The sequence below is a fragment of the Papaver somniferum genome, chromosome 5 (genome assembly GCF_003573695.1).
Source record: "Papaver somniferum cultivar HN1 chromosome 5, ASM357369v1, whole genome shotgun sequence".
NCBI classification, from domain to species: Eukaryota; Viridiplantae; Streptophyta; class Magnoliopsida; order Ranunculales; family Papaveraceae; genus Papaver; species Papaver somniferum.
The window spans coordinates 164,843,466-164,915,554 of record NC_039362.1 but is presented as its reverse complement, the minus strand read 5'-3'; the positions used below and the strand labels follow the sequence as shown (position 1 = coordinate 164,915,554).

At 36.2% G+C, this 72,089-nt stretch overlaps 6 protein-coding genes and 1 long non-coding RNA gene across 8 annotated transcripts; 5 read left to right on the top strand and 2 right to left on the bottom strand.

Moving 5' to 3' along the window:
- The first annotated feature begins 16,763 nt into the window (after positions 1-16,763).
- On the top strand, positions 16,764-17,690 carry LOC113278070 (phytosulfokines-like). Its single transcript, XM_026527005.1, has 2 exons — positions 16,764-17,200; positions 17,336-17,690. Exons 1-2 carry the CDS (start codon positions 17,075-17,077, stop codon positions 17,462-17,464), a joined length of 255 nt encoding a protein of 84 aa, XP_026382790.1. The 5' UTR covers positions 16,764-17,074; the 3' UTR covers positions 17,465-17,690.
- A 3,976-nt stretch (positions 17,691-21,666) lies between these two features.
- Positions 21,667-23,634, bottom strand: LOC113283527 (protein PHLOEM PROTEIN 2-LIKE A10-like). The gene has a single exon (XM_026532818.1). It carries the CDS (start codon positions 23,227-23,229, stop codon positions 21,952-21,954), a length of 1,278 nt encoding a protein of 425 aa, XP_026388603.1. The 5' UTR covers positions 23,230-23,634; the 3' UTR covers positions 21,667-21,951.
- LOC113279981 (protein FAR1-RELATED SEQUENCE 5-like) lies at positions 23,558-25,646 on the top strand. The gene is made up of 3 exons (XM_026528612.1): positions 23,558-23,681; positions 23,768-24,811; positions 24,874-25,646. Exons 1-3 carry the CDS (start codon positions 23,558-23,560, stop codon positions 25,644-25,646), a joined length of 1,941 nt encoding a protein of 646 aa, XP_026384397.1.
- Positions 25,647-25,883: 237 nt separating this feature from the next.
- Positions 25,884-26,282, top strand: LOC113278647. The gene is made up of 3 exons (XR_003325602.1): positions 25,884-25,944; positions 26,061-26,120; positions 26,208-26,282. It is a non-coding gene; the product is annotated as an uncharacterized LOC113278647 (long non-coding RNA).
- Positions 26,283-40,058: 13,776 nt separating this feature from the next.
- Positions 40,059-43,296, top strand: LOC113278069 (ribosomal RNA small subunit methyltransferase E-like). The gene is made up of 8 exons (XM_026527004.1): positions 40,059-40,288; positions 40,368-40,441; positions 41,066-41,208; positions 41,312-41,358; positions 41,567-41,675; positions 41,806-41,867; positions 42,483-42,597; positions 42,992-43,296. The coding sequence occupies exons 1-8, from the start codon at positions 40,133-40,135 to the stop codon at positions 43,141-43,143; spliced, it is 858 nt and encodes a 285-aa protein (XP_026382789.1). The 5' UTR covers positions 40,059-40,132; the 3' UTR covers positions 43,144-43,296.
- A 1,531-nt stretch (positions 43,297-44,827) lies between these two features.
- On the top strand, positions 44,828-45,615 carry LOC113278068. The gene has a single exon (XM_026527003.1). It carries the CDS (start codon positions 45,258-45,260, stop codon positions 45,453-45,455), a length of 198 nt encoding a protein of 65 aa, XP_026382788.1. The 5' UTR covers positions 44,828-45,257; the 3' UTR covers positions 45,456-45,615.
- A 7,990-nt stretch (positions 45,616-53,605) lies between these two features.
- Positions 53,606-57,255, bottom strand: LOC113283525. Of its 2 annotated transcripts, none has more exons than XM_026532814.1 (3): positions 56,408-57,255; positions 54,603-54,802; positions 53,606-54,385 (listed from the first exon to the last, which is right to left on the bottom strand). In XM_026532814.1, the coding sequence occupies exons 1-3, from the start codon at positions 57,072-57,074 to the stop codon at positions 53,843-53,845; spliced, it is 1,410 nt and encodes a 469-aa protein (XP_026388599.1). In that variant the 5' UTR covers positions 57,075-57,255; the 3' UTR covers positions 53,606-53,842. The 2 variants fall into 2 exon arrangements, with proteins under 2 accessions (XP_026388599.1, XP_026388600.1); XM_026532815.1 differs by having other exon boundaries at positions 54,603-54,790; positions 56,408-57,249.
- Between the last annotated feature and the right edge of the window lie 14,834 nt (positions 57,256-72,089).

Sequence of the window (72,089 nt, the reverse complement as noted above, 5' to 3'; positions counted from 1 at the left end):
TAGACTAGAAATCAATACTTATAGTTTTGATCACTAACATTGACAAACATGCTTGTGATAGAAATGCATTCGAGTTCCACCGATCAATGCTCTAACAACATACTCACCGGCGTCCTGGCTATAGTCCTGGCTGATCGAATTGCTCTCATCCCACAACTAATACCTAAATCCATTAGCCCAAAACAGGTTGGCCATATGGCCATAACAGCTTCAGTACGGCCAGCAGCAACACATTATTGCCGCAAAGCGATCACGGCCTTCCAACTTGGCTAGCCAAATCGACTGGCCCAGATCCAATCTTAGGCGGCAAATGAGTTATCAGTATGCTAGACGGAAACCCAGTATTATCCTTAGGCGATCGAATTGCTCCTAACCCGCATCTAACACCTAAAACTGTTAGCTCAAAATAGGTTGGCTGCACGGCCATAACAACCTCATTACGACCAGTGTCGGTGCGTTATTGTCGCAAAACGAACTCGGTCGTCCAACTTCGATAGCCGAATCGACCGGCCTAGATCTAATTTTAGATGTAAGATGTCGTCGTGATCACCGACCATCCCTCTTCCATGAAGAACGATCGGCCAAGCCGCAGCATGCGTATACGACTCCCAAACGGTTGCCCAAAGGTGGCTAGTCGCGCTACCTACATGGATTTTAAATAGATTCAACGACATCCATTAACTGCAGTAAATTATCTCAGCCACTCAACTTGGCAAGTCGATTTTACCGGCCTAGATCTAACTTGGGCTGACCGATAGGATGTTAGAATGGCTACCATCCACCACTCTCTTATAGGGACCGACCGGCCTACCTTTGGCATGTATAAATAGCTCCTAGCATCTTCCTGAAAATGGCCGGTCATGCTCTTTTTAAGACATTAGGTTACGTGACCAACCAAGACAGGATCTATATAATGATACTTCACATGCATCGATTATTTTGAGCTGCTTGCTTAATAGCGATGCTTTACATGCATCGAATCATGGTTTTTAAAAGCGTACGCTTCACGCTTCGGAGCATACGCTTCGCTTCAAATTTGAGAATTTCGCTCCGAAGCGGTCATGTGAAGCTCATCTTTCATGAAGCGTACGCTTCACGTTTCAGAGTGTATGCTTCGCTTCAAATTTTAGCATTTCTCTCCGAAGCGGTCATGTGAAGCGCATCTTTCATGAAACTTTAAAAATTTCGCCTAATTTTTAAAGCTTTTAAAAGAAAAATATGAATGTTTTAAGGGGGAATTGAACACCCCACCTCCCACTCGTCTGGAGTAGGTTGAACTGGTGTACACGCTTATTTTTGATAAAAAATTGTCTTATATAAAATTTATATAGATATTATCTTCGTAATAAATTTATAATTACTAGTTATGGATTATTTATTTATAAGAAAATATCCTCTTCAAACATCAACCATGAAGTGACGCTTCACGCTTCGACATTCGCATCGCTTCCTAAAAATGAATAACGCTTCACGCTTTCAATACCTTGCATCGAATACATACAATATTTTATGAATACCGGTTTTACAAATAACTTAGTTATTTAACCTAATAGTGTTACATGACATTCTTTACGGCAAGTCTCATGACTTGACTCATCACACATGGCTGCCCGCCGCCTAGCTTGCGTGTGACTGGTCAAAATAATTAGGTCTTGCAAGCAAGACACACTCAACAACTTGCTACATATTTTCTACAACATACTCGAGACATCAAAACATGTCACAAAATGGGGATATTCATCAGGGTATTGGTATGGCGGTTTACAGCGTGCGGTGTGCAACATGCCCATTATGAGAAAGTGACAGGAAAGGCGGACAGTTAGTGGCAGCAGAGAACTAGTGGGTGTAAACCGACCAGTCTTCCCCTTATAGTAGGGACGTTGTTTTCAAAATTTGACACGACACACACTTCTCAATCACTCAACTACTTCCACTTCCTATGAGATCAGGGTGCATTCAACTATGACTTGTATAAATAGGTTTTCAACCTATTTCAACATCAACGGTTATCAATACAAGTATTCACAAAAACACCAAGAACTTATAACTTACATCCCGCAAGCAAGTTCCACATTCTGATTCAAGTTATAAAACAACCACACCTTCTTCGCTTCCCTCCCTAAGATCAACCCTTCTCCTTCATTTTGTGACCGAAGCAAAGCTGGAACGGCTATTTCTTGGTTTAGGCCAGAATTGTACAGATTGATCTCTCGAAAAATACTCCTGTGCAGTGCATTTATTTAGGGTTTAGATTCGTTTCTCGGCGGCACACCCAAATTTACCATTTTTAGCAGAATCAGTTTTTACCCCAAAACAACGGTGTTCATCGATTGAAGACGAAGAACTACTAAGGGGAGCTTGTGTAATTTCATCAACAAAAGGTATGTGGATACTTAAACTCATCTATCACTCAAAAGTCTATCTACTCTATCTCCTATGGAGACAGAAGTCGTATAGCTATATAAACTTAGGTTATATACTTTTGATATTTCGAGCTGAGTTTAACTCGCTTACATATTTCTCGAAATATGTTTTGGTAAGCTTTCACTTTAACCAAGTTCATCTTATATTCTTGACGAAAGTCAAAATATGATCATGTGAAAATCGCATGGTAACATCTTACATGATTTGTGTGAGACAATCATTTGATGTAGACTCAAAATGTTTCGTATTGATCATTCGATCACTTGAAAATTGCTTTGAAGCTAATAGTTTGTATGCGATAGCTATTGTCGTCTTATAAGAATGTTTCAATGATTGAAATGGGAGTTTAGAACAATTAACCATGATTGGATATAGCACAGTAAGAGTACCTGTATGCTAAACTGTCGCATGTTATTCCAAGTCCGTGAACCATAGTATGCATACATGTATGCGTACTGGTTGGTTAATGACAGTCCGGGAACTTAGTATGCATACCCGTATGCGTACTGGCGTAAGTTCAATTATATGAAATTCAACTGAGTTTGGAGGTATAGTACCAGTTTGCACACTGGCGAACCCAAACTTAGTCCGGCCACTTAGGTATGCGTACCCATTTGCATAATTGAGTAGGTTATGTTATAAAATCGGTTTGTTCATGAACTAATATATTTATATATTAAGGAATGCAATCTTTTCAAACTGTGGCTATAATGTTCATGAATTGATTCAAGTGAATCTAAATCGATTTTGCTTCAATTGTGTCTTATATACTTCTATGAGAATATAAATAATTGAACAACTCTTAAACTAGTTTCATTTGAGTCATTTGAACTAGTTATGGTTAAGATGAATAAGGTTGATATGAAGTGTTAATATGGCTAACCTCGGTTAACTATTGTTGATCCAACAAGGTGCACACGTTTAGGTACGGGTACTCATATCTAAATGAAGTCACTTTTTATTTGTGTGTAACAAGCTAAGTTCGATCTAACGGTTGAAAGATATTAGCTTGAGTCTAATCAAGTTTTCATCTAACGGTGAATATTGAATGCTTTGTTACGAAGGTAACATTGATTGAAAACCCTGATTTGAAGACTATATAATGGAGAACTCTAGCAACTGGGAAACCTAATCCCCGCACCTCCTGTGTGATACTAGTTGCGACTAGAGTCGATTATCTTTTAACCTTAGGTTTTTCCAAAACCTTGTAGGTGAACGACTTGAAGCCAGACCTAACTATTTTCTCTGTAGTTGTGTGTCCTGATCTTTCTGTTTTTTATCGTATTTAGTACTATCTCCTCTAATATTTACTCAAGATTTAATATCGGATAGGAAAGATAAAATGTAGTCACAAACATCTTCGTCTCATCGTTTGTGATTCCACAATATCTTGTTTCGCTACCATACGATTAATATTATTGTGAGGTGATTGATATTACTAGGTTGTTCTTCGGGAATATAAGACCGGTGCATCAATTGGTTCCTGTTCACCTTGATTTATCAAAAGACGGAACAAAACTTATAGGTATTTATGTGGGAGACAGGTTTATCTATTCAATAGACTTTTCTGTGTGAGACAGAATGGTTTATCAAGTCTTCGACTTTGGGTCGTAGCAACTCTTAGTTGTGGGTGAGATCAGCTAAGGGAATCAAGTGCGCAGAGTCCTGTTGGGATTCAAAGGCGTAAATAAAGAGATTGTACCTTGATTAGTGTGAGATTGGTTATGGCTCAACTACATTCCAGTCCGAAGTTAACTTGGAGTAGGCTAGTGTCTGTAGCGGCTTAATACAGTATGATGTTCAAATCTGGACTAGGTCCCGGGGTTTTTCTGCATTTGCGGTTTCCTCGTTAACAAATTTATGGTGTCTGTGTTATTTCTTTTCCGCATTATATTTGTTTATATAATTGAAATTTCACAGGTTATGCGTAAGTTCAATCAATTATAAATCCAACCTTTGGTTGTTGATTGAATTGATTGACACTTGGATATTGGTTTTTGATACCGTCCAAGTTGTTTCTTATAATAATCGAGCTCATGGATTTTTATATGTTTGATTTGCGGATTACATTAAGAAACATAGATATAATTATTGGATATATTTCTTGATTGAGCTCGCTTTATTAGTTGGTTCTCTCAGAGTTATATTGGAGTTTGTCCATACAGATTGCCTATACGAAATATTGGGTGAGGTTGTTAGACCCCCGCTTTTTTAGTAAGTTCACGAGTCAGGGTGTAAAAGTCATGAACCGGTTTCGCCAACCCTACTCATCTCGTGAACTCAGATGGACACGGTTCGTAAATCGGGTTCACCAACTGCTTAGCCTTTTACACCAATATTAAAAATTCAGATTACTACTGTTCGTGAATTATCCCCTTCTAAACTTAAGGTTCATGAAACCCTTCATGTATTTTAGAAACTCAAATATCTATGGTTTGCGAACTGGTTCGCAAACCTACCCTGAGTCAAAATATCAGAAGTTTTGAATTTTTCTCTTTTGATGTTTGAAACATTCCTAAATGATAAAATCATTGCTTGAGATATTTTCATTGACCCACAAATTAATTCTTGAATAATAAACTATTTCAAAATAATATTGTTAATGACCTTTGAACACCCAATGCTCGAGTCATATTTCAAGATGATTAATAAGACAAGCTTGCCTCGAAATTTTTTATTTGCAATAAATCTACTAAAAGTCATACGACATAGTCTCAAAAGATAAAATGGTAAAATAGTGAGTAAAATAAAATGGTTCGGTCTTCATATATCTTGTTCATGAAGTTCTCCAAATGTCTTCGTCGATCTTCATCCTTCGTGGGTGATGCCTGATACTCAACTGCCAAATTCTAACCTAGTCTGAGACTTGACTTAGTAGACTAGAAATCAAGATATAGTTTTGTTCAACTAACATTGACAACAATCTTGAGATAACAAAACTTTTGGGTCCAACCGAGTATTTCTATAACGATGTGGAAATTAATGCTAAAACATAATACCACTGACATGTGAGGAAAACAAAATCCTCTATTAAAATTTCTGACACACCATAATCTTCAAAGCTTAAAACAGTCCGTAGATATTTCTTACAAAATTCTCTTTAGTAACCCCTAATCAGTAAGGAACTATATATATGACTTACCATTTTCATATATATAATATCCTTCATATTTATGTATAATACCAAAATTATCCTACGGGTCGGGTGTACAACGGATGGGTGATGTACCACTCGCGTCCAACCAAGTGAAAATAACCGTTTTTGAAACCACCCACGTCCAATCCACTATAATACTCTTGTGGAAGTGTTAAAATAAGTATCTTGTCTTAAAGGTATAAAAGGTTATCCTAGATTAGACAAAGTATCTAAGTCTCAGACAGAACCTGACAACTCTAAAAATCATGCAAAAGAGTTGATAATTTCTTATAGAAAAATACTGCTCCACGCGCATGTCGAAACATCCATGGTTCACATAAAGATTTATCACCTTTGGAAAATGTCCAGAAGAAAAAAAAAAAAGAGAAGATTCTGCCACTAAGAATATCACTCAGAAATGGGTTCCAACAAATATTGTCATGACTTGTGGTAAAAGATCTAAAGAGGTCTATCAAAAGAAAATCTTTAGAATGATAAATCCTCGTTGTAAGCTTAGCCAATCTTACTCCAATGTAGCCAACTTGTATTGTGAAACTTCATCCTCATATAATTAGTGCTTGGATGAAATAATACGAGGAAGCACATAAAATGAGAGCACGTATTTTTTCTATCTATAAATATCATAATATGTTGACATTCGAAGTTTATCTTGATCAAGTAACTTATTTTTTGCTTTGAGTCGGGTATTTCCTTAAATGAACTTAATGGGTAGTCGCGAACCCATATGTTAAAAGTTTCATGTTAACACCTACTTTGGTGTTGAGGGTTTCAAAAATAAACTTCTATTTTCAAAGATTATTTCTTAATGGAAATATCTTCATCCATTTTGGAAATTTTTGGACAAAGAGTTTTTCTTTGAATTTTGGCAAGAAAATCTATTTTGAATATTTTTCTCAGGGGAAACTCTTTACTGTTTTCGGTCCGAAAATATTTTCGTAAACTTTTAAGAAAATTTTCTTCTTACTACGAGAACTGAGAAACCCTTGTATGATTCTTATTTAAAGCTTTGAGCATGACTCATTTGACTCGTAGTATCACTAAGGGAAAGTAAAGAAAAGGCTTAGAAGGTTAAGAATTGTCAAGGGATCGATACTGAGAGGAAGAAGAAGATAGTCCCTAACACCATGTCTGACTATGATTCCGATATCACCAATGACTCTCAAAAAGGATCATGTGTTCTTGCTTTTGATTTCAAGATCCAAAAGTAACAAAGTGGAATCCTACTGATTGGATAATCGATTATATCGTCTGTTTTGAGTAGCCTAGAACTAATCTCATCATATCAGCTCCCATTCAAGATTGGTTGAAAGAAGAAAATTTACTTCGGTAATTGTTGGTAATTGTTCCTTGGTGAGATGCTAAATATTGATTAATTCGGTAGTTTCTGATTTAGTGTTGCTTATCAAAAGTGGTATGTCTGACCTCCAATTCACTTAGGCTCTTATTGGTTGTATCAACTTTTTATGAACATGAGGGTCTTTTCAAAATACTTGTTGTATTTTTCTTACCTTTGTCATTTTAGTGAAAAAAGGGTGATAAATATATGGAGTACATGGTGATTTAAGTATCATTGAGAAAGGATATATGTGCTGAAAAATATATATCTAAACATAAAAGTATAAAGCATTGATCAAGGGGGATAAATATATCTAATGTCTAGTATTTCATACTACGAAGTTGAATAACATATATATTTCGATTGATATACGCCTAGCTTACCTTTATTGGGAATAAATTTATTGTTATTCAAATACAACAACAACGAACATTTATTTTTGAATATTTGCAGGAATTTGTGTTGTTGAAACTTGGAATCAAGCATATGAAGATGAAGTTAAGATATTGTATTGTAACGCAATGTAATATCTTTATCTTTTAATTCTTATATTCTCCGTATGTAAATAGTTTTGTCACAAAAATTGACAAAGGGGCGGCTTATTAGAGCATTGCTTGGTTAAATCCACCGAGCGTTGGTATATCAAGCTTGGTTGCCATATTTTAGTTCTAAAACTCGAAGTTTCTTGATTTGATTAATATAGTCAATTTCGTTACGTTAGATTGGGGATATAGAAATGTTGAGACTCACACTTGTTACTCTGAAAAACCTGAAGACATATCGGCATCAACGAACACATCATTCGTTTCAAGGTTAGTAACACATACTTGACTTGTTACATCTTTGTCTATGTTTCTTTCATATCGGTTTATATTAGAAACATAACAGACGAAGTTTATTTATGTATCTCTATTATTGGTGACTTGATCATTTTACTATGATCAAAGTGTCACAGAATTATATACAAGTTTCTTTATACAACTTCGGTATATGGAGTTACTAAGTATAGTTTATCTATTTGTCTTCATAGATTCGACATAACAGTATTTGGTAATTCGCTTTCATTTATGGTGTTGGACTTTGGTGTTGATTCCATACATAGAAAACTATGTTTACATGGTTTAAGGAAGTAGACTTGTGAAAGTTGTTTCATAGTTGAAAACCGTTCAAAGGATCTATTCTAGGGCCAATGCCTTAAACAAGGATCTTTACTAGGACCGCTCCTAAGTATCTCTAGTAGGACTGATCCCTTACAAAGGATCTATACTAGGACTAGTCCCAAGGATCTCTAATAGGACCGATCATGTGTATCTTTAGTAGGATCGATCCTTATTTAACCAAAATATGTATTTTCGGTTTGTCTAGTATCTCATGGTTTGCATAGCTATCGAAGAATTTATTTGGATAAAGCAAAGTTCTCAATGTCGACTTAGTGTTTTGAACATTTGCTAAAATCTTCTTACTTAATGTCCAAGTATTTTCCTTGATACTCAAGGCGAGATCCTAAAACTGAAATATTCTAGCATCTTTTAGATATTTAGAATTATATGTTTTCCATATCCCACGGGATATCATATCTCTTGTTGATATATTAAAAAAGTATTTATTATATGCTAACTAATATTAGTTATCATCCAAGAGAGATTTCGGTATGAATGTTGGATCACAGTTGGAAGACAATCAAATCAAAAATATAATAATATTGTATATTTTTAGGTTTTTAGGATTTGACAATTCTTTATTGTCCAAACAAGCCTTGGTCTTTATATTATAAATAGTAGAGCTTGTATTCGTACAAACTCATCCCAGAACACATTGCCTAACCGTTTGTATATGAAGCATACGTTAGCAGTATTATTTAAAATGCTCATTGAGAGAGAAAAGTATCCTAATTAGGTGAAATCTCTTACTTTTTCTTTGTTTGAAGTTTTATGTGCGATCAAGAAGCTTTTAGTAGTACCTTTGGTGGAAAACTAAATCGTATTGTTATTTTAGTTTTGGATTATTATTTGATTCGGTGAAGTTCCATCTTGATATGTTTAGTTTGTTTATGTGATCCTTCTCTTCTTATATAAGGTCGCTCGAACTAGTTCAAGTTTCGACGGTTTCAGATCTGCTTTATTGATTCAAGATCTGAAGATATGACTAGTGATAATCCATTGTAACATACTTCATTCTATGTATGATCGATCATTAATGGTAATCAAGTTGTTTGTGAAGGTATTTTGAAGATTGAAGATAAAAAAAATTCTTTTTGGTGGTCTGATCTTTGTGATACTTCTTGCACACTTGATTGATTGGGATCCGACAAGATATTTGTCTTGATTAACATCAAAGCTTATTGTATAGATTGACAATTTATCTGGTTGTTTTATCTTTGAGATCTACTTTGATAGTTTGTGAATTAAGATTGATTATTTCGGTAGTCTTTGTCATAGTTGATCTGCGACCAACAAAGAATTTGGTATTGATTAAACGGAAGGACCTTTGTACTTAATATATCTCTCATTTATTTCTTGCGACTGAAAGAGAGGTTACTGAAACAGTTAGTACCTTACTGTTTCGGATTATGATCCAAAGGAGTTGAGTTGCTGAAATCGTCACAGCAGGTGAAGGGATTTGAGATAGTGAACCTTATCTTGGATTCACGTTGTAGACCAAATTGGTTGTAAGCGCAGAGATACTGAAGGAACTGACCAACTAGGAGTAGTTATTATAAGAAGTTGTGGTAGTGAATTTGTATAAATGCTTAATTACGAGAGTTTTCAAAACTGGAATAGGTCCTAGGGTTTTTCTGCCTTGCAGTTGTTCTCATTAATAAAATATTGGTGTGCGCCTTTACTTTACTTTCCGCTATATAATTATTGTTATAGTTATAATTAAAGTAATGGTATTATACGTTAATTAACACTTAGTTTGATCCGGTATATTGGTTCAGTTTCAAACTTACGTTATATACCAAGTGTAAACCTTGTTTAAGTAATCTCCTTGACAATTCATGTATGTATTGATCACACAAGGTGTGTCTTGCATAGGTTGATGTCGAAAAGATATTGGTGTGCTTAGTGTCCTCGTCATTTCACGAAGTATAAATTAGAAGAGTAAAAAAAATATATAGAGACCAGTAAGGAGAAATTTAACCGAAAACACAGTTAAATATCTTTTTTCCCAATTGCATAAGTTTAAGTCGAGAGTTCCTTTAGCCGGCACCGAAATGTAGTTGCTTAAAATTAACCAAATAGATAAATCTATATTATAAGGGACAATGGTGTTTTACCATATCGACGGTTATCCAGAGTTTAGATACATAAAAGACGGTTGTGATCGATCCAATAATATCTACAATTTGGACATATAAAGGATGGACCTGATTCAATCTGACCATAATTGTACGGTGATTTACAGATAAGAGTATTCAATCACCTCCCTTCAAAGCCGTGCTTGCACTTACTCACCCAAATCTCTCATTTATTTTTTGGTGTTAATTCTCATTGAAGGCCAAAGTCATTTCTCTTTTTCTTAATGATGACACTTACACGTGAAGGAAAAACCTTACACGATCAGCTTACTGGGGGTTTTATTTCTCACTCATTAGCGTTGTTGAGTACTCCTCTTTCTTTGATCGAATCTGTTTCTCATCCATACAAAAAAAAGTATTCTAATCAGGTATTTCCGCCATCGATCATGCCAGAGGATAATAATTTAGGGCTTAGTTTTAATTTGATTATTGAATTGTTTTATTGTGAATTGAATTTCTTTGAATTTTCTTTGGTTATTCATACAGTTTCGATTTTAATAATCTATGTTTAAAAAAAATTAGGTTACAAAAATTATGCAGTAAATATTTGATCTCATTACAACATGTAAGTTTATCTATCAATCATTGTTTATGTTTATCATTTCAAATTAGTCATTTAGTTTATAAAAATTGTGAACTGTAACTACCTTCGAGTCAGATTTGGAATATGATGCTTTATTGATCATGTGTTTAATTAAAAGGATCTAGGATTTCCTATATCCTCCTCATCAAATGTTAGTCCATGTTGGTGTGTGCTTGATGTGTATTTGATGAGATTGAACGTGCTGGCTCTCAGCGTTACAATGGAAATAATATTTAGTGACAATGATATCTACAATTTGGACATGTAATTTTATCTACCAATCGTTGTTTATGTTTATCATTTCAAAAGTCTGTTAGTCTATAAAAATTGTGAACTGTAACTACCTTCGAGTCAGATTTGGAATATGATGCTTTACCGATCATGTGTTTAATTAAAAGGATCTAGGATTTTCTATATCTTCCTCATCAAATGTTAGTCCATGTTGGTGTGTGCTTGATGTGTATTTGATGAGATTGAACGTGCTGGCTCTCAGCGTTACAATGGAAATAATCTTTCGGAAAAAAAAAGCGTTTTTATCAGTTGTGACATGTATATACTTCTTTTGTCGTTTGATAATCTATCTTTTTCTCTTTTGCGCGATAAAGAAAGATTTATTAGAACATGAGGGAAAGCCAAAGAGGCAACCCAACCAACCACCAAAGAAAAAAACAAAACAGGAAGAAAGCTTGGACAAAGCCAAACTGGATGAAAAACCAAAAGAGAAAACGAAGGCAGTAAGGGAGAGTTAAACAAACAAACGAAGGCACATTAATTATTTAAATTTTTTTTCTTAAAAAATGTTTATTTTCCTTCTTTGTAAGGGGTATGAAGCGCTTTCAGTGGTTGGAGGTAACAGATAAAAAGCAGTCGAGAATATAAACATGTGGCATATCTAGTTTCTCTTAGATGGCTTGGAAATTTATAGAGTTTACAGGTTGGTGACGAATTGAACTTGCATTCAGTATTTTCACATTTAGTTTAATTTGTTTCATGATGCAAGGATATTTTTTGACTGGTAGCGTCTAAGTTCAAATGTTTTTATTTAATTGATTCTAAAGATTCGTGTTATATAATTTGGAACACATAATTTATTTTCAAATAGGATGGTTGATTATCAATTACAAAAAGTTCTGAGACAAAGTCTACAAGCAAATATGAAGGATAATATGAAGGATTTCTTATATTATTTATATAAAGTGTATCATATGTTGTTGATGATTTGTTGATGGTTTTAATGCAAAGTCATCGAATGGAATACAATCAATCTTTCGGTGGCTCTCAAAGCCCACTCGAGTATTTGGTATTTGCTTAAAATTGATCATGATTGGTAAATAATTAACCCTCTTCTAATTACCGTTTATGGTTGTTCAATAATTGGTGTTACCTCCAATTTTATTTGTAGGAAGTGTTCTAATTTTCTTACATTGTTTATTTGTATTTTCGATTTTATAATGAAATTTTTTGAAGATAAAGATTTGAGACCTGCAAACATGGCCGATTATCTGGAGGACTTAATCAGATACCTTCAGATTGGTTTTGTCTGAGCAATTTTTAGTCCTTCCATTAGTAAGTTGTCATTTTTATTTTTGTTTTTTCCTATATAAACTGGACCACTTATGATCTATTACATTGTTTCATGGGTCAACCAATTCACGTGAACTATCAAAATATCACTTTAGAGATATCCTGGTGACGTTAAACACGAAGGTCTATGGCTTTATGTTTTAATACAACCAATGGGGGCAAACCAATTTTATCATCTATATTAATGTTTTGGTAGTGTAGGGAAACTCGGTGTTTATGTTTTTCGTCGTTGCATATACTTAATTTTTTGTTTTCTGTTATTGGTTGTTGCAGATGCTTAATCTTTGGTCTTCTTAACAAGCTTCATCCCCTTGAAGGTGGAGTTCATTGATTAGCTCGCGAGTTGTTTCTTTTTATCCCATACTACAGAGATTTGGTAGAAATAACATTTTTTTGGCCTCTGTTTGGCAATAAATAGATGTTGGCAGTACACTTTCTTAGTCCTCTGATTCCCTGAAAGCCAGAATTATTCATCCTGGTTACTGCAAAACTCAAGCATGTTGTTTAGAAAAAAAAATTAATCATGTTTTTTGTATCTCATTGCGCGATATAGAAATTTTAAAGTTGTTCAAAAACTGCGGGTTACTGCTATTTCTTTCTTTGAAATTAACCTTAAGGGTACAATTTTTACTATATATTATGTACTATGATGTGGACGCCCACGTCGACACCACACAACTGCTTGGACGGTGTGAGAATGATTCCATAAAGGATTGTTAACTGTACTTCATCAGATTTGTTACAATGAAATTTCCTGTGCGTTTTAGATATACAACTTTGGATTGGAGTGGAATGGTCTCCTAAAATTCCACGCGTTATTGGTTTTTTATACTTTGAAACGGAAATGTTATTCACCTCCCTCTAATCTAAGCCCTACATCTCTATCGAGATCCGCATTCAGGTTCAGGTGGGTTCACCATTCCCTTAATATGGAGTTTAGATTGTAGGGAGGTGGATAATAGGAAGTTGAATAGCATTTCCGATTTTGAAACTGTAAACGGGAGAAAAGAAAACTCAACAAAGACTAGCAAAACATAATACCAGAAGATACGTAGTGTACATTGTACAGCAAAGAACAGACTCAATTGATTATATGTGATATAGGATGTGTTGTTTCGGTTAAGACTTTATTTATACTGGGCCTGTCTGTTCTTGGGTTTTTATAATCAGAGGAAAACACGGGGGCATGTATACAACCAACATCACAACCTGTCCTATGATTCCCCCATTGCAATGAATCAAAGTTGAATGATTTATAACATCAAGCGATACTTTTAGTGCTTATGATCATATCTTTTAACTCATGGACGGTTCTTTTAACATTAATTTCTCTTCGTGATTAAAACACCCATAAAAATCATTTATATACCACCTTAAAACTGTTTACAATTGACGATGAAAATTAACTCACGAGACCATTTCCACAACACCCAATTATATAACTCACCTTATCAAGATCATACTAAGTTCGTTACAACTAAGATAAGTCGGACCCATGTATCAAAAAACAAAATTATACACTAATAGGATAAGAGTCAGATACATCAAGAAGCTATTATTCGGCGCTAGCAAGAACATACCAAAACCCGTGATGTTATGGCACGGGTCACATCTTAGTATACTATTAAGCTAAAATACAAGAAAGGAGATCCAAGAGAGATAACTTGCTTGTCATTAATAGAATCTTCAAGTGTCCTTAGCTTTGAGGCTAGCATTACATATTTATAGGCTCGAGGGAGCAACTCAACGATTATATGCTCCTAAAGAGGTACTTAACTAAGTTACATGCATTCTAGAGTATGAACTTGAGATTTTGCTTGACATACATGATACTAGCCCATTAGACCTAAATGGACATATACATGTGAGGTCTCTTTTCATTTTAGAATTTAGATGGACCTTCTTTAATGTACTTCGCGGTGTACAGTTTACACCAAAAGAGTCATGACTCATAAATTCATAATCATTTAGGAATCTCCATGTAAATTTAGCTGCCAGTGAATGATTGAGATCAGCAAATGATCTTAAACTAATACCGCATTCTTTTATCTTTTGAACTTCTAATACACCACCCTTTCCCTTAGGAAGATTGAACCCACCTTAGAAAGTGCATTTGACTCCCGTCTAATATCTCTCACATATAGAAAAGATACCTATATGTGAAGCTGGAGTTTTCGACAAATTCTTGAGTTAGATAGTCATAGTCAATATTGACACAACAATTCCATCATACGATATACAAAGACGGATATTCTTGAGTTAGTACAGACAAACCTACATGTGGAATAAATCACATAGACTTGGATGTCCATCACTCGCGTTTGGTTGAGAGTGGGTGGAAGGTGAAAGAATTAAAGGTGACAGTCAGATATCTTCTTCCCAAAGTAAGTTGCATCTTCAAACGGCCGAACCAAAAATGTCCATGCATATTTATTCCATGTTTCTAGAACAACCACTCCAGACAATAGTTATGAAACGCGTTGACATATGTACCATTATTTCGTATTTTGGCAGAAAGGACAGACATAGGTGCCGCCATTAAGCAGCAGACATCTTAACATTCAATACATCAACTCAAGTGGTTTTCTCTATGCACAAAAAAGAAAAAAGAAAAAAGTTGCAAAACATTTCTTTTCATTTTTCCAATTTTTACTGAACTATTCTCCATTATGATGTCTTGAATAAAGATAAATGTAGAGATTTGACAGCTTGAAAATTGTACATCATGGCTAGCCTTTGTGTAGCAAAGATGTACCACTTGGAGTTATGATTGTTTAAGTTGTTAACTATCCTATGTGCTCTGTGATTTAGCATGTCCGGCATTAAGTGTTAGCAGGATTGTCCTTCTTCAGCAAAAGCTTAATTAGACCAAGTTGTTGTCTATCAAAAGAACAGCAGATAAATTTCCAAAAAAAAAATTCCATGCACGTTAGCACTTCTGAAATATCCAGGCTGAAAAATTGGATGAAACCATTAAGTTGAAGGTGACGTACGACATGGTTGCTCTCGTACGGATTCAAGCCATAATCCTATATATAGGGAATGAGCGTTCATGTTAACCTTTGATTACTAGGCTTAATCAATTCCGTACTCATAATACTTATGCGACGTATTTTCATGATATTGCAAAACCCCCATCCCTTTAGCGAGCTTCACCGGTGGATATTCGGCCAACATGATTATTTTTGATGTGAAGTTATATATAATGATTAGATTCTTGCATGATTCTCAGTTGACACTCTAGTCCAGGGTTGTTATCTTGTTGGAATCCAAAGTCAGAGCCGGGACTGAGGGTGTACAGGGTGTGCGACCGCACAGGGCCCAGCTCTGCATGAGGCCTTTTTCCCTATGGATCTATGATGTATACTCACTTTCCCCTCCAAGCACAGTAAGCCAACGTATCAAAAAAAAAGAAAAAAAATATTTGCCTCTGTTAAGACTCGAACGAGTGACATGGGTGAGATAATTAAGTTCCTTAATTCACTAGGCTGACTACTTGTTCTTGTTATACTTTTCAGCTCCATACCATCAATACTTTTTGAATCTTTATCTTATTATTGCCGCATGCACCTGCCCATGATTATATATTTTGAGTTTGCTTTGGGTATTTTTGTGCATGTAGGTGGACATTAAGAGTTATCATTTGCGTTAACCTTATAAAAGGCCCTGCAAAAATTTTTCGCACAGGGCGCTTCTAGACTCAGGACCGGCTCTGTCCAAAGTATACTAAGAATGCCTTCCGGTCTCAGAGTTCTACGCAGGCGTTATGATAAGATAAGATTTGATTTCTCCTCCTCAGTCCTTCATTGATGCAAATAAGAAATTCTATTATTAATAAAGGATGATCCAGAAATGAGTCAACTATGCGTTGACACATGTTGCCCGGAATACTGTCAAACCTAGAAGAAAGTGGTGACTTGAAAAAAATCTAATCCATCATCATGTGAAACTCAACAAGAGGTCGACAACAGCTAACAAGTAGTATCATTGTTTGAAGACACATGTGAAACGAATCCCAGGCGATATCAACGAGGACTTTCTTCCTTTATCAATTCTCTCATCAAAACCTCAATAATTCGTCCCCTTTTCTTTTCTTTTTTCCTAAATTTAATTTAATTTTAAGGCCTTATTTATGAGAAACACACAATTGTAAGAGAAAGAAAAAGATTAGATACATGTGGTAGCCTTTGTGATATGTGTCGTACTTTCACGCATAGCTAGACTCTTATCCAAGCATTGTATTTGTCAATTTGAGTGTTGCATGAATTGCTTACAATGGTTCTTGCTTAGTACCGGCGGTATTTGTTTGACACCGTCTGTCCCGTAAAATTTGGTAACATTTGTAATAGCCTTATACCGTCTGTTGCATGAGTTTCCGTTTAGGCTGAACTATATAAATCTGTACACAGGTTTGAGTATAAGCTAAAAAAAAATTTAAAAAAAGAAAAGATGCTCAGAAATGAAAAAGTACAATAATAATAATTTGTAAAAAGGAAATGTGCCGTCAGCTTTGTATGCACTCCGTACTATATAAGACTGATTCCTCTTTTAGTCTCCCCCACAGTTCACACGTCCTATTTTGACTCTCTACTAGTCTCTTCTTCTTCTCCCTCTGCAATCAAATTATATTTATTCATAAGTTGTAACAGCAGTGACACTCTGATATTGAAGATCGATCAAGTTAATAAAAAAATGTCTAGACTGAGCAAAACGTTATTCTTGATTTCCCTACTTCTTTTCATGTCTCTCGGTGCTTCTACTGCTCGTCCAGAACCTGTTCATCCGAATGATTCATCTCCATTGAATAACCAACATCAGGTATGTTCTGAAACATATCTTATATATCTTGCTGAGTTAGTAATGAAAATATCATTCAAGATTTTGATATCCTTGGGGTAATGGAATTAATTTATTTTCTTTTAGTTAATTAACGTGGGTTTCTTTATTTATTAGGCTGATGGTGATCAAGAAGATGTTAATGAGGAAACAAATTGTGAAGGAGTTGGAGGAGATGAGTGCTTAATGAGAAGAACACTTATTGCTCACACTGATTATATCTACACCCAGAAGAAAAAGGATTAATTTTCAGTTTTCTTTCTTTCGATAAACTTTCATTTTCTTTTACTAGTATTAGCTAGTCAGGTTCATAAGTTAGGAACTAATTAATCACTAGGATTACAGGAAGTAATTTTTGAACAGATCAAGTTAGATCATTCTATATTATAAGCTCTTTGTTAATAAAATTAATTAATTTTAAGTAAAATTTGAGTAAAGTCTTTATTGCTTTACGTGAAGTGTACTTTATTTTGATGATGGTGAACGTAATTAAACAATATACTAATGATAATGTATGATGATGAACACTCTACATTCTACACACACATCAAAAATCTTACTAGAGATTTTCCTTAAATTTGCACCCACTTATGATTATTCGGTCCTGTAATTGAAACGTAAACTGGATACTCATGAAGCCATCTAGCTAGCTGCATGTCATATGATGATATAGTTTACTATAGCGGTTTCACGTTCCTGTATAGACCAAGTCATTGTTAACAGGCTCAGGTGAACAATATTCCCAGAAGTCGTCCAGCCTGTCGACAAACCAGTGAGCTAGTAGCACCTAAAATGAGAACTATGTGGAGGTTGAGACTATTGTCGAGCATTTATTTAATTTTAATTAGTGATAACAGAGGAGTGGAATGTAGTGTGACACGTTATAGAAAGCAATAAAATGGATATGCACCAAACCAACATTATTCTGTGGAGTAGAGGATACCCACGGCCACGGGTTAAGACTTTCGTGGAAATTCAGAAAAATGTTGGATGGTACGTAAAGTCGACAACATCAACATATATGATCATTATCAAAGACGAACACAGAACTGTATTGAAAACGGAAAATGGGTTATTTGTCCAAATATTTTTAAATTACGATTTAAATGGACGAGTAAAAAATAGTTCGGATGAAATGGATAAAAAAAAAAATATTGGATAAAAAAAAATAATATTTTTAAATTACGATTTAAATGGACGAGTAAAAAATAGTTCGGATGAAATGGATAAAAAAAGAAATAGTAAGGATGAAATTGGATTCATCCCAGCTTAAATTTAGGATGAAACTAGATACATCCTGTTTAAATTAAAAATAAAAAAAAAATATTTGAAAATGGAAACGATGAAACTGGTTACATCCGACCATTTTTAAAATTTTGACAATTTAAACAGTATCTAATCTATATTTAAATGTCTTTTTCACCCGAAAATCGTTGATTTTGGTGTTAATATATTCCAGCGGAGCCGAGGTTGTTTGTTCGAAAACTTTAGCTTTCGTGTTGGAACTTGTATTTGTATTTTCATTTAGGGTATCAATCTCCTCGTGCTCGTGGTCGATTATACTCGTCAGAAAAGTGAGATGTTTCATAAAATGATCCACCTTTTGAGGACTTATATTTTTGTTTAAAAATTTGCGTTTTTTTTAATGTATTTTGATCTTCCTGACTCGACGTAGTTTAAAGATTAACGCAGTAAAATGTCGAATATTTTGAGAGAAATTACACAAATACTAGACGGAGTACTTTGAGGCAAAATCTCCAATTCTTTTTTTTGGTAGTGTAAACAGTTAACATTAGGCAAAACTATTATAGTGCTGCCCCGGTTGGCAGGAGCAAGCTCCAAGCTTCAAAGGAATCGAAGACCTACAGCTTATTCAGCAAATGGTTTAACCCATCAATTCAAGGATGGGCACATTCACATTCATTTGACGAGTATCCGTATACAACTTATGCAAACAAATTGATCTTTTTGTTTCCTTTAAGCAATAAAATTGAAAAATCAAGTAGTAGTAATCATCATATGTACGTATGAAGTTTGACATTTGAATACCAAGACAAACGGACTATTACAACAAAAACTGTTTTGAGGAAATGCTGTTGCTGGAAGTTAGTGGTTGTCACTAGTTAGAGTTTACTGCTCATCGAGTCACTTTGGATATGTCTAGCCAGACTTTGACGGTTTCAAAGTTCCTAGAAAGTTTATTCGGCCATGTACACATTTGCAGCGTTATCCGGTTATCTCTAACCTGACAATGATAAAGGGTACCGCCTACCGAGAGAGTTCGACACCATTACTTGATATTGAAAGCGTGTGGTCCTCTGGTTGACAATTATTGACCCGTCAATGATCGACTTGACAAAAAAGAAACAAATCACTGTGTTGACGGTTCTTTGGGGATCAATCTTGGTAGCTCAAACGCACGAACCCCATATTGATCTTCCAAGCTGATCCTCGTCTTGTAGCTAACTTTTCAGGATATGTTTCTTTATATTTTAGTGCTATGACAAGCGGCCATGGCCAGATAACAAGTTAAAATTTAAACGTACTTTGAAATAAAACAAGATCAGTTCGTAATCTTTCTAATAAAGTATCCTCGAACAAATAAGAAACGTTAAACTAAGCCATTAATTACATTTGTTTCAGTAGGAGTGTAGGATGTTAAGTTGTTAATATTCTATTAAAAATTGGATGAAGACGGCCAAGTACAGCAAATACTGGAAGTAATAGTGAAAATGTAATGAGCAGTCAGAACTCAGAAGTGATTACAAATTCCAACTTGGATCACGAAGACCTATGTGAAATAAAAGACGCCGTTGATATTTTTTACTTAAACACCTATACAATTCCATAGAATTACGGATAACGTAACTTGTGGAAGTACTCGAAAAGCTTTAGATTGATGTCCAGTCCATTATTTGTTCTGCTCTGTGTATCAGGGAGCACATGTCTTTGAGTAGCCTATACTATTTTTATGTATTTTTAAGCAAAACAACAAGGTATATCATTGTATCAAAGGAGATTATATAGTTTCTTGAATATCTTGGCTCAGTACATGACAGAACAGACTAGGTGAATCCTCCCACCAAACCTGCAACCTAATACTAGTTCCAGCAGCTTTGGCAAGCCTGTCAGCCTGGATGCAAACATGTTCTTTGAAAAGAAACGTTACAGAAGGAAACACAGTTTCTTGAATATCTTGGCTTAGCACATGAGAGGACAGGTTAGGTGGATAATCCCATCGAACCTGAGATCTAATATTCTAGCAGCTTTGGCAAGCCTGTCAGCAGCCTGGCTGCAATCATGTTCTTAGAAAAGAAACAGTACAAAAGGAAAGACTCCTAAGGATAACCTGACACTCTACTTAACAGACCATGGTCTCACCATTGGAAGTTAGACAAACCATTACGACTTTTGACAACAGCTAAATTACCTTGTTCAATGATTACCTGAGAAAGCCCCAACTCTTCGACCCACTGCAAAGGTTTAAGCAGCACCAAAGCTACAGCTTGATTCACATTCCTTGACCTTGTTTACAGGCTGTATCGCCCAAGAAAGCTCCTGTATCATCACGCATAATTAGAGGAAAAACATGTAGTAAGAAGGAGAAAGACAACCTGGAAGATAGGAAGCTTGACACGGACAATTAATGGAGTACAAAAATAAGAAATTTGGATGCACCTGTCTGTCTCAGGATCGCCCTTCTGTTAAAGAACTTCAGATGCACTTGGTTCCATCTTGTGGCCCTACGGAGAAGTAACCTTCACCTACAATAGGAAGGCCTTGGCAGTGCAGGCTCTTTGTAGAGATGGCAAACGCTGGATCAAAATTAAACCCTCACCTGGATCCATATAAACACTGTTGGTTCGTAACTCCTTACCTAGATTTGTACACCGTTTATGACTGGATTCTGCAAGAACCCGCTATGTCGTTACCCCTTAAGAAGACAACCAATGAATGTGAAGAGTTGGTATCCTCTTTATTGACAATTTACAAATATAAAAGCTTGGTTATCAGCAAAATGTTTCCTTCAAAAGCTTACTGACAATTTGCCCCCCTTCAAAGAATCTTGAAGAAAACCTACTTCAGATTCTTCAAAGATCTCCATGTCAATCCTAAGCAAAAAGAACAATAAAGGGATCTCCGACTCAAATTCATGCGTTTGCCGTTTACAGATATGTCATACCATGTGACCTTGAAAGCAAAAAACTAGTGTATACATTAGCTCTAGATAACATAATCTATCAGACGTACACGTTCATTTTCTGCAGTAAGGGAATTCCCAAGGGATTAACAATGTCCACTCTCGAGATCAAAACAATATTTACAGAAACAATCGACTAAATCCAAGTTCAAAAAGAGCACAAAGCGCCTAATATACGGATGCAGTATAACAAGTCATTTAACCATAGAAAACACTACAAGAAGAATATAACAGACGCACCATTGACTCATATAATTGAGAGGTCACCATTATCATTTATCAATATAAAGACGTACAGATTACAAATCTGAAATTTAAGCATGCTCAATATGCATAGTTTTCTAGTCTATAGGTATTTAATGTACAATCTTGAGCAAAGAATTTGATTCACCTCCTAAATAATATTGCCCTCTGTTTTTACCATCACAAGCACAGGTGAGCATTCGAATACACATAAAATAGAACTTTAACCTTCTTGCCGCGAGGCAAGTCGGAGAACCTGAAATTTCTGGACGCTAATCCACCGTGTCAGTCAATATGAGTATGGTGAGGCTGGCAGCAATACCCTGGCACCGCCGACGAGATGCAGACAAAAAGCAAAGCATACAGTAACAATAAGAGCAGACTTTGCACTAATATATCTCATCACATCTAAACCCCTCTCAACAATCTCCACATGAACAACATCAAAGCTTCTTTTGACACCATCCAATGTTTTCCGCATCAGGAAATCCAGGAAGGATCTAACTGTTTCAAATGTCACTCTTCCAGTTACGTCAAGAACCAACTTCCTATTCTTTGGAACCGCCAATGTAGATGACACCTTACCGAACCATCCACTGTTTTCAATACCCTGAGACGAATTTTTTTCTTCCAAATCTCTCATCATTGCTTCTCTGTATAAATCCTCATTCCCATACATACTCGGACCTTCACTTCTATCAATTCGCGATGACACAGAGCTAGAACCCATGTTCGAATTTGAATTCGAATCCGACGTTGTCATCACTTGGTGAGATGTTCTGATTAGTGTCTCCACAGCTCCATTGCAGAGAGTAACCAATACGTCTCTAACTTTTGTTTCATGCTTAGGGTTTGTCATCCCAGTGAAGACCTCATCATAAAAGTTAATATTCTCAGTTTTTTCGAGATAAACAGCAACTGCTGTACTTACAAACAACTGAATGCTATCAGCTATAAGATCTTTGCATTTATCACTGCAAACAACATTTACCCATTGTGGTGTAGATTGATAATCCATATCAGTCTTGGAACCTCCAGATTCGTCATCAGAATAAAAAGCCATGACCAAATTCCTCGCAAAGCTACCAACAACAACAGATGCAAAACCAGTACCAGCAGCTGAGAAAACTTTATCCATAATCCTATCCGTAAATTCAGAACCTGATTGCGACTCACCATCATTTTTACTCTCAAACTTGTACCCTCTCAAAATCCCCACAGTCAACCCTTGAGTAACCCTGATCAAAGATTCCAAAAACTCTTTTGATTTTGCAATTTTCGAAATTTGTTTCAAACTTGTGGGAATTTCATCAGAATCAGACTGAAGAAACTGTTTTACATCCTTAGAAACAACCCCAATAATCTCAGATGAATCAGAAACTACTTCGACAACAGAAATTAAGGCTTCAATGAGTTTCCACAATCTCTTTCTTTTCTTAACAACAGATGGCAAGTAATAAACCTTATAAGCCCCGTACCCAGTTACACCAAACGCAGCAAGTAACAATAACCATTTTTTTCTTCTCCTAGAAAAATCTAAACCTCTTTGCACAATTTGCATATCCATAATTTGTTGAATTCTAGGGTTTTGTTTTTGTTTTTCTTAAGGTTTTAAACAACAAATTTCTCGAACTTATCTATGAAGTATTTGTATTTACGAGGATCTGAGAAAGGAATTGAATTGCAAAGCTGAGAAATAAGTGAATCGAAGAAGACGAACCTGTGTAATTACGATTGCAGAGTTAGGGTTTTCTTGCAGGTCTCACTAGCCCGTCTGGGAACTGTAGATTGAGAATTTCTAAATCGGCATACGTCAACGCACGCATTGAAATTTTATTAATATGTGATCCAAGAATAACAGGAGGAAAGGGGCAAATATCGGTTTTGATATTATTATGGGGAATGGGAATGGAATGGGAATGGAGTATGGAGTACTAGGAATGGAGTTTGAAACAGAAGACAAAGCCTACACTTTTTATAATACATATGCATTCTATTTTGGGTTTAGTGTGAGAAAAAGTAAATCCCATTTCTTTAGCAATAAGAAATTGAAAGATAGACTATTTGTTTGTCATGCTGAAGGTAAACGTGATGTAGTGATGTAGATACTCGTGATGCCGCCGATGTCAAGTCTCACCGTGCAGAAACAAGGTTCGAGTGTCTAGCTAGGATGAAAATCAGTTGTGTTTCAAATGGTGATATGTATCGTGTCATTGAGTTTATTCCTAATCATACACATGTTACATCTAGTCCTTCGAACACACATCTTTTTAGATCTCATAGGAAAATGAGTGCTATAAATATAGCTCAAGCCGAAATGGCGGATAGGTCTGGAATAAATCCTAAAGAAACAGTAGAATTTATGAGTAGACAAGCAGGCGGTCGGGAACATCTTGGATTTATTCCACTTGACTATAAAAATTATTTGCGCACCAAGCGAACAAGAGAAATGAAAACAGGAGATACGGGAGGTGTATTAGAATATCTGCAAAAGAAGAAATTGACTGATCCAAATTTTTTCTATGCCATACAAGTGGATAAAGAGGATTTAATAACTAATATATTTTGGGTTGATGCCAGAACGATGGTAGACTATGATTATTTTGGCGACGTGGTTTGTTTTGATACCACTTTTAATAAAAACAAAGAAGGAAAACCTTTTGCGATGTTTGTTGGAGTTAACCATCATAAGCAATCAGTCATATTTGGTGCTGCACTTCTGTATGATGAAACTGCAGAGACTTTTGAGTGGTTGTTTGACATTTTTGCTAAAACCATGTCCGGGAAGAAACCAAAGAGTATTTTTACTGATCAGGATGCTGCAATGGCAAAAGCTTTAGCATCGGAGTGGCCGGAAACAACCCATCGGTTATGCATTTGGCATATATTTCAAAATGCAGCTAAACATCTTAGCCATGTTTTTGAAAAATTCGATAACTTCGCTAAGGAATTTAGCAACTGTGTATATGATTACGAGGAGGAAAAAGAATTTATAGATGCTTGGAAAAATATGCTTGAGAAATATAAGCTCCAAGATAATGAATGGTTGAGCATATTATTCAATATAAAAGAAAAATGGGCTTTGGTTTATGGAAGAAATACCTTTAGTGCTGAAATCACCACCACCCAACGAAGTGAAAGCTTGAACAGTTTGGTAAAAAAATATGTCAACTACAAGTATGATATGTTGCGTTTTTTCATCGTTTTGAAGGGCTAGTTGATGATCGTCGTTATGAAGAGTTAAAAGCAGACTTCAAAGCAAGCCAGAGCTTCCCTGCACTTTCATTTCCGGTAAAGATTTTAAAACATGCAGCAATCGTATATACACATGAGGTTTTGAAATTATTTCAGAAACAATTATGTAGAGCTCATGATTGTACCGTGAATTACCTTGGCGACACTAGTACGACAGTTAGAAAATATGGAGTTATTCCTCATGCGCAAGAATATCACCGAACAGTCATCTTTGATATGGAAAATAATAACATCTCTTGTAGCTGCAGGAAATTTGAATTCGCAGGCATCTTGTGTTCACATGTTCTAAAAGTTTTGTCCCTGCACAACATTAAAAGTATTCCTACTCAGTACATTTTAAAAAGGTGGACGAAAGATGTGAAATCCGACAGTGTAAAAATAAGTCCAATAGCTACCACTGTAAATGACCCCAAAGGAGATATAATAAAACGTTACAGAGAGTTGCGTAGACTACACGTTCAGTTGGCGACAAGAGCATCAGAGTCAAGTGAAGCATATGAAATTGCTTTGTCAGGATTTAACAACACACTAGCAAAGGTTGACGACATTCTCAGAGGAATAACAACTAAAGAAAATTCACAAGCAATGTTGCCAACGACCAATAATCTAGAAGAGCCAAGTGTAGTTGTACCCATCCACGGTGATAATGGTAATGTGAGGGGAATAAAAATCAAAGAAAAAGAAGTAGGTGTTAGCTCCAAAAGGCCACAAAGCGGTTTAGAGACATAGACTAATAAGAAGAAAAAGGGCGCTTTAGAAACAGCCACTACCAAGCAGAAAAGAGCTCGAAGAACCCTGTTAGATCCAAAAAATAGTGATTCCCAGCATGTTATGGCTTCACAAAGCCATTTTCCCCATCCACCTCCACATCCACCCGTACATGTATTTATTTTTATCATTTTACAGTCCTAAATGCATGTGTGTAAGTGTGTGCATATATATGTATTAATTAAGATCCTCTAAATGACAGGATACTGCTTGGTATGGAACAAGGTATATGCCCATGGCATCACAGTTCTTTGTTCAGGTACAATTTTTTATTTCGTCACTTATTCGATCCAGCAATGTTAACATGTCTTGCAATCAATTGGTGATTAATTATTTAGCTTTGTAATATTTGACTGTATATATTTTTCCAAACAGCAATCTAATGCGGGAGCCTACTACCAACCGTACTCGGACGGTGTATTTAACACCTTCCAGGTAATTTTTGTGTGCTTAACTTTGCTTTGAATACCCTATTATTGTGAAAAAAAAAAGAAAGAAAATGATGTTTAGCTTTTATTGCAGGAACAACAAGGATTACAAGGACAAGGATTGCAAACGCGACAAATCTATAACTATCGCCAGTAGTTCCAAACAGTTCCAAACAGTTCCAAACCGGAAATGCTGAATTAACATCCAAGTAAGACGAGAAGACAAGCTTTTGAGCCAATCAGTGATCAGATGGCCACAGTAGAATGTTTGGAGTTGCGTCTTATTGTTTAATTGCCGCAATCCTTGTAACAGAAATTTGGATGAGATTACAAGATATTAAGTTCACATTTATTTATTTGATCTAAACTTTGCTGGCTACATTATTTTCTTTGATGGAAAAAACTCATAACTTTATTGATTAATAAGGAGTTAGTAAAGATATATGTAACATATTCGTACTCGTTTTGAAGTTCACTGTATTACAAGAGTTCAACTCGGAAACCATTCCAAAAGATTGTGATGAACATTCTCCAGGTAATCTCAAAGTGCAGTCAAAAGAAAAGAGAAGAAGAATGAGAGATGTAGATTTTTGGTTCCGGAGATAAAAAAAGGTAATAGTATATATGCTTTTATGTTTTCATAATTATCTTTAGCCGTAAATAGGATAATTGAATTATGGAAAAAAATGAAGCCACATGTCAAAATCTAACTAGTGGGACACGAGGGCACATGGAGGAAGGGAACATGGGATCTGCACCCGGAGTATGGTGGGGTCCATAAACGTTATCTATAATTTATGCAAATCGATGACGTTTATTTTCGGTGGGTCCAGTTGAACATTGACTCATTGTCTCAACTAAAACGGTTACTGTCTCGCTCGTGCTCGTGTCAAAGTTTGGCCCATCTCTATGTGTGCAATGAAATCGACGTGCAACTAGGCTCGTTCTGTGAATGCTCGGCAAATTTAACTTTCAGTTTACAATGTTAAGATTGTTCGATCGATTTGGCATTGGCTGGTTATTTTTGGATTGAGCTCCCACGTGAACTGAAAGAACAACTTTTAGAGTAGAGACTAGAGAGTACTTTGCTTTCAAGAAAGTTAGTTAGATAGGAGTTGGAGCTTACACACTAGGGAAGGAGGGATGCGTGGATTCTATATAAGGTTAAGGACGGTGACGGATGATTACAATTTATTGTACTTGTTTTCATAGTTTCAAGAAGAACTCACCAGCTTTTTGAAGCAATAGAGGCGATGATAGTTAGATTGGATAACAATACTTTACTTCCTTAGTCATTGGGGGAATGGGTTCCACGTAGTGTTGGTCATGCTATAAAGTCTATCCAATGAAGACAGTAGCTAGTTTTAGAAATTAAGATTGGTATATTTTGGTCTCATTCAGCGGATGAAAAAGAAAAGAAAATAGAGAGCGGCGAAATTAATTTCAGAGAGTGCCTATTACCTAGGTTTCTTTTTCACCAATGTTTAGGCTTATTTTGATGCACATGCCAGATAAAATAGTATGTTACTTTTGCAACTGTTACGAGTACGACAAATGTAAGTACTTAGGTGTCAAATATACTACTTAAACATACGCGATAGAATCTGTAGCAAGCGATAGAGTCTCCACCACTCGATGGTTAGAGCAATGGCGCTAACGCTAGTTTTTTTTATCGCTCATCGGTTTGATCATCGCTCAGCAGTTCCTCATCCAACTGCCAGAAACTCCCCCTATAGATATTCAACTTCAAAATTACTTAAACTCACACCAGAATTTCTAAATCTCTCTAGAATTCCTCAACCTCTCACTATTCTTCTAATCTAAAACAGGATAAACTAACCACACCTTCTCTACACTTCTTAATTTTTGTAATACGGATTCTCAATGTCAGTCTCAAGGCAAAGGTTAAGGTAAACAAAAGTTACAAAGTTTGGGGTCCAAAATTCACTGCCTCTGAAGATGAATATTATTGTCGTAATTTAGTTTTTTTACCCAATATTGTATCGATGGTGCATAGAAACATCGTACCACCATGTGGGATAACATATTTATGAAATACTAAGAACAAACTACGAACATCAATGATTGTGGTGCGACTGGTTTGTCATAATGCTTCACTACGATCAATAAGGAAGTCGTCTCTTACATTGTTGTGGTAATGCCATCCTGGAGAAGCCGGGAGAGTGGCGTTGTGTATGTTGATGTAGAATTACAACATTGTACAAATTGGCAATGCAAGAATTGATTTCCAATTCGAAAATTGTTATTATATTTTAAATGTGTTGCACAAGTATAATCCAGATTTGTTAACAACTAATCAATAAGTACCTGAAAGGTCACCATACAATTATTCTCCCTCAACACCAAAATCTTCACCATTTTCACCAGGTCCGTCAAATCCAACTTCTTCACCAGATACCACAAGAAAGCTAAATGCCAACTTAATTCTTAATGATGATGCTAACAAAAAACTTCTAGGATGAAACTGACCAAAGTTGGCTAGAAAATTAGCTCAAGAAGGGAGGAGTTCAGATGGTTTTAACATGGCAGAGTATATGGAACATCAGAAGACCGTCGAGAAGCAAAGAGCGGTTGACTGGAAATTTTAAAACAGGGAGACGAAAAAAAATCAGTTTTCTCACGATTTTTTTTCCAATGATTATGACAAGCATAAGATTCTTGGTGTAGACACTTCAATTATGAACACCCGATAAAAGCATGTGTGGTAACTCGAATTTGACAAGCAACAAGCACAGATTGAACAAGAAGATAGATTTAAAAACAACTCAGTTGGTGATGACCATGAGGATGATGAGTTCGATATAGTAGTATCTTTAGATAACTGATGTGTTAATTTTAATTTTAACTTTAAAGTTGATTTTCAATATAAAATGTTGTTGCATTCTACTGAATATTAATTTGAAATAAAAAGTTTCTTAATTTGAAATGTTGTGGCATTTTACTTAATAAGTTTTAATTAATTAATACACCACATTAACATCATTACATCGTATTAAAATCCCATACGAATAATGAGAAACTCCTGGAGGATATGAAAAAAGCTTCATATTCAAATTTCTTTCTTTTCCATCTTCGTTGTTCCTCTCGAGATCGCACAACAATTTCGTCATTAGGTTTGACCACTAAGTCTATATCGACTTACAATCCGAACTAAAGCTATAAAATCTTCTACTTGTTTTCTTATTTCAAAAAATCGACAAAACAGTTGTGCACAATCCCGATTGTAAGGGTTACCTATGTTATTGCATAAGGTCTCATGAAATTGACCCCAATAACTATGACTGACTAAACAACTTGGCGTCATTATTCACCTCACTTCGAATAATATACTACATAGTTTCTGCAGAGAGATAAATCTTCATCTAGAATAAAGTTAGGATTTGGCATATTAGTTGAGATTAGATAGTGAGAGTATAATATTTTTGTAGAAGGTTGGTGTAGAAGGTTTGGTTTTGAAATGGGATGACTGGGTATATATATGGGACATGTTGAAAGCCGTTGGGAAAAACTAGTCATTGGCGATAAAGTGTTTATCGCTCGATCAACTGATAACTGTTAAGTGGCAATTGAATATTTAAAAAAATTAATATTGGATAACACAAACTACAAAAAAAAACAATTAAATGTTTACACTTACGCCTACCGACTCTTTCATACTCCGCCCAAAAATTTACTTTCGGATTTTCTCTTAACCTATCATACATTCTGGTTCTGAATGTAGTCAGTCATTTGCGCATAGTTTCTTGTAGGCAAGCCTCTTTATGGCTGAATCTCAGACCTCGAATCTTCATCTTCATAGTAAATACACTCCTTATCACGACGGATTTCCTGAATTACTATGTTACGTATAATTATGCAAGTGAGCATAGTTTTGTGATTTCACGAGGACTTAAACCACGATGTGGATGAGCCATAAATAATAGAGAACTTTCTCTTCAAAATTCCAAAATCTTGTTTCACATCCTTCATCAACGTGATTTGCCGTTGGTTAAAATGCCGGTATGAATGACCCAATTCGCAGGTATGGGGATGACAATTGAACCTGTTGACCGTTTTTGATAAATCTCATCCACATGATAATAACCATGAGTGTATTGATGGCCATTGATTATCATATTGACTTGCATGGGCGATTTGTAAAAAAATATCATTGTGAACCCGGAAGATAAAAAAAACATGCCATATCCAACAATCATAAGCGCAGCTTCAAGGATGACGGTTGGTTTTGGATAATGACCCTTACATTGACCGACCCAATAATTAGGGAATCTGTGACATACCCGATACACACAGTCAAGAATACCTAGCATTCCTTGGAATCCTTTATCCTCATTCTCCCTTAATATTTTTTTAACATATTTCTCGATTTGGTTTTTGAAAATACGTTGGACCAAAATGATTAATTATTACTTCACAAAAAAATGAAAGATAAGTGAATGAAGGTGTTTTTTCCATACGAAGGTACTCATCGTTCGAATCCGCTGGTTTTCCATAACCTAGAATCCTTATAGCCGAAATAACTTTTTGTTCAAGACTACGACCTCTAATATTCAGTGTAGCAAACTGACAATTAAATTGAGGTTCTATCCGACAAAGATCATTAACAATCTTTATGCGGAATCGACGTTGAAAATTTTGATCAGAGTACACACAATTGAGAAGAAAATAATTGTGCATCAGCTTCTGATGGAACCATTCCATCTCTCAATAAGTATATCTTCTTGTGAATACTTTTTTTGGTTCTGAAACTCTAGGTATTTTTCCCGAATATACGAGCATCAGAGTGTCCATTAGTTCTCTATCTTCAGCCTTTTTATCATCAAGTTGTTGCAACCTCCTTTGATGCATTTCTTGATGTGATCTAAACTGATTGATATGAATATTCTTCCCTTCATCAGAACTCGCCATTGATGATTATGAAATTTAAAATTGAGATAGGTTAGATATATATAGAAGTAGGTATGAGTAATTTGATGAAATAGTCGTCACAAAATAGCCATTAAACAATATAGTGTCCATCGAGCGACGGGGATTACAACACTAGTAATGATCATAATATCTCTAGCACTATAGTGAATATCTCTTAATAGTAACTCTATCGCTCAGTTATTTTCCAATAGCGGCGCAACTGATTTTCCATGCCACATGGTCTGGCAACTGACATTCATAAGTTGGTTATTTTCTCTATGAGCATGCCAATGGTGTGAGACAAGGGAGAAGGTTATAGAAGGAGTTGGTAACCTAAAAGGAGTACCCATAACTGTAATTGTTCTGTAACATGTGTTGGAGGCTGGCACGAGTTGATAAAGGAACTGGCCAGTAGGCATAATTATTGGCGGTTATGGAACTTCCTTATGAGACAGATGGTTACCCCATGCATATGCAAGTGTTGTGCAGGGTTTTTGGCCATTCTAACCATTGTATAAATAGTGTAAAGGCATTATAAATTCAGAAGGCTTACAGATTTGATTGTGAGACTCAAACTTAAGAGAGTTTTAGTGAGAAAAATGATTTGTTCAAGAGGAACAAGTTTGTGTCACATTTTATGTGTCCAGTAAGCCCCTTAGTGGGCAAGTTTTGTATATCTTCCCTTTGATGCAATAAAATTGGTTAATTGTGTCACATTTTATGTGTTCTTGGTCAGATGAATTTTTTAGTGAGTGTATGGAAATGTTTGAATGCTTTATGGTAAGCATTTGATAAGAAAAGATAAGCAAAAGAAGGCTGAAAGACTTTCGTTGTAGAATTGTGTAGTTTCTGTTTGCATTGGTGCAAACTTATAAGTCTGAAACAATTGTGGGTGAAGCTTGATTCACTGAACCACGTTGTTTTAGGGTTACGCTCGTGCCAAAAAAGTACCAGATGCATTACGGATGTGACACTAAGTTACATACATTCTAGAGTACACATAAACTTGCACTTGGGTTTGGCGCCCTCACTAACTACTAGCCCTTTGGGCTTGGAAGAGAGTATATGGAATATGGTATCCACAAGAGATATAAGTGCTTTGAAAAGACGAGTGTGCATACCAGTTTCTTCCATTAACATATATACAAATCTTGTCTCCTATCGACCTTACACGATTAAAGATTATCTAGACAAGGCTATATTGGATCCAGTATTCATTCCAATCAAGGAACAGATTAGTAAATCATGGTTCAGGGTTCAAGCCCAAGATATTTGATTAAAGTAAAAGTATAATTACTTTAGTTATAAAAATAATTATAATGCGAAAGTAAATTAAAAACACAAACACACAAGATTTTGTTAATGGGGAAAAATGTTTGGCTGAAAAACCCTGGGACCTAGTCTAGTTTTGAGTACTTTCAAAACTAATATGCTACATAAATGCCTATTCACAACCTCGTGTAGTTAAGACCAAATAAATTCCCCATAGCTACTCAGTTTCCTCAGTTTCTCAGCGTCTATAACCAATCAGCCATGTGTACGCGAATCACCTAATAGAATCCACTGTCAAGTGTTGCTTTACCTTCGTAAAAGATTCTCCAACCCAATTCATGTATGACGTCTTACAAAAAATAACAAATCTAATTGTTTACTAACCGCTGAAATCTAGTCACAAATCCAAAGGTTGATGTTAATTTAGCTAATACTTGCAAGAGCAATAGCTCTTTGTTTAAATGCCATTGGCCACAACCTTTGTAATATTTTGTTAAGAAATTTGTTGGGACAAGATGAAAGTCCCGATCAGCTACATACTAGTCCTAGGGGGATAAGTCGCATGGTACTTGTGCTAGACTTGGTATGTAAGGGCCTTTGGCATCTTGCTTTTCAATTTTAAAAAAAAGTCCTCTAAAAGGTGGTTGATTTCGCAACATCACCTGATTAAAGACCATTTTTAGGGGTGAGCATGGTACATATTTATGACGCCCCAATCTAAACACCTGCTTAGCTAATAAGATTACAACCTAATTGAAGCATCAAAACTAGATTAATGATCTTAAGTATTTCAATTGCAAAAGCTAACCCCAGAACAAACCCATACACTCTGATATTACACAATTGGAAATCTCTCGAGTGATATGAATATAATAATATGTTGTTTACAAAATAAAGAAAGAATACATATGATAAAAGATACACAACAACACTATATTCGATAAGGCTCTAAGCTACGAAACGAATATCTTCATGTGCTCCATATCTTATGATTACTGAAACTGATGTGGGAACAAGTGAGCACATCGTCCCAAAGGGTTCCCAATGGAAAAAAATAACTTCCAAGTAATCACTAACATACTACCAAGAGATAGAATAATTAAAGTACAACATCAAAGGAAAACAATTAACACTTACACTCACGCCTCTAAGCGTAATAGAACAAACAACATAAGACAATTAAGTATGATATGCACACGAATGATTTTCCCATATATTATGTAATATAATATTCGCAACAACCTCTCGCCTAATAGGTAATATTCGCAACCGTTCTAATAAAGACAAAAATTTAATATATAAAATAAAAGTAATAATATTCTCAACGACCTCTCGCCTAATAGAGCTTAGCGAGGAACTGCGGGAGAGACCACAGACATTCCTCGCGGGGAAATAATTCAACGCATATCTCATTATACATACAACAATCAGCAAGCATCGAAATATAACATTCGTGAAAGAAAATTCATTCTAATTCAACTTCCTCAGATATTGCGACCTTAGTAGCAATAACTGTGAAGGACCACCACTGGATGATCTACAAAAGTAATATTAGAACAAACCAAAATATGTTATTTAGACTTCGCCCTTCTAATAAGAAAAACTTCAGTAAAATGACTCCAGACTCTAATAATAGTTGCCATCCTCACAGTTGCCCAAGCCGTGATTCCATAACTACCATACAAGTCCCCAAGGTTTTACAGTCAAGCATAATATGCAACGAACGGATTCTCACAAGAAATTATGGAAGTAATATTGGGGAGCCCGACCCCCCTGTAGCAATAAATAATTAGATTCTAAACCAACTCCTAATCAACATAAATTAAATATAAAATTTGGAGAACCCGACAACGCATATTACACAACATACCCATCCAATTACACACAAAATGTTCACAAAAAGTAAGTATATAACATGCTCGCAGATAGAAATAATGCTCAGTGATTACAAGAAGGTTACAGAGTTTCCACCTGAATTGATGACAAGCCATGCCTACCTCGAGATCCACGATCCACTGATCATCCTTTGAATCGATCGATGTTAATATAGACTAACGATTATCCTCTTTTCATAGTTCAAATAACTTCAATATCATAACCTACTCCCTTGAATCATCCATCTACTTAGTTTTTCTAAGAATCCCCCACAAAAGTACGTTCAATTTTTCTGAATTCATATCGTCAGGAAGAAGATGAAAAAAAAAAAAAATAGAAGAAGAAGAAGAAGAAGAAAGAAATGAGAATTGAGAATTGATTTCTCGATTTGGTTTCTGCTAAGGACAATGAGAAATAATAAAGGCACACACCAAAATGATATGGGCGGCCAAGCCTTTTAAACTTGAAAAAGATTATTTTACCCCTCGTACTAATCCGAAGATTTCTTCTTTGTCAAGTATCCGAATGACACGTTCGATTAGTCTAATTCGCATAATTTTTCGATGTCTATCTGATAGTACTAGTTTCATATCTAAATCATTGTTAGACTAATTTCTATTAATTAAGGTTCATCTCTAAGTAATCGAGTCATTAGCGGTTTAGCCGTCTCTTGACTGGTCAAATAGCATTGACGATCTTGAGGGTCCTTACATTCTCCCCACCTTATTAATTTTCGTCCTCGAAAATCGAACCATCCTTCTGGTCTTCAAAACTCCCCACCTTAAAGAAAAATATTATCTATCATTTAAGTTCAACTATTGCTTATACTAACAAACGCGTGAAAACTAACTCATTTCAAATGAGTTCAAAACAACTAAAATATAAAATTTGTAGCTCTATGTTCAACTACCATAAATTTGTATTCTAACATATAGGTATGTATAAGTTCTCTGCTGTAAAATTTATAGTTTAATATTTAATAATTTTATTAATTTTATGTAGTTTATCTATATAACTAATCCAAATTTGATTTCACGTAAATCTATAATATCTTCTATTTTAACTTCACGGTTATACAACATATAAATTTTCCAAATAATATTATCTACTTTAATTCTGCTATTAACATAATTAGTGAAATACTATTATCAACAGTGTTATGTTACTATTCTCGATATCTTTATTATTATCGTTATTGGCTTGTTGATAGTCCAGTTAGTACACTAAGTCCTAATTTTCTAAATATGATTCTACATTCACGTAAAGATTGATATAATTTATTTTATTTATTCATACCGAGTCCATATACTATAAATATCTTAATAAATATCAGCGTTGATAACTCAATATTATTTATATTTGAGTCTGCATAAAATTGTAATGTATCTTGATAGTCTTTAGATTTTTCTATTAATATATAGTATCCTATTATTATACTAATTTATTTTCTTTCAAGTTATTTTGTACTAAGCATCCAAATACTATTACTACTTCTTCATGTGTATTTGTTTAATTTTAATGATTTACTAAATATGTTATTGAATTAAATATAATTTAGGTATAAGATTACTAACAAATTTAGTCCTTTTTATTTTATGTAAAATATCTGCACGTTCTTAAGATTATAAACATTTAAGTTTTTAAGTCTGACCTAATAATTCTTAGTCTTCTTACTTTATGCAATGTATCCTCAGTTTCTTGAGTCTAACCTAGTATGTTTTATATTAACTATCTGATTTAAGCCCAATATATATTATTAATCTGTCGTTAATTTAATTTCCAAAACTCAACCGTAGATACGCATTAATAATTTTTCATTTCAATAGATTAATGGACCTATATAAAATCAATGTACTCAATGAATTCCTAAATAAATTTGGGATTTATCAGATATACTACCCTCGTTACTTTTCTAGTGTTGGATTGTCTATGTGTTCTTAGTCTTAGATTAATTATTCTCTAATCTCTTTGCAAAACATAAAGTAATTAGTTTACCCTACAATTTTCACTTCATAAAACATACACATAGCGAAACAAACAAACAAATAAACAAATCAATCAATCAAACAATTCTTTTAGTTATGGTTAGATTTTAGTGATTAAGATTTATCTCACAACCCTATCCAGTTCTAAGCTAATCTAGTCATCTATCTGGCACTAAGAATTATCTACCGTTTCATATGTAAGATCTAATAGTGAGCTCTGATACCAACTTATGACACCCCAACCTAAACACCCGCTTAGTTAATAAGATTATAACCTAATTGAAGCATCAAAACTAGATTAATGATCTTAAGTATTTCAATTGCAAAAGCTAATCCTAGAACAAACCCATACACTCTGATATTATACAATTGGAAATCTCTCGAGTGATATGAATATAATAATGTGTTGTTTATAGAATAAATAAAGAATACATATAATAAAAGATACACAACAACATCATATTCGATAAAGCTCTAAGCTACGAAACGGATATCTTCGCGTGCTCCATATTTTATGATTAGTGAAACTGATGTGGGAACAAGTGAGCACATCGTCCCAAAGGGTGCGCAATGGAAACAAATAACTTCCAAGTAATCACTAACATACTACCAAGAGATAGAATAATTAAAGTACAACATCAAAGTAAAACAATTAACACTTTCACTCACGACTCTAAGCGTAATATCGAAATACGACATACCAGAAAGAAAATAGGAAAATAATATTCGATAGAACAAACAACATAAGATAATCAAGTATGATATGCACACGAATGATTTTCCCATATATTATGTAATATAATATTCGCAATGACCTCTGGCCTAATAGATAATATTCACAAACGGTTTCCCGTCTATTCGCAACGACCTCTCGCCTAATAGAGCTTAGCGAGGAACTGTGGGGAGACCACACACATTCCTCGCGGGAAATAATTCAACGCATATCTCATTATACATACAACAATCAACAAACATCGAAATATAAAATTCATGAAAGAAAAGTCATTCTAATTCCACTTCCTCAGATATTGCGACCTTAGTAGCAATAACTGTGAAAGACCACCACCGGATGATCTACAAAAGTAACATTAGAACAAACCAAAATATGTTATTTAGACTTCACCCTTCTAATAAGAAAAATGTCAGTATATAACTTCAGACTCTAATAATAGCTGCCATCCTCACAGTTTCCCAAGCTGTGATTCCAGAACTACTATACAAGTCCCCAAGGTTTTACAATCAAGCATAATATGCAACGAACGGATTCTCACAAGAAATTATGGAAGTAATATTGGGGAGCCCGACCCCCCCTATAGAAATAAATAATTAGAGTCTAAACCAACTCCTAATCAACATAAATTAAATATAAAATTTGGATAACCCGACAACGCATATTACACAACATACCCGTCCAATTACACAGAGAATGTTCACAAAAAGTAAGTATACAACATGCTCGTAGATAGAAATAATGCTCGGTGATTACAAGAAGGTTACAGAGTTCCCACCTGAACTGATGACAAGCCATGCCTACCTCGAGATCCACGATCCACTAGTCATCCTTTGAATCGATCGATGTTAATATAGACTAACGATTATCCTTCTTTCCAAAGTTCAAATAGCTTTAATATCATAAGCTACTCCCTTGATTCATCCATCTACTTAGTTTTTCTAAGAATCCCCCACAAAAGTATGTTCAATTTCTCTGAATTGATATCGTCAGGAAGAAGATGAAAGAAAAAGAAAAAGAAAGAAGAAACAAAATAAGAAGAAAGAAATGAGAATTGATTTTCTCGATTTGGTTCTGATAAGGACAATGAGAAATGATAAAGGCACTCACCAAAATGATATGGGCAGCCAAGTCGTTTAAACTTGAAAAAGATTATTTTACCCCTCGTACTAATCCGAAGATTTCTTCTTTGTCAGGTATCCGAATGACACGTTCGATTAGTCTAATTCACATAATTTTTCGATGTCTATCTGATAGTACTAGTTTCATATCTAAATCGTTGTTAGATTAATTTCTATTAATTAAGGTTTATATCTAATTAATCGAGTCATTAGCGGTTTAGTCGTCTCTTGACTGGTCAAATAGCATTGACGATCTTGAGGGTCCTTACAATATTAGTCGCTTCATCTGCATCCAATTCAATTTATGACAAATTTAAGTTTTGACATTCGCGTCCGATCCAACATCCGACGGGTTAGATGCGGATGATCTAATGGATTACTTTCGTAATTAATATTTAAATACATTAAAAAATTTAATAAAAATGACTAAAGATCCCATGATTTTTAATATAAACTCAGATACACATAACCTATTAACGTTTCCTTTACTCACATATCAAACACTAACAAAGAAACTCATCTCCCATTAAATACTAGTAAAAAAAAACTCATCAATTTCATTTAAATAACATTTCGAATTTTATCTAGTTCTCCCTCCATCCCCCAAATTCAGAATATATTTATGATAATTAAATTTCTAACACGGAGTATGATAATGTCCTGAAATATATATACAAATACTTCAACTAAACAACTAATATCAATATTAATGAACAAGATAACCATACAAAAAAAGTATAAATATGAACTTAGCAGATGTGGATGTCCAACGGATTTTTAACTCCACATCCTACCCAGTAATGTACACACCTGACAGCTGTCACAATAAATTAAAACGAACGAACCAGTACGAATTTGCGGATTGGATCCCAAATTTTCACTCCTAATTAGAGGTGTGCAACGGACGGATGGATGTGGATTAGAGGTTACCCGCGTCCAATCCGTCAAAGTTACGGATTTGGAATATCCAACCGTGTCCGGCCCAATCAACCACAGATTTGACATAGACGGATTAGCGGGTGATACGAACCGGATGCGGATTAACAACGGATTTAGTCTCGAAAAAAATAAAAAAAATAATCAGAATCTCAAATTCGAATAAAAAACTTACCATCTGTATTTTGCTTCAATAAATCTGGTTCGGGTATCGATCGACCATATGTCTGGATGAACTTTACTTTACGCAATCGCCTTTTACCGTGTCTCATACAGAAAACATGGTCTCTGTGACCAGTTGTAACATGATATCGTATGTCACATTGCCTGAGGTAGGAAATTACAGTTTCAGCTGTACATCGTCATGCAAGAGTTCGGAAGCTGTAGAAGATGGTTCGTGCACTGAAAAAAAGGTGTTGTCAGGGTACCATTCCCAAAGGGATAAAGATGCTCGAAGTTTTAGTCCAGAAACAAGCCATTTCGGACAGCTGGTCTTATGATCCTTGCAGCTATGCATTCATAGCTGAAGAAAATCAATATACATTTAAAGCTTCTGACATTTCGGAAGAGAATAGTTTAATTAGTAAAGGAACAGAGATGCCACTTGTGCTTGATTTGGGTGATAGGTAACAAGACCTGTACAGAAGCAACGACAGAGGGAAGTTTTGCATTCCAGCAGAATAGCGAATGTCTCAATGCCGGTAATCCTGGATATTTATGCAAGTGCATGTACGGTTACGAGGGAAACCCATATATCAGTCATGGATGCCAAAGTTTTTAAGGTATGTGAAAAAAAGTTTTAAGTTTCTACGGTGCGGGTGAATCCGTGGATTTCAAAGTCCAACCACAACCAAACCGTTAAAAATACGGATTTAAAAATCTCACCCATGTCCGGTCCATAGATCTTGTGGATTGGGTCACTCGTAATTTTACGGACAGATACGAATGAAATCCGAGGTTCCGCACTTTTTGCTCACCCCTACTCCTAGTCCATTTTGCGTAATCATCCAAATAGATCTAGGCCCAACCCAATATTTTGAATTTCTGCTCGTACATATCAGGTTGTCAAGGTTTTGAGGGATGCTGTGTTTGTTCGCTTTTCCAGTTTTCTTCTGTTAGCGGGAGGAATCTCTTTGAGCATCTAATAGTTTCTCACACTTGATAAGTTTAAATGCAAACCCTAATTCAAAAACCTCCTTTTACAGAACTTCTAAGTCGTTCATGGAGGAAAGTTACGAGTCTTCGAGCCTCTTCCAAAGTAGATTATCCTAACCAATCACGCGGTGGTCTTCCTCGTTTTCACTCCGAAGTTCTTCCTCCTTCAAAGGCACACTCACAAGCTCTCTCTCTTTAAACTAAATTTACTAGATTTTTTTCAAATTTTTTTGATCATTTTATCCGTGCAGGGCAATGTTGTTCGAGTACAAGGAGAAGAGTTCTGGCATATGACGAAGGTATTGCGTTTGAAGGTCGATGATAAGTATGAATTTTATGGGAAATTCCTCTAATTACATTTCTAAGAAAATTTATAAATCACAAATTCAATTCACTTTTATTTTTATGATGCTGAATTATCAATATTATTAAAAAGAAAGAACCACTATATCGAAAATCATTTACAAAATAAGTTTAAAACAAGAATTTTGGTGTACAAGTGCAATTGAATGCCGTAAAGTATGAACGAATGGAACAACTTTTTCTTAAGTTACAGTAAAGCCACTTTTGAAGCCCTTTCACTAAGTTATATTAATGTATAACATTTACAACACGTAATCCAATTGTACCAATGGGATTACCAAGTAAGATACAGATATATCGCCTTTTTGCTGCTTGTTTCATCAAAGTAATACAATTACCATGTAATCCAATTATACAAAGTCCAACTACCATGAACCAAACATGCTGTAAACAATTAACTTGATGTCTTGTTTTTCCAGTTATCCGTCATGACTTGATTTCATTTCGCTTAAGTTCTTCATGGTGCATCACAATTGCAGTCTCGATTTTATGTTATAGATTCAATGTATAAGATACTTGGGGTGTATGAAATAGTCTTGGTGTTCTTATTCAGTAACTCATGCTTTTCCTCATGATTACACGTAAGGGTAGAGCTTTTCAATGGGTTTGGAGCTGTCATTGAGGGTTGCATACAGAAGATAGACAAAACTGGTGCTGATTTCATGGCTCTAGAAGATCCAAAAATAGTTCTTGCCAAGAACACACAATGGCATGTGTTTGCAGCCTTTGGTTAGTCTTTATTTGCTTCATTGGTGGTTTTGTGCTATTTTACTCTTGACAGACATGCATATTGAACAGTGAAAGTTAATTACTTAAATCTGTACATTTTCAGGTACATTAAAGGGTGGCCGAGCAGACTGGTTAGTTGAAAAGTGCACTGTAAGTGTTAATGCGCAGCATGGTTTGCTTAAATACAACATGGTTTTTAAATGTGTCATAAGAATCTAATATTTTGTTTCAAATCTCGACATGAGCAAAATACTTCGATTCGGTCTTGTGCCTCACACTCTCACTTGATTAACAACGTTAAGAGAAATTTCATCTTCTGATTGTCAAGCTAGGAGCTAAACCTTTTTATTCTCCTCAGGAACTTGGAGCTAGTAGCTTAACGCCTCTACTAACTGAGCGCTCTCCTTCAATCTCAGAAAACAGGGTGGACAGATTGCAAAGGGTGATTCTAGCCGCGGTTAAACAATGTAGGTGATCAGCTCTGATTAGTATACTGCATCACATAGGTGAAATTTAACTTATTTTATCACGTCATTCTATATTTTGAGGATGTCTTTTTAGTCATTTATGTTTCCTATGTTCGATTTTTTCCCATAGGTCAACGATTGCATGAAATGACTCTGAAGCCTCCAGCAAAAGTTGCCAACATTTTGCCTAGTGTGAGTACCTATGACTCCCATTTTGTGTGATTAACGAATCTAGGAATTGAACACATTATTTGGTTCATATCCATGTTTGGCTGTTAAGTGTGGAAACTCAATGGCCACAGACGGTTATTCCAAGTTATCACTATAGCTCTATAAGAGCCTCTGACTTCCCATCTTTTTTCTTTTCGTCCACCGTGCTGAGTCTTGTATTAAGTTTCTGCTTCTAACAAGTAACAACACAGTATACATCTTTTGAATCTAGTAGCTTTCTTACCATTTGAGGTAGCAGTGCAATATCTGTAGGCTGTATCTTTCTTACCACAGATAGGGCAAACTGGATAAACGTCAGATGTGATATGCTGCAACGGTGACTGCAACTATCATTTAGGGGAACAATACAGTAGGTTATGGGTCAGTGTGGCTGGACACTAGTTTTTTTTTAGTGCATTCCTCTACTAATGCAAGTACATAACATGGCTGCAGAAGTTGTATCTAGTGTTCTAAAATATATGTACTGTATCTCACATGTAAGCCCTGGTACAAGAGTAGTACCACAGTCATAAAAGGGATTACTTATAAACACTGGTAGAAGAATTCTAATGCTTTGCTATGTTGAACTTTATTTAGATTGCCCAGTCAAAGTTATCTCTTCTGGCAGCTGCTGAAGCAACATCTCTTGTTAGTACCTTATCGAATAAGCAGGTCGCCGCCAGCGGGATGATAATTGTTGGACCAGAAGGGGGTGGGTATATTACTTGAAGTTCTTCTATCAATTTTTTGCATGCATTCTTACTCATTATATCTTGCTGGTTCGTGCTCACCTAGATAACATTAAAAAAGCATAATCGTTTTATTTATCATTTGATGTTCTTTATTTCAGTATTTGCGTTTTCTCAGTTTAGATATCAATTTGTTCTAACATGAGTTTAGAAATTTAGGCTTGACCTTGTAATGATCCAAAAATTAACTATAACTGTACAGAATGTTAGTTTTGGTATGTCAGTTTTTCTTTTGTTCATTAAGGTCTCCACGTTTTAGATATATTTATCGGCTTAGTTTCCTTTCTGAACATTCTTTCAGGAAATATTAGTAAACTGCTCGTACAATCTTATCAGTTGCATCCTTTTTTCTCCCAGATTTCACCGAAAAAGAGGTGAAGATGATGACTGAAGCAGGTGCTATCCCTGTTGGTCTTGGTCCACATCGTCTGCGGGTTGAAACTGCGACAATGGCACTTCTGGCAACTGTGATGTTATGGTCTGACTCGCAACAGCCAGTGGATTCTTAACACCCCCCTCGTAGTTACACCACTGTATGATATCTTATAAACCTTTTTACCTTTTTTCTCACCTTTCATCCTTAGTGATTTCGTAAAGGATGAACTAAGTTGTTGGACAAGTTTGAATTCACAATGGAATTAAGGGTGAATCTAGATCATTTTCTTCAGTAGAGCTTGTATGCCTGTCCATATATGTTCACTCATGGTTGCCTACCTTAAACAACTTTAGCTTCTGTGAGAGCTAGGAAGATCAAAGCACCTGTAGAAGTGGAGTTATGTGCTGAATTAGTGGTCTAATTGTCAGTAGTTTATTTCCTCAAAGAATGGAGTTAATTAGGCTACACTCTACTTCTCCCATTTGAAAATTCTGTTTGAAATCTTTAGTTCAAATCATGCAGTCATACATAATCATTATCAACTTCTATTGACAAAAAAAGATGAGGCGTGAAAATACTTCTTAGTTCTTACGGCTTTGCTTGGAATGTAAGATTTTGGAACCATTCAAGATTAAACTGTTTGGTTCCTAGTTCTTACTTGCTTGACTTGTCTATGTAGTAGATTTTTCCTTCTTGCTAGGTGGTTCCTGCTGTTGCTTAGGTCCATTTTGTGTTTCTGTCCAAACTCCTAGCTTTAGAAAACTAAAACTGTATGTACTTGATTAACATTGATAAATGTGGTCCAATTACACTTGTTAATTCAGCCTTTTCCATGATAAACTTGACCTTCTTGGTTAGTTATTGTTGTTCAACAAAAGTATGCATCACACTGTCTTGTTTATTTTATTTTATTGTTTCTGTATCCAATCCTTACGTCACGTAGGTTTGCTTTGAAGTCTGTTTCCATTGAAAAATCCTGCTTACCAGCACACTTGCAGATTTTGGTTTGTTATTTTTCTTTAATGCTCTGTCCCCTCTTGACTGTTTAATGCCTGCGTTGTTTTCATTAGTCCATAGAAGGGTAGATATTGTCAAGGTGTTCGATATTTGGTTCTCACTGATGTGGGAAAGAGAGTTTGAGCTACGACTGAGATGCTCTAATTACAAAAGTCACAACATTAAGAACGATATCAGTTTGGGACCTAGCATTTGTCACCAAATTGGTTTTTCCCTATTCAATAAAAGCTGAATAATCTCTCTGTTTGACTTGATTATTTAAGTCGATAACGATCATATAAATGCTGAAATTTGACCAGAAAATTGCTTTCATGGACATGACAGCTGAACATTTGATGAGAGCTCCATACATGGTAACATGGGTGAGTGTTAATGCGCCTCAATTTTGATTTGAAAAGAAGTTCCAGAGCTTGCAATCAGAACCGTTAGACGCTGTTCGAGCGTGCTATGTTTCGAGGAGTTTTGGTCTAAACTACCGTCTACTTACACGTGTGCTGCCGTTCCGTCCGATTTTAATGAATCCTTAAACATGGTGCACGTGTGGTGGAGAAATAGGCCGACCACCGACAAAACCCTTTATTTTTTTACTTTGCCTGACAAAATTGTGGTGGTCATGTGCTTGTCACCTTCGCCTAAACACACCGATTTTTTGCAATTTCGAAACCCATCACTTCCTTGCTTTGCATTTACTAATAGACCGTTAAGTGGGAAATAGTGAGCCATTTCGATGTTAGCTGCACTAGATAATCAACAAAAATATGACTTGCTGAATGAATTACGGTCATTAACCGGTGTTGCAGTTTTGAAAGTTGGGGTCTACGCTTGGGACAGTATAACAGGAATAATAATGCACATCGCGAGTAGATGATAAACCGTTTAGCTGCTGCTCGATACTCCCGATGATGAGGAACAGTGAGTTATCCACTTTATAGACTGAAGATCTGCTATCTGACGGTCCAAGTTTAATTGATATCTGTCGACTAATCCTCAATGGTGAATTGGTAATATGTATAAATAAGAAGGCATTAGATATATGTTCTACTTCTGCTTAAATACAGGAAGGAGGAAAGAATTAGTAAAACAAGAGGAAACGCAAGAGCCGGAGAGAGTTGTGCAGATCACGTCTAGAAGAGGAAAGTATAGTAAAAGATAGATTCAAACAAGAATAAAGGAATATTTACTTCATTTTTATTAGTATCAGTTTGCTGTTTGGTGGTGGTTCATGCTGCAATGGCTATTCAGTTGGAGAGTTTAGTGGAGTCGATTAAATCGAAAGTGAAGTTTCTTAAGAAATCAAAGAAGAATAAACCATATGTGAAGATGGATAAGAGTTCAAGTGTTAGAGTTGAGATTAAAAGCAGGAAAGCAAGAAAACTTATTGATAAAACTCTGAAAGTTGCTGATCGTCCTGGAAAGAAAAGTCTTTAATCATCATTTTAATAGGTGGTATTATTTTCATTTTTAATCTCAGTTTCTCTATCTCTATCTCAATATGTAGATAAGAAGATTTTCATTTCAAGTTTTTCCTGGTTCGTCTAATGTAACAGTGTTTTCTTAGCTAATATAACTCTCCTGGTTCAATTTCAAATGTTGTTTCTGATTACTGAATCGTTGGAAGAAGATGTGATTCTAATTAAATATTATTTTCTATATATTTTGTTTAAGAACACAGTGATTCGAAATATCTTTGTAAAATATGCAGGAGTCATAAGATTTTATTTTATTTTGTTTTTTAAATTTGAAGTTCGATACGAATCACGTACTTGGATCGGATCAAGTAGTTCCGTTTCGATCCAGCTTTACATTTTCAAGTGCTTTTGTACATACGTGTCGAACAGGGAGGGACTCTGACAATCTGACTGTGCTAGCTGGTACCATAATTTCTCAGAAATTGTCATGTAGTCTTTGAAGAAGAAAATCAGAAATGATGATTCAGTAGGTGATGGGGATGGGGATTTATGCATAGAAAAGGACGGTACCATCTTTACGGATCGAGTGTTCCCTTGAGAAATTGAGGCTATCGGAGTGGTGCCGTTACAAGGATCAAAGTAGTGGGAGAATGAGGGAGCTGACGAATGACGATCGCATTCTTTATAGTTAACCGAGGATTCCATAACACTATTTGAATTTTTTATTGTGTTTTCTGGCTTTTTTTATGTTTTCAATTAGAAATTTCCAGGATGTCAAAGATTAATTAAAGTAATATGTTATAGGGGCGGCATGGTTTACTAGAAATACTAGTAATCTGTTACAGGGGCGGCATGGTTACTAGTAATCTGTTCCAGGACAAAAAGAGTCATTACATGATCATTCAAGGTGTCTCTTATAAAAAAAATACTGGAAATGACAAATTAATCCTCATAATTAATAACCTAGTTTAATGATGATAATCAAGTTTAGTGTTAATGATTAATTTCACTTATATTAACTCAAAATCAAAACCAAAATCAGATTTTTAGAGTTAAAAAAAAAGTTTAGAGGAGAAGGTCAATCTCAATCAATTGAAGAAATTAACCAACAAAATGAAGAACCAAGACCTGAAAATGATCGGGTGTACTTCTAAATTAGTCCCAACTAGCTTTTTGTTGTTCAAAGTTATCTAAAATACGTAAAAAAATTCATTTTTTTTACATTTTCAGAGCTAATTACGGTTGGAATTTTGCTCATAACCAACCGTAAATCGAAGTTACGGATCGTAAAAGATGAACTACCAACCGTAACTGGTTAAATTTGAAGAAAACCCAAATCGTAAAACCAGTTACGGTTGGTAACTAAATGCTCGATACCAACCGTAACTCAGTTACGGTTGGTAACCAAATGCTCGATACAAACCGTAACTGAGTTACAGTTCGTAAACTTAAATGGTTACCAACCGAACTGAAGAAAATTCTCAGATATAAGAACATACGGTTGGTAATTGAACTATTACCAACCGTAATAACATCAAAATATCCAGTTACGGTTCGTAATTGAGTTAAAATCAACCGTAACTCACATAAACCCAGAAATTTCAATTTTCATCTAAAACTCTAATTTTTGATAGAAATTAAACTTAAATCGAACAAAATAAATCAAATCGTAACTGAGTTTTTAAACATACCTTATATAAGTCATTACACTACACTTGATTAGTTTTCGAATCATCGATTAATCGAAAATAATGAAATTTTGAGTTTTAATGGAGGTTACGGTTGATGGAAGAAGGAGAAAAGAAGAAGAAAGAAAACAAATTTTCAATTTAACTTTGATTTAGGTTAAAAACTAGGAAGGGTAATCTAATTAATTTACACCCTTTATAAAACATCCCCTAACCAACTAGAGGGACAATACTATCACACTGCCGACCCTCTAATAAACCATGCCGTCCCTATAGCGGGCTACTAATTAAAAACTGATATGCGTCGGCAAGATCAAGCTCTGGTACCGACGGTTGTTCACATTTAGACTTCCGATCAACTGTCTGCGTCCACCTATGTTAGCACATGATTGGGCCCCTGACCATTAAATTTTTTCGATGGAATCAACTACTTAAATAAGATCAAAATGACACATCAATTCTTAACCCCGACTTATAATAGTTATGTGCGCGCCGACAATTAGATCGACTGAAACTACCCAGGTGTAGCCCGTGCCATAATTTGATAATAACACGCCATTCCGTTCTTGCCTTCGGCAAAAAATGACGCGTAGAGCATTCCGCGAAAGGGCTAACCATGACAAACTGTAAACACTCACAAACAAAATCCATTAACATTGCACAGATCAGGACTTGCACAAACAGAGAAACGCAAGTTACCCTGGCTTGGAATAGTTGGTCAGTTCTCTTCAAAACCTTAATTTACCGTTGCATGTAGATAATTCAATGATTAATACATTCACGAATATGGATTCGAACATATTTTCTTTGTAGAATTTACTTGTCCAACATACAACCACATGTTCTGTGACAGAGAAAAGCATGAGTTTTAGCAGTTTTCAACCCAGGAATTCCCGATTGTTAAGATATCCCGTATTTTGAGTATACTTGTTATCCCGAAATTATTGTTTTGTTATTATGTTATACTATGTTTCCTTTTTTTATCGTCTGTATATTGTATAAGTATCCGTTGTAATCCTTTTGTGATGAATACAATTGACTGAAACCCTTTCATCAAATCTCTATGCCATGACAATCTTTGTCATGGTATCAGAGCCAGTCAAGATTCAATAACCCGCCTCCGTTGTCAACCTAGAAAATCAAACACTTTGTACTGCTATCAAGATTTTATAAATCCATTCAACCATATCTTTGTCTCTTGTGTTCTACTGTTATCGTAAACCTTATATGTCAAGAACTCTTACTGTGTTTTCTGATTATTTCACAAGCTATCATCATGTCTCGTGAAGACTCTCAACCCATTACTGTTAAGTTCGATGGAACCAATTATAACCATTGATCTTTTCTCATGAGAAGTTTTCTCAAGGGAAAAAGTATGTGGAAATATATTGATGGTAAACAAAAAAAGCCAGTGGTTAGCACTAGTGGTAAAGATAGAGATGTTGCAGATACCGATCCTTCTGAAACTTGGGAAGTCAATAATCACAAAATACTCACTTGGATAAGCAACACTGTCATTCCTTCCATAAGTATGCAACTTACTGGTTTTGAAGAAGCCAAAGAAGCATGATATTTTCTTGCAAAGAGATACACACAAGTTAATTTTGCTCAAAGATACAAGCTTGAACAAGACATTCGATCTCTAAAACAACAACAGGAGCAGTCAATCTCTGACTTTCACTCTGAAATGTCAATCGTGTGAAATCAACTAGCGCTTATGAAGCCTAAATGGACAACTGATGCTGAACTGTGGAAAAAGTATAGGGAGGAATCTCGTCTTGTCCAACTTGTAATGGCTCTAAGAGATGAGTTTGAATCTGTAAGAGCATCAATTCTTCATATAAATCCATTGCCGACTGTAGAAAGTTCATTGTCTGAACTTATCACTGAGGAGACACGTAAAAGAATCAATCCAGACATTCCAACAATCCTTGCGGTACCTTCTCGTTCAAGCACTAATCCAAGTTTCAGTTTGCAGAGAAACTTCTCAGTTCCAACCAACCGTGATCTATCTCAAGTACAATGCCACAACTGTAAGGTTTTTGGACATCTTGCAAAGAACTGATCTTCACCTGCAAATACAAGTAACTCCCAAAGATTAATTGTGCAAGGTTCAAAACCACCACCAGGCACACCATAATGCAACTATTGCAAGGAATTTGGACATATGGTAGGAAACTGCACTTCTCCATCCTCAAGAAACATGAGAAACAAGAGAAGATTCGGCACTACTGCTCCATCTTATTATCCATCACCTCCAATTACTGCTGCACCAGCTCTACAGAAAGCACATGAGTCATCAAACTCTGCACCAAACAATCTTGCAGCTACAAACAATTTGGCAGATATTCAAGAGATGCTGAAACAGTCCCTTGAAATTGGTAACAATCGTATAATAGCATCTGCTTTTTCAGTTCCCTCAGGTACCTTTTCAACTGAATGGTTTCTTGATTCAAGAGCATCAAATCATATGACCTATAACTCAAACCTGTTTGAGAATATGAAACCTATTATTACTCCTAAGATTCATTCAACTGATGGGTCAGGGATTATTGCTACTCATATTGGTCAGGTTAAAGTGTCGAACAAGATACACATAACAGATGTTCTTCTTGTTCCCAAGATTAAGATGAATCTTATTTCCATTGGTCAATTATGTAACCAGGGTTTTAACATCTTCTCTTCTTCTCATGGATGTGTTATACAGGATCCCAAAACAGAGAGGCTTGTTGGGATAGGCCGTAGAGTTGGCCGTATTTATCTCCTGGAGTCTCTAGCCATTCCTCAATCTAAGAACAAACTTGTTGATGCCGTAGCTTCTACTCTACCTTTCACAGTATCTCCTTTTATTTCTTGGCACTCAAAGCTAGGCCATGTCTCTTTTTCTTCGTCTTTCCTATATGATTAATAAAGGGTTGCTAGGTAATGTTCCCTTGGACAAAGAACCTTACTGCATTGCTTGTAAGATGGGTAAACAACCAGCTCTTCCATTTAATAACATTACTATTTTTTCTTCTGCACCTTTTGATCTTATTCATTCAGATGTCTGGGGAAAATATCCCATTGCCTCAAAGGGAGGAGCTTTGTATTATGTAATTTTCATTGACGATTACACTCGTTATACATGGGTGTCTCTTTTTAGTTCTAGATCAGAGTTCCTAAAAATCTACACTGAATTCTCCAATATGATCAAAACTCAATTTGAAAAATATATCAAAATCTTTCGTGCAGATCATGGAGGTGAATACATATCAAATGCTTTCAAAGATTTTTTGAAATCTGAAGGTACACTTTTTCAGTTATCTTGTAATGAAACACCAGAACAGAATGGTGTTGCAGAACGTAAACACCGATGTATCATAGAGACAGCTAGAACCCAAATTTTATCCTCTTCAGTTCCCTCTAACTTTTGGGGTGAGTCTGTTTTCACTGCTGTTTACACTATCAATCGAGTTCCTACTGCTGTTATAGGTGGTATATCTCCCTATGAACGATTATATAATAAGCAACCAAACTATTCAGAATTGCCTGTTTTTGGTTCCACTTGTTTTGTTCTTCTGTCTGAAAGAAAACGCAATAAATTTGGCAAAAAGAACACTATTTGTGTATTTCTTAGTTATGACATAGAGCAGAAATGGTATAGATATCATGATCCAGAGAGTAGGAGATTACGTATTTCTCGTCATGTCACTTTTTGGGAGAAGATACCATTCTGGTCTCTTCCTAGTAGTAGAACATCAACTCTAGAAAACTTTTCTTATTTAGACCCTTTTAATGATGAATCTCCATCGACCTCAACATCTCCTAGCACTCTTGTCAGCAATGTCTCTCTTCCTCCTCCTGTTGAATCCACAGAATCCACAGAAGAAATTGTTGACCACTCTATGGACAATCTCAATACAGCAACTCAACATGGGGATCCTGCTCATGAAACTGCTCCACTGCCTCCTCGCACAAGACGGCCACCAGCTAAGTTATCTGACTATCACTGCTCATTAACTACTATTTTAGAAGAGCATGAACCTAAAAACTATAGGGAAGCTGCAGCAATACCAGATTGGCAAGACTCGATGAGAGAAAAACTATCTGCTCATAGACAAGCTGGTACACGGGATATGGTTGATTTGCCTTCTGGAAAACCTGTTGTAGGAAGTAAATGGGTTTACAAGGTCAAGACTAAATCAGATGGTGCGTTAGATCGTCGTAAATCACGTATACTTGCACAAGGATATACACAGGAATACAATATTGATTATGAAGAAACGTTTGCTCCGGTTGCCAGAATGACTACAGTCTGCACATTACTTGTTGTTGCTGCTGCTCGCAAATGGGATCTCCATCAAATGGATGTTAAGAATATGTTTCTTCATGGTGAACTTCAAGAAGAAGTTTATATGAGGCCACATCCTGGTTTGGATCATGCTCCAAATCAAGTCTGTAAGTTGCGCAAGGCTTTATATGGGCTCAAACAAGCACCTCGTGCTTGGTTTGAAAAAATTTCAACTGCAATCCTCAAGTATGGATTCACTCAAAGTCCTTATGACTCTGCTATGTTTGTTCGAACAACTGGTAAAGGAATGATTCTTCTCTTGCTCTATGTTGATGATATGGTCATCACAGGCAGTGATTTTAGAAGGTATTCAATCTATTAAATCTCATCTCCACTTTTGCTTTGAAATCAAGGATCTTGGTTTCTTGAGATACTTTCTTGGAGTAGAAGTTGACAAATTTTCTGATGGGTATGTCATTTCACAAGTCAAGTATGCATTTGACATTTTGCATCGTGCTGGTCTCACTGATTCTAAGATTGCGGAAACACCACTTGAATTGAATGTGAAGCTCAACCCTGTTGAAGGCAAATCTCCTTCTAATCCTACTCTATACAGACAACTAGTGGGAAGCTTAAACTATCTGACCATTACCATGCCAGATATTAGTTACGCAATACATGTTGTTAGTCAATTTATGTCTGCACCACGATCACCACATTATGCTATTGTTCTTCGGATCTTACGCTATATTAAGGGTACTTTGTATCAAGGCTTACATTTCTCATCTGCCTCTGATCTTCTTCTTCGTGCATTCTCTGATTCAGATTGGGCAGGAGATGTCACTGACAGAGGATCAACTACTGGGTATTGCATGTTTCTTGGCAACTCTCTTATCTCCTGGCGCAGTAAGAAACAATCTGTTGTGTTACGATCTAGTGCTGAAGCTGAATATCGATCCCTAGCTCATACTACTTCTGAGATTATTTGGATACGATGGCTTTTGGGTGATATGGGATTCCATCTGACAGATTCTACTCCTCTCTATTGTGACAACAAAGCTGCTATTCACATAGCCCATAATGATGTCTTTCATGAACGCACTAAACACATTGAAATCGACTGTCATTTTGTTCGTCATCACTACAAGCAACAAACTATCACACTACCACATGTTTCATCTGAGCTTCAGCTTGCGGATCTTTTCACCAAGTCTCTATCTTCTCCTCGCATTCGGTTTTTGGTTAACAAACTCAAGATGTGTTCTGCACCATCTTGAGTTTGAGGGGGTGTTAAGATATCCGGTATCTTGAGTATATTGTCGTTATCCTGTAGTTATTGTTTTGTTATTCTGTTGTATTCTGTTTTCTTTTTTTATCGTTTGTATACTGTATAAGTCCCTTGTAATCCTTTTGTGATGAATACAATTGACTGAAACCCTTTCATCAAATCTCTATGCCATGACAATCTTTGTCACCAATGTCAACCAGTTTTTCTGTGTGTTTTTTTGACTACAGATCAGTAGTATGAGAACTTAGAAATTTTCTTAAAAAGAGTACCAATACGAAGTATATAGTCCCCAAACATATAGAAAGAAACTTCAAAATTACGCACGATTTTGTTGTCAAATTGAAGACTTGTCTAGCGTTTTTCACGTCTACAACTGCCGGTACAAATTCGCAGATTCACCTAATTTGACACTAGAATTAAAGCTTCAGTCGACATAGAGAATAGGGTTCCATACTCAAGTATGGGAATCGAAGGCAAAGCGCGATAATTTAGATTTTTTAAATGTTTTTTTATCTCCTTATAATCTTTTCCTCTTCCCTCCTTATCGATTAACAGGAGTTATCGTACCTAGTTCTATACAGAAAAGCAGAAAAGAAAGCTGATTAGCTGAGACTTCATAACCCAATACTTGATGATCCTAAAAATATGGCCCTCTTAAAGGTTTGTTTTTTCTGGGTCCAGGCCCTCTTAAGCAACCAATACTAGTAATCATTCTACTCCAAAGCATATGATGACTGGTGCCAGGTAGAAAAGGCGAATGACGTCCGACATTTAGATAGCAATACCTGCTCAAATGTCACCTTATGCATGCAAAGGTGGTATGTAACAAACAATGCTGAAAAGAGTGTGTTAACAATAAACCCAGTATTAGTGGAGACTTCGCCGTTCAATATTAAGTTTCTTGCTATCCTCAACATCATCAGTGACAAAATTGATTTTTTAAGCCGCTGTAATTTCCAGGTATCTGTTACATTACCACAACCAAATATTCACTTCCAAGTTCCAACCCTATTCTTCAGGGAGTTTCATACAAAAACATCACTTGGGCAGATGCAAGGAAATTCACTGTTCACACAAGGGAAAACACGCACCAAGTATAACACACAACTTTACACCGTCTTCCTTTCTAAAGAGTCCAGAGTGTTTGAATCTTTGTACGCTCAAGGGTGTCTTGTGTCTTTCGTAAGAATGGAATCAGAAGAATGTGTGGTTGGTCTTGAAATAATATGTAGACTTTCCTCATCCTCGAGATCACTGAATGATACATCTTCTTCTTCCCCAAGGGGGATAGTGGTCCTACTGTAATCACCCATTTCGGAACTATCTTCTAACCAATCATCCCCATCGTCATACTTCTGGTCTAATATTTTCGAGACACCAGCTAATAAATCCCTATTTCTGTGATGGAGAACCGGCTCTTCTTCAACCACTGACTTATCAACAAATCTTGTCTCACTACCATACACCGGGCAGTTTGGAACGGAATCATAATCTGCCACTGATTCAGAATGAAAGCCTTCGTCATTGAACCTATTCTGTTGCACTTCGGGATAATCATCAGATGATGCAGAAAAATGCTTCTCTTGTAGAGGATAAGTGCTCTCTCTATTATAGGATGTGCCTTTTCTTAACCAATCTGGATCTGATTCTTCCTTCGTCCGCTTCTGTAACTCACGCATCCACATAGCTCTGCCTTCCACAATCTGCAACAAACAAGATTCATACTTATAAATAAACTAGAAATAGAACACTAATTAAATGAACAGTATTTTCAGACTGACAAAACGTGGTTATTTTCTTTCTTCCCCTTTTTTTTCTCACTGTAAGTCTGTAATGACTATGTAAGCATAAAAAAATTCCACAAAATAGAATATCAAAAGCAAATAAGTTGTAGAAAGATATACTAAGGCAGAAACTTACCTGGGGTGTTGACAAAAGATCAGCATCATGTTTACACAGTCTAGAATGTAGAAGGACAAAATAAACCTTCCAAAAACATCCTTCACTCATATGTCTTGGGCAAAGTTCAATCCTTAGAGCTGCAAATCTTGGTGAAAGGCGTTCAATAGCTAAAGCATGTTCATACTGAGCATCGGACATATTGAAATCTGAAAAAGAAACTTTACAGAAAAAAAGTGAGATAACAGAAAAAGGTCACAAAGAAAATTGCTTTTAACACTATGAAATTTAGAAAAACTAAACATCATAAGAAGAAAAAAAATCGAAAAATTCAATCCTACAACTGCTGTAGAGTGACTAAAAACTACAAAGATTCAGCTTTTGAATATGCCATCATTTCGAAGAGTTCTTAGTATTAATCAAGTGGACCTATCAATGACTAGGTGGCGAAACATGTACGATCAGTTAGCTAACAAAATTCAATAAATGTTGTCATACTAATAGGATTTCATTATAGTATCACGGAAGGGCGAAGGTAAATAAATCAGAAATAAGAGTTCCTTAGATTTAAGATTTTAACCTCCAGAGCAACTAAGCAGCTTAAACATAACCAGCATCAGAGGCTTAAAGAAACTTAGCTATCTGGGGTCAACTTAATAGAAGCCGATATTAATTAGTTATATTTATTTCAACGACTTATATTCTGAGTGTCCTTAATTCATTATTCATATCTTCACCAAAGCCCATCTCAAACTTGTTCCTCTAACATTTATCTCCAAGGCACACTAACATCTTCCTTGTTCTCCTTCAGAGTAACTCCGGCAAGTAGTACAATGGTACCACATGTGCATATATCTTATCTTTCCTCAAAAATACAGCAGTGTATCTCTGTTTTGTATGAACAGATTTAATTTAGTGATTACTGATTACCATTACCCTCTGCTGCATAGGCTTGAGTGCTATTCCATTAACTTCCGGTTCTTTGATAATATATATGCCTCATTAAGAGACCTTGACTACCGGTAAAATTGAAATAAATGATGCAATAAAGTGGCGGAATATTTCGAAGAGAAGCAATTGGTATTATGGAGGAAAAGTCAATAAGCTTTAGGCAAAACTTATGATCATGTGAGCAACATAATTTTTACTATCAACAAGCAACTAGTTAGCATACTCTGACTTTTGACAATTTTTGAACCCATACTGAAATTTATTTGGAAACACTATCATTCTCAAATCCACATATTCACGGGCAGACCGAATTCCAAATTCATATTTAACTGGTTTACATAGGTTCTCTACTTCCCATTTAGCCAGCTTCAAATTTCCTCTTCACAGGACTAAAAGTAAGTACGGATAGCTGCTACCTACACGTTCCACATAGATGGTAGTTTTTCTCCAATCTCAGGAACAAAATTTGATTTCTGTTGACAGGATTAAAATGTATTCCCACGATTTTATAAAAAGCTCTTGTTGGCCTCAATTCAACACGCACCAAACAGGTTTGAACAAAAAAAAAGAACACTACAAAATAGCATCTTTCAACTTCAAGAAATGTTGCATTTTTAGGTTCATGTTGACAAAAGCAATTTAAAGTGTATGTGCAGTTTTAGAACCTGATGCGTGTGACAAAATTGCCATTTCCCAGTTCTGAGTGGCAATATTACGGGTCTTTCCCCAAAATTTGACAATTTTTCGTATCAATGCTAACATGAATTTCATTAAGTTGTAGTAATAATGTCAATTTCTGCCTATAGTCATCAGAACATAAGAATTAAAATGATAAAAATACTGAAATAATAATAATTTGTTAGAGACAAACATACCGTCAAATTCTTCATCATCAACAAGAGGAAAATCCAACCAAGTTTCAGGATGCATAGCAATATTTCTAGCAAACATCAAAACTTCATCAGTAACACCAATAGCACCACCAATCGGATACTTATCTTCAGATTCTTCTGATCCACCAGGATGTTGAACCCTCGGTGAATCAACCCTAGGAAGTTCATCAATAGCTTTATCAATAGAAAAATCAGAGATCTCAATATTCTCATATAAATCCCCCCCACCGCCACTGATTCCATTAACTCTCGATGAATCATAACTTTCCTGATCAGAAGTTTTATCAGTTTTTGAATCCCAAAGATTCCATCCAGAATTTGAAGATTCAGCAACAGAAGATTCGTCTTGTCGTTGCTGCTGCTGCTGTTGACAAATAGGTGTAGCAGGAGGAGGAGCAAGAAAAGACGCAACACCACGTAATTGACGAGTTAGGGTATTTGTTAAATCTTCGAGATCTTCTTTAACACCTCTGCCCGATGAAGATTCAACTGCTTCTTCTTCGACATAATAATTAGAATTATTATTTCGTTCACTTTGTAATTCTGTATTTCTCAAATGATCATCGTTATCCTCATCTTCTTCTTCTTCGTCACCGGAGATTCTTAGAGAGTTTGCAAGGGATCTAGCCAGCCATGAAGACATTTCCATGGAACAGTTTGGTTTGATTTGGTTACAAGGTTTTTGAAGAGGGACGAATTTCGAGGGGAAGTTTCATTTGGGCAAAGGGTGAGTGAGTCAGACTGATGAGGCATCGAACAAGATTTTGGTGTTTTGATGCGATGGCTTATTTTTGGATTGAGTCTGTGGATCCAGTTAGAGGCAGTTTTTTAATCTGTTGGGGGACCTTCTGTTCCATCACCTTTCAACTTGGAAATTCATTCTCTCCAATTTACTGCAGTGTGTCATATGGTGGTGAAGGTCAGGGCGGAGCAAGGAATCCTGCTATGTAGATGTAGAAGTAACATCTCAATAGGGGTGCAAAAATGGGCTTGGGATTGCACACCCATGCTACAGTACACTTACTCCGCCCTAGGTGGTGGTCTACTTGGGGTAAGGGGTGTACAATAGAAGAAAAATGCGGATTAGGGATCACCGCAACCAATTCGTCAAAATTATAGATTTGGAAAATTCAACCGTGTCCGGTCCAATCACCCACGAATTTGACATCCGCGGATAAACGGGTGATACGGACCGGATATGGATTAACCGGAAATTTAGTCTGTAAAAAAAAAGTATTTACCTATCGAAAGATAAAATAAAAATAGGCGGTTTAGTCATGATCATTTACAATAACTTGGATATGGACATTGGCAGTTTCGCATCCATGCCATTTACATTTTTTTTTTCTTTTTGCATATTGCAAATGCGCCTGTGGTGAGGGTGGGGTGATTTTAACAGTCCGGGTGAAATCTACTGTTATTGTTAATTTAGATTTTGCTTTCTTGCCTTGTGAATTGACTACAAAAGAATGAACTACTGGACATTTGATTGAAAGATGCGAATCTTCATGTGCTTTTTGAAGTCAAATACAGACTACATAGTAGCCTTACTGGTTTCATTCGCTTCTCATCCAATTTTTCATTTCTCTTTTAAATGGTGGTAGGGAATTGGCACTCTTGGTTCACTGATTATATATATATCCATATAATTATGGGGTTTAGAAGCCTTGTAGTGAAACTCAAGTTAATTATAACTCAAAATGTTAAAGTGGAAATGAAGAGTTTGGTTGTCAATTGGTCATGACTAAACCAACATTTTTGATCTTCCTTCGACATTATATGTTATTAAGTGCAGCTTGAAACTTAAACCAAGTTCTGTAATCATCCCTTGAGTTAGGCGATTTAAACTCAATTTTTGCGGGTGCGGATGAATTCGCGGATTTCAAAGTTCAACTGCAACCAAACCGCTAAAAATGCTAATTGGAGAATCTCATCCGTGTCCGGCCCATATATCTTGCGGATTGAATTTTATCCGCAACATTACGGACCGGTACGGATGAAATTCGCGGTTCCAGATTTTTTACTCATCTCTACTTAGGGTGCATGTCAGGGGTGGACCTAGAAATTTATCTTGGGTAGGGACATGTTATCAAAGGGCACCGTATGTTTTTTTGGCAGATTATCTATAAACCAATGGATAGCGAAATGCTCAAAATGAGCAAATTTAGCCACTTTGATGATAAGTCAAAAAAGACCCATAAATTTGTATTTTGAGTTTATTTTGGCCATCCTATAGTCGCTCGATTGTATTATGGTCGATGAGCCGTTATATCTTGACCACTCATCCATAACTTGCCACCAACACTACTTAAAGTCAATTTTGTAATTTAATTTTCTAAACTTTTTGAAAAAAATCATATTAGCAAAGTGTAAAAATTGTGAGTTTATTTTGGCCATCCAATAGTCGCTCGATTGTATTATGGTCAATGACCGGTTATATCTTGACTACTCAGCCATAACTTGCCACCAACACTAATTAAAGTCAATTTTGTAATTCAGTTTTCTAAACTTTTTGAAAAATTGATATTAGCAAAGTGTAAAAATTATGTATTTTATACGTTTGACATTAAGTGGCACACAACAACAACATCTTACACTTTGGCAAAATTGTCAGAGCACTGCTCGGTCGAACTCGCAAGCGTTGCTATCTCAAGCTTGTTGTCAAGTTAGTTGCCAAAACTATAAGTCTTGATTTCTAATCTACTTATAGATAAGTCTCGGACTAGGATATAAAGTGAAGTTGAGCTCTATACTCCATGGAAATCATCATACAAAGACGAAGATATGTGGACACTTGAACTTATCTATCACTCAAAAGTCTATCTACTCTATCTCCTATCTTGAGACAAAAGTCGTATTGTTATATAGACTTTGATTACACACATTTGTTATTTCGAGCCGAGTTTATCTCGCCTATCTATTTCTCGAAATATGTGTTGGCAAGCTTTCGCTTTGGCCAAGTTCATCTTTGCTAGTGACTGTTGATGGTGGTTTTTAGCTTAGGGTTAAAATCGCAAAACCTTAGTCAGACAGTGACGTCACACTTGAGTAATAATGTCGCCACTAGCACATTTATTGAACCATTCAACATGTCTACGTAAAATTACCGGGGTACCTTTTTTATATGCCATGCTCCACGGCAAAGCCCTCGGTACCGACTCGTATCATCTCTGCACATGCCAGCCGCGCATGCTAGCCAAACGTGCCAATCACGCGTGCCACATATTTTAAACTAGGGTTTCGACACGCTAAACCCTAATAGCCATATCTCCGCGCCAAAGGCATGCCAACCATGCCAGCCGCACCACCGTGCCAATGGCATGCCATGCCAGCCACATCTCCGCGCCAAAGGCATGCCAACCATGCCAGCCGCACCACCGTGCCAATGGCATGCCAACAATGCCAGCCACACCACCGTGCCAATGGCATGCCATGCCAGCCACATCTCCGCGCCAAAGGCATACCAACCATGTCAACCGCACCATAGTGTCAATGACATTCCATGCCAGCCACACCTCCTCACCAAAGCCATGCCGGCCATGCCTCCATGTCACTGGCTGCCAAACGAAGGGTTGCAACAATCAACGACCACCCTTCTTTTTGAGATGCAAATCTCAGCCGTCCAAATTCGCCACCAAACGTGTGGCAACTTTTGGCCCAATGCCAAGTCCTAATTTTGGCCGCGCCTAAACTATGTCAAAACCTTAATTTTGGTCGCGCCTAAAACTATGCCAAAATCATAGCTTGGCCACGCATAAACCATGCCAAATCCACGCCGGCCATGCCTCCATGCCGCTGGCTTCCAAACGAAGGGTTGCAACAATCAGCGGCCACCCTTCCTTCCGAGATGCAAATCTCAGCCGTCCAAGTTCGCCACCAAACGCGTGGCAACTTTTGGCCCAATGCCAAGCCTTAATTTTGGCCGCGCCTAAACTATGCCAAAACCCTAATTTTGGCCGCGCATAAAACTATGCCAAAATCCTAGCTTGGCCGCGCCTAAACCACGCCAAAGCCATGTAGGCCATGCCTCCATGCCGCTGGATGCCAAACGAAGGGTTGCAACAATTAACGACCAGCCTTTCTTCTGAGTTGCAAATCTCAGCCATCCAAGTTCGCCACCAATTGGCTCAATGCCAAGCCCTAATTTTGGCCGCGCCTAAAACTATGCCAAAATTCTAGCTTGGTCGCGCCTAAACCATGTCAAAACCACGCCGGCCATGCCTCCATGCCGCTGGCTGCCAAACGGAGGGTTGCAACAATCAACGGCTACCCTTCCCTCTGAGATGCAAATCTCAGCCGTACAAACTTGCCACCAAACGACTTGTGGAAATATCTTGGCCACGGTGCCAAAACCCTAATTTGGCCACGCCAAAGCCATGCCTCCATGCCGCTGGCTGCCAAACGGAGGGTTACAACAATCAACGGCTACCCTTCCCTCTGAGATGCAAATCTCAGCCGTACAAACTTGCCACCAAACGACTTGTGACAATCTCTTGGCTACGGTGCCAAAACCTTAATTTCGCCACGCCAAAGCCATGCCGTCTATGTCTCCTTACCGCTGGCTGCCAAACGGAAGGTTGGAACAATCAACGGTTATCCTTCCTTATGAGATGCAAATCTCAGCCGTACAAGATCGCCACTAAACCAAACGACTTGTTGCAACCTTTGGCTACGCTGCAACTCTGTGGCCACGGCGCACACTTAGCTACACCAATTCTATGGTCACGACACCAAACCCTAATTAGCCACGCCAAGAGCATGCGCAAGCCATGCCAGCACCGTGGCCACGTCACTGGCTACCAACGGAAGGTAACCACAATCAACGTCTAACCTTCCTCTCAAGATGCAAAATCTCGACCGTCGAAAGTCACCACCGAGCCGGCAATCCTCCCAAGCTCAACTTGGAAAACAATAGCAACATGCTACACAAAACACTCGAGACATCAAAACATGTCACAAACTGGGGGATGGTCATCAGGGCATTGGTCTGGCGGTTTACAACGTGCGGCGCACACTACGCCTGTTATAAGAAAATGTCATAAGAGTGAGGCGGTTAGTAAATACAAGAAGTAATGGTGAAACGTTTCATTCATTATGGAAACATCAGTTCCAGGCGTTACCCGTTACCCCTTTCTTCCATTTACTCAACCGTTTCCACTTCTTATGAGACCAGGGTACATTTCTTTGCGACTTGTATAAATAGGTCTCACCTATTTCCACCAAAGAACAAGTTTGGGTCAGAAGAATACAACACTCAGAAATCACTTGTTAGCTTTCCCATCTGTTAGGTTTCCACTTTCTGATACAAGTCGTCGAAAAACTACTCTTCCCGAATCAAATATTCTGGTCTCAGAAATCACTTGTTAGCTTTCCACCATAGTGCCAATAGCATGCCATGCCAGCCACACCTCCGCACCAAATCCATGCCGGCCATGCCTCCATGTCGTTGGATGCCAAACGAATGGTTGCAACAATCAACGACCACCCTTCCTTCTGAGATGCAAATCTCAGCCGTCCAAATTTGCCACCAAACGCGTGGCAACTTTTGGCCCAATGTCAGGCCCTAATTTTTGCCGCGCCTAAACTACGCCAAAACCCTAATTTTGGCCGCGCCTAAAACTATGCCAAAATCCTATCTTGGCCGCGTCTAACCCATGCCAAATCCACGCCGTCCATGCCTCCATGCCGCTTGCTGCCAAACGAAGGGTTGCAACAATCAACGACCACCCTTCCTTCTGAGATGCAAATCTCAGCCGTCCAAGTTCGCCACCAAACGCGCGACAACTTTTGGCCCAATGCCAAGCCCTAATTTTGGTCGCGCCTAAACTATGCCAAAATCCTAATTTTGGCCGCGCTTAAAACTATGCCAAACTCCTAGCTTGGCCGCGCCTACACCACGCCAAAGCCATGCCTCTATGCCGCTGGCTGCCAAACGAAGGGTTGCAACAATCAACGGTCACCCTTCGTTCTGAGATGCAAATCTCATCCGTCCAAGTTCGCCACCAAAAGAGTGGCAACTTTTGGCCCAATTCCAAGCCCTAATTTTGGCCGCACCTAAAACTATGCCAAAATCCTAGCTTGGCCGCGCCTAAACCATGCCAAAGCCACGCCGGCCATGTCGCTGGCTGCCAAACGGAGGGTTGCAACAATCAACGGCTACCCTTCCCTCCGAGATGCAAATCTCAGCTATACAAAATTGCCACCGAACGACTTGTGGCAATCTCTTGGCTATAGTACCAAAACCCTAATTTGGCCATGACGGCCATGCCTCCATGCCGCTGGCTGCCAAACGGAGGGTTGCAACAATCAACGGCTACCCTTCCCTCTGAGATGCAAATCTCAGCCGTACAAACTTGCCACCAAACGACTTGTGGCAATCTCTTGGCTACGGTGCCAAGTCTTGGCCACGGTGCCAAAACCCTAATTTGTCCACGGTACCAAAGCCCTAATTTGGCCACGCCAAAGCCATGCCGGCCATGCCTCCATGCCGCTGGCTGCCAAATGGAAGGTTGCAACAATCAACGACTATCCTTCTTTCTGAGATGCAAATCTCAGCCGTACAAGCTCGCCACTGAACCAAACGACTTGTGGCAACCTTTGGCTACGCTGCCAACTCTTTGGCCACGACGCACACTTAGCTATACCAATTCTATGGTCACGGCACCAAACCCTAATTAGCCACGCCAAGAGCATGTGCAAGCCATGCCAGCACCGTGGCCACGCCACTGGCTACCAACGGAAGGTAACCACAATCAACGGCTAACCTTCCTCTTAAGATGCAAAATCTCGACCGTCGAAGGTCACCACAGATCCGGCAAGCCTCCCAAGATTAACTTGCCAAACAATATCAACATGCTACACAAAACGCTCGAGACATCAAAACATGTCACAAACTGGGGGATGCTCATCATGCTATTGGTATGGCGGTTTACAGCGTGCGGCGCACACTACGCCCGTTACAAGAAAGTGTCATAAGAGTGAGGAGGTTAGTAAATACAAGAATTACTGGTAAAACCTTTCCTTCATTATGGAAACATCAATTCCATGTGTTACCCGTTACCGCTTTCTTCCATTTACTCAACTGTTTCCACTTCTTACGAGATCAGGGTACGTTTTGTTGCGACTTGTATAAATAGGTCTTACCTATTTCCACCAAAGAACAAGTTTGGGACAGGAGAATACAACACTCATAAATCACTTGTTAGCTTTCCCATCTGTTAGCTTTCCAGTTTTTGATACAAGTCGTCAGACAACTACTCTTCCCGAATCAACTATTCTGGTCTCAACACTCTTCTCTTTTCTCCCTAGACCAACCCTTATCCTTCACTTTGTGACCGAAGCAAGTCTGGAACGGCCATTTCTTGGTTTATGCCGGATTTGTACAGATTGATCTCTCGAATCAAAGTACTACCTTGCAGTATATTGTTTAGGGTTTAAAATCGTTTCTCACCCACACACTCGAAATTACCAAAATCAGCAGAAACTGTTTTCACCCTCAAACAGTGACGAAAATCATATTAAGTTTTAGTTACTTGAAAATTTCTTTGACGAAAAAATGGTTTGTGAACAAAAACTATATACCGTCCTCTAAGAATGTCTCAATGATTGAAATGAGAGTTTTAAAATATATAACCATGGATGGATATAAACATTGTGTGGTAACTCATAGGTGTGTAAGTCCTTATTCCTTGAACCAAAGTTTGCGTACTTTGCTTCTCAGGAAAACCGGAACTAAAGTCCGCGTACCAGTACGCGTACTGTCTGGAGTTCACATCCCGTGAATTTCTGGTGGAATTTGTGAACTGAAAACAAACTTATTCCGGGTACTTAAGTCCGCGTACCAGTATGCGTACTTAAGTTGGTTATTTTATAAAAACGATTATTCGTGAACTTAAACTTATATAAACTAAGGAATGCATATTTGCAAACCGTGGCTATAAAGTTCATGAATCGATTCGAGTGGATCAAATCGTTTTTTCTTCGATTGTTTCTTGTATACGTCTATAAGATCTAAGTAATTGAACAACTCTCTAACTAGTTCATTTGAATCATTTGAACTAGTTTTGGTAAAGAAGAATATGGTTGACATGAAAGTGCTCATATGGATAACCATTTGGTTAACTACCGTTGAACCAACTAAGTGTACATGTTTGGGTACGGTTACACAAACCTAAATAAACGTGCATTTCATTTGTGTGTAACAAGCTAAGTTTCGATCTAACGGTTGAAAAATATTAGATTGAATCTAATCAGGTTTTCATCTAACAGTGAATATTGAATGCTTTGTTACTAAGCTAACATTGATTGCAAACCCTGATTTGAAAGACTATATAAAAGAGAACTCTAACAACTGGGAAACCTAATCCCCACACATCCTGTATGATACTAGTTGTATTATCTAGAGTCGATTCTCCTTTAACCTTAGGTTTCTATCGAGACCCTGTAGGTTAACGACTTGAAGACTTCATTGGGATTGTGAAGCCAGACCAATACTACTTCTCTTGTAGTTGTGTGATCTGATCTTGCTGTTTCTATCGTGTTTGAGTACAATCATAAGATTGGCTTGAGATTGATTTATCCGATATCCAAGATATAAAAGAAGTCACAAACATCTTTGTCTCATCATTTGTGATTCCGCAATATCTTCTTTAGCTAGTCGATTAAGATTATTGTGAGGTGATTGATAATTCTAGGTTGTTCTTCGGGAATATAAGTCTGGGTTATCAATTGGTTCATGTTCACCTTGATTTATCAAAAGACAGAACAAAAAAACTCGTAGGTATTTCTGTGGGAGACAGATTTATCTATTACTGCAGATTTTTCTGTATGATACAGATCTGTTTATTAAAGTCTTCGACTTTGGGTCGTAGCAACTCTTAGTTGTGGGTAAGATCAACTAAGGAAATCAAGTGCGTATTATCCTGCTGGGATCAGTGACGTAAGAAGCGCAATTGTCCTTGGATCAATGTGAGATTGATTGGGGTTCAACTACAGTCCAGACCGAAGTTAGTTTGTAGTAGGCTAGTGTCTGTAGCCGCTTAATACAGTGTGTGTTCAATATGGACTAGGTCCCGGGGTTATTATGCATTTGTGGTTTCCTCGTTAAGAAAACTTCTGGTGTCTGTGTTACTTATTTTCAGCATTATATTTTTTATATAATTGAAATATCACAGGTTGTGCGTTGAATCGATCAATTGGGAAATCCAACCTTTGTTTGTTGATTGAAATTGATTGATCCTTGAGCATTGGTTTTTGGTACCGTTCAAGTGATTTCTCTTGTATTCAGTTATAATCGCAGATTTTTATTTGCTTGAGTAAGAATTGAATCGAGAAAGTGAGATATAACTTTTTGATATACTTTTATTAAGATTGAGTCTGGTTGTCTAGTTGATTCTCTTAAAAGTATAGTTAGTCCATACAGATTGCTAAGCGGAATATTGGGTGTGGTTGTTAGACCCCCGCTTTTTCAAAAATATTCATGGAAATTTTTGTCAAGACACCTACAACCCAAGAATACGTGATTGTTCAAGATTGTCGAGTCAATTTACCACATAATGATTATTAAATTCTGTCATACACATGCAGAACCATAGAAGAACTTAAAGTACGAGGAACTCAACAGTTTCAAAGATTCAATAAATCAAGATGCATTACGGAAAAGGAAATAAAAACTTATTTTTTGTTTTATCCATGTGTAATTGATAGTTTTGTCACGAAATTGACAAAGGTGGAGATTGTTAGAGTTTGCTCAGTCAAACTCAGAAGTTTTGGTATGTCAAGTTTGTTGTCAATTTTAGTTGATCAAAATTATATCTTGATTTATAGTTTACTAAAGTCAGTCTCGGACTAGGAATAAATCATGGTAGTAAAAGATCAGAGTTGATCACCAATCGACCTTGAAGATTGAAGAATCAAGAACGATAGCGTCAAAGGAAACTTCATCAACAAAGGTATGCGAAGACTCACTATTGTGTTTACTCATATTATTTATCATTTTATCTACTAAGACATGTCGTATGACTTTAGTATATTGATGAACATTGCAAACAATAATGCAAGTTAGTTTTTAAAGTTCACAAACTGTTTTACCAATTCACGGACTTGAACTTATAAATGTAAAGACTTGAACAAATAATCTCATCTAAGTCGCGTACACGAACTGATTCACTCAATCGTGAACTAGTTGATTTTGAGATAATTCCAGGTACTATTTATTTCAATAGTACACGAACTGATTTATGCAGTTCACGAACTATTTATTTTTGAATTTTTTCCCTACACAAACTGTTTTAGGCAGTTTGTGAAGTTGTCAATATAAAAGTCTCTAAAGTTACGAGATGACTTTTTAGTTCACAAACTATTTTGACAGTTCACGAACTGATTTGGTCTTGTGACAAATTAAGCTTGTCGGTTCCAGCACTACTTATCGTGTCTCTCTAGAAAACCACTTAGTGAATTACGTATACTTACGGTTGCACATATCTTCTTTGTAATAGAAAGAAACTTCTCACATGATTTAATGCATAATTTATATGGATAATTTTAGCTTGCTTGACTACAAAGCAATTTGTAAACATGGAAGCTAGTTCATGAATCTGCTTTATTTAGCATTTGTTCATCAATATAAATAAAGGACTCCTTGCACATTAGAATCTTAATACTGGCACTTATGTGTCCTAGTTGTGGATAGAGTCTTCCTCTAAAACCTAGGTTTCCTCTGGTTAAACTGTATAATTAGGTTAGGACTTTCAAAGACTTCACTAAGGGATTCGCCAAGTCCTGTCAAACTATCTTTTACCTGATAGTTTTTGTTATCCGGATCTTGTTCGTATTGATCTTTTAGTTTCCGAACTAATAGATCAGGAACGAGGTAGATATGAATCACAAAGTTCTCCTCGTCTCAGACTTTCTGATTTCACAAGATATATATTTGAACCACTTCTGGTTTGATTTGTTTAGATTTTTCTTATAAGGTAGAATTGGTTAGGCATCTCTATAAGTTTTGAGAGAATAAGTTCATCATATTCCTGAGTTTGCTTGATATATTCTTTTCTTAAAGATCCTTCATAAGCATATATATTTATATACCTTGATTTAATATATTTCCGAATGAATTTAAATAGGCTTTCTGTTAGAGGAAGAATAGTCATAAAAGTCTTATAGAGGTTGAAACAACTCATAGGCCTGTAAAAGGCACCATCTAGGGGAATCGTGTTGCGTAGGGTCTTGCAAGATCCAAGAATGTAAAAGAGCATAACTGAAGTTGAATTGCTCGTGAGGTCGATTCGGTCTCAACTACATTCCAGTGTGTAGTCTTACTGTAGGCTAGTATCTGTAGCAGCTTAATACAACGTGGTGTTCAAGTTCTGGACTAGGTTTTTCTGCTTTGCACCCCGTTAACAAAATTTTTGGTTTCTTGTGTTATTTATTTTTCGCATTATATTGTTTATCTTTATAATAGAAATATCACAAACAATATGTTAAATAACCTAGACAAATTTCAAAACCTAAAATATTGTATAAAATCTGTAGGATTTATTCTTGAGAATTTTTATCTTAAAAGATAGATTACAAGACTTGCTCTTGTTGGAATTCGGCTCTGTAACAGTTCGGTTACATATTAGGTTATTAGTTGGATATTGATTTTTTAGATCGTCCAAGTTAAACTTGTCTTCCTGTTATAGGTATAAGATATTTATTGTTGATCTGTGCTACCGATTATGACAAGTTTGTCCATACAGGTTTCTGAATTAAAATTTTGTGGTGTACTTGTGCCCCCTGTTTTTCTGAATCCACTGAATGTACTTAATAACATTTTCAGCCAGAATACTTCTAGGTACTGTATGGCGTATGATGCTCCTCATCCACTCGATAAACACATTGATGAGCTAACGAACATAATATCATTAAATGTAACTGTAGTACCAAAATGTCCAAAATACACGTGAAAGCATCTCAGAATGAGGGATACGAAAATAAAAGAAGAAAGAACGCCAGGTCGAAGCCTCGAGTCATGTGCTTCATCCGAGATATCTACCACCAGGTGGGAGATACTGCCACGTGGATATCAGATGGGAAGATGATCGACCGAGTTTCAAAGTGGAGACAAAGCATCTAATGCAACTAGTGGATAACAATGAAGAAAAGAAAGAGTCAGAGCATGGTGGGGCCCGACTTACCAGATACTAGCAAGTCAAGACTTGATCTAGGATAATAAAGAGTGTATCGGGGATGTAACGACAAAGATCAGGTCCCGGGCCTCCGATAAATATGTAGCAATTTAGAATCTATGCGTTTTACACTTAATTTTGGATGTATCAACACTTGTATCTACAAATTCAGGGCTAAAATACTGAAAGTGTAAACAAAGAAATCAAAAGTGTTTTCTTGATCTTAGAGATGCTGGGGATTTAGCTTTAGAACTTTGTAACCCTTCTCTTAGTAAAGAACAAGCACTTCTTTCTGCATGGACATATGTATCAATTACGAACCACGTAATACCCTATGTTATTTACTCCTTTACAGTTCAGTCATTAGTTTTGTTATTTCTTATTGTATGATGATTTTACCTTGAATTGTATGAGATGCATAGTTGGAAAAATTGTTATTACTATAATAAAAACAGTTATCACGCCAAAATCAAAATGGATAGCTAGCTCAACTGGTCATTCCCGTTCTTCAAAGATTTGATGCGCTTCAGGAGGTCCCAGGTTCGAGTCCCCGATGACGCAATATTGCAGAATTCGACATGAAATGTGGAGTTATCTTGCCCCACTTGTGTCATAATCATCCCCCCCTATCCGCTTCGGCTCTCTTGGATGGTTCCTCATGACACTCGTTGGTAGGCTAGCACGCCAACCTGTTCAACTAATGTAGTAGTATGTTCTTGGAGCTTAGCTTGTTAGACTTTCAACTGGTTTCTTATAATAATACTCTTTAAATAATAATAAAAAATAATATAAACTCATGAAATTATAATTTCCAATGCCAATGTGTAATTCTTAGTGATCAAATGGATAAGTATTCACCATGCAAAAACTTAATAACAAATATACATATGATAGAAAAATAGAGAATAAACAAGTAACACTGCATCGTTAGTGTTTTTTAGATAGCAAACTTATAATTCTCTTGTAAACATATTATATTTAATTGATTGACATGACATTCGATAATAAAATAGCATGCGATACTAAAATTTCTAATAGTTCGTTTTCAATCATTTTTCTCTTATCATTATAACGATGGTCTATTGTTTTAGTCATAAACTCTAAAAAAAATATTTGGAAATTGGCCTAGTTTAAACAATCAATAATTATGATATAAGCCAAATTAAGAAGGTGTTCAATATTCTCAGAATTATATCTTTCATATAAAAAGAAGGTATTCCCATGGAATCAGTTGCATATATACATTATGGTCCATCTTGTAGTGTTTAACTGAGGATGTTGAATTCATGGTGATCAAACAAGTAGATAAATTTTGTTTTATGTTAATCTCAAAGGACATCACATGAAAGCATCTCATAACAAGCGCAACAGAAACAAGGGAAGGAAGAACATCAGATCGACGCCTCAAGTCTTGTGCACCCAAGATATCTACCACCAGATATGAGATGCAGAAACGTAGAAAACAGATGTAAAGATGACCGACCGAGTTTGAAAGTGGATACAAAGCATTTAATGCAACTAATAAAGGACAAGGAAGAAGAGCACAATAATTTTTTGCATAGTCTGACTTGAGTAATTAGACACTAGCAAAGAAAGATTAGACCAAGGATAATAAAGAGTATATCGATGATGCAACGACGAATATCGAGCTAGGGTCTCCGATGAAGATATAACAATATAGGATGTATGTGGTTTACATTGAAACTTTAGTTCTTGTGTCTATAAATTCAAGGTTAAACTATTGAAAAAGGGGTTAATATTTTCTGAGTGAAAAAGAGTAAACAAAAAGATTGAAAGTTTTTTTTTTTTTTTAATCTTATCGAGGAAAGGATTAGCTCTAGAAATTTTGTAACCCTCCACTTAATAAATAACAAGCACTTCATCTCTCGTGAATATAGGTATCAATAGCGACTCACATAATACCTTGTATTTTTTACCTATTTACGGTTTAATCATTGGTTTTGTTACTTGTTATTGTATGATTATTTTAGTTTGAATGATATGTGATGTGGAGTTAGAGAAATTGTCACTACAGTGACAAATAGAGCTATCACGCCCAAATATAAACTCATGAAATTATAATTTTCAAGGTCAACGTGTGATTTTTTAGAGATCAAATGGCTAAGGATTCACTACCTGAAAACTTAATAACAAATTCAAAAATGACGAATCATATTTTTTTTAATACAATTACAAATAAAGCTATCATGCCCAATATAAACTCATGAAATTATGATTTCTAGGGTTAAAGTGTGACTTTGTGATTAAATGGATAAGGATTCGCTATATGAAAACTTAATAACAAATACAAAAATGATTAGGAAAAATAGAGAATATAAACAAGTAAAATGGATAAGGATTCACTATATGATTTCTGGGTCGAGAGAGTTTGTTTTTAAAAGGATAGGTTTTTCAATTCAAAAAGGCTTGCGGCGCAGCTTGTTGCTCGCTTGCCTGCTATGTAAACGATTTATCTTTAATTATTAGTACTAAATGAAAACTCCATTAAAATTTATTTTCAGATTAAAAAAAAATGATTAGGAAAAAATAGAGAATATAAACAAGTAACAAAATGGATCTTTAGTCCTTTTTTGATGACAAACTGGATCTTTGCATAGAGGTGCTTGAACACTTGGTTAAGGCAGCAGCGTGTGCATTCGTGGTCGCGTGATAATTCTCTTAAAAACATATTATGTAGAACCAATTAACATGACACTTGATAATAAAACATTGTTCGCTATTAAAACTTCTGATAATTCATTTTCAATCATTTTTCTCTTATCAATATGACAATGATTTCTAGTCATAAACTCTAAAATATTTATTTAGAAATGGCCTAGTTTAAACGGTCAACAATATGGAATGATATCAGCTAAAATTAAGAAGGCATTCTCATAGAATGGCGGACTCAGTAGTTTTTGACTGATGGTCATGGATTCATAGGGGTTCAATACATGGTAAGCAAATAAATAGATTAATTTTATGGTTTGTTAATACAAAAACTCAAGACTTCATTTCCTTTGCCTTTGATCGATATTAATTCCTTTTATTTTTATTTATAAACTAGAAATAACACATGCCGTAACGGCACGGCATGAGAAACAGAGAGTTCTAATAAATATTTAGCGTGTCGTAACGGCACTGTTTTAATATGATATAATTTTTCTTTTTTTCCGGACTTTAAATCGTGTTCCTTTGCAAGATAGTTTTCTATTTTGTTTTAAGCGAAAATAATGTCTATAACTACATTGTAAAATTATTCATATACATGATCCAAAAACGGACACAAAATCATTTAAGTAATATTGTGTATGCATATCTCACTTATGAGTTACAAGTAGAGATAAACAAATAAATCTCATTTTCCATTAGATTCTATCATGCCACCACTAAATCCAATTAATGCATGTTTGATATATTATGATTTTATTTAATGTTTCTTTGAATATTTTGGGTTAAGAGTTTATGCAATAATTAAAGATTAATAAATTTTG

Excerpts from the sequence above, each read along its gene's own strand:
- LOC113279981 (XM_026528612.1), top strand. The coding sequence starts at position 23,558 with ATGGGGAATGGGAATGGAATGGGAATGGAGTATGGAGTACTAGGAATG. Across the intron at positions 23,682-23,767 it reads TGGGTTTAGTGTGAGAAAAA|ATACTCGTGATGCCGCCGAT; the intron begins GTAAATCCCATT and ends GTAGTGATGTAG. Across the intron at positions 24,812-24,873 it reads ACGAAGTGAAAGCTTGAACA|GGCTAGTTGATGATCGTCGT; the intron begins GTTTGGTAAAAA and ends ATCGTTTTGAAG.
- LOC113278069 (XM_026527004.1), top strand. The coding sequence starts at position 40,133 with ATGCAAACCCTAATTCAAAAACCTCCTTTTACAGAACTTCTAAGTCGT. Across the intron at positions 41,676-41,805 it reads TCTAGCCGCGGTTAAACAAT|GTCAACGATTGCATGAAATG; the intron begins GTAGGTGATCAG and ends TTTTTCCCATAG. Across the intron at positions 42,598-42,991 it reads AATTGTTGGACCAGAAGGGG|ATTTCACCGAAAAAGAGGTG; the intron begins GTGGGTATATTA and ends TTTTTCTCCCAG.
- LOC113283527 (XM_026532818.1), bottom strand. The coding sequence starts at position 23,229 with ATGGATATGCAAATTGTGCAAAGAGGTTTAGATTTTTCTAGGAGAAGA.
- LOC113278070 (XM_026527005.1), top strand. The coding sequence starts at position 17,075 with ATGTCTAGACTGAGCAAAACGTTATTCTTGATTTCCCTACTTCTTTTC. Across the intron at positions 17,201-17,335 it reads CATTGAATAACCAACATCAG|GCTGATGGTGATCAAGAAGA; the intron begins GTATGTTCTGAA and ends TTTATTTATTAG.
- LOC113278068 (XM_026527003.1), top strand. The coding sequence starts at position 45,258 with ATGGCTATTCAGTTGGAGAGTTTAGTGGAGTCGATTAAATCGAAAGTG.
- LOC113283525 (XM_026532814.1), bottom strand. The coding sequence starts at position 57,074 with ATGGAAATGTCTTCATGGCTGGCTAGATCCCTTGCAAACTCTCTAAGA. Across the intron at positions 54,803-56,407 it reads TGATGATGAAGAATTTGACG|TTTCTTTTTCAGATTTCAAT; the intron begins GTATGTTTGTCT and ends TTTTCTGTAAAG. Across the intron at positions 54,386-54,602 it reads ATCTTTTGTCAACACCCCAG|ATTGTGGAAGGCAGAGCTAT; the intron begins GTAAGTTTCTGC and ends TGTTTGTTGCAG.